General features: G+C 41.6%; 1 protein-coding gene across 1 annotated transcript; it reads right to left on the bottom strand.

Moving 5' to 3' along the window:
• Positions 1-19,600: 19,600 nt before the first annotated feature.
• LOC120038272 (ubiquitin-conjugating enzyme E2 J2) lies at positions 19,601-51,801 on the bottom strand. The gene is made up of 7 exons (XM_038984094.1): positions 51,012-51,801; positions 50,356-50,486; positions 48,720-48,760; positions 48,386-48,488; positions 39,711-39,849; positions 20,611-20,691; positions 19,601-19,958 (listed from the first exon to the last, which is right to left on the bottom strand). The coding sequence occupies exons 2-7, from the start codon at positions 50,484-50,486 to the stop codon at positions 19,668-19,670; spliced, it is 786 nt and encodes a 261-aa protein (XP_038840022.1). The 5' UTR covers positions 51,012-51,801; the 3' UTR covers positions 19,601-19,667.
• Between the last annotated feature and the right edge of the window lie 20,288 nt (positions 51,802-72,089).

Here is a 72,089-nt window from a genome sequence, read left to right as displayed (position 1 = left end):
CAGACCCATTACGGATGCAGGCAATGAGGCAGTGATTGCTGAGATCTTGGTTGAAAACAGCAGAGGTGTATTTGGAGGGCAAGTTTGTTAGGATGATACCTATGACGGAGCCCGTGTTTACAGATTTGGGGTTGTACCTAGTGGGTTCGTTGATCATTTGTGTGAGATTGAGGGCATTAAGCTTCGATTGTAGGATGGTCGGGGTGTTAAGCATGTCACAGTTTAAGTCACCTAGCAGCACGAGCTCTGAAGATAGATGTGGGGCAATCAATTCACATATGGTGTCCAGGGCACAGCTGGGGGCAGAGGGTGGTCTATAGCAGCGGCAACAGGAAGTGACTTGTTTCTGGAAAGGTGGATTTTTAAAAGTAGAAGCTCGAATTGTTTGGGTACAGACCTGGATAGTAAGACAGAACTCTGCAGGCTAACTCCGCCCCCTTTGGCAGATCTATCTTGTCGGAAAATGATATAGTTAGGGATGGAAATTTCAGGGGTTTTGGTGGTCTTCCTAAGCCAGGATTCAGACACGGCTTAACCTCTACATCACCAGAGGAACAGAGGAAGAGTTGGATAAGGGTACGGCTAAAGGCTATCAGGACTGGTCGTCTAGTGCGTTCGGAACAGAGAGTAAAAGGAGACGGTTTCTGGGCACGATAGAATAGATTCAAGGCATAATGTACAGACAGAGGTATGGTAGGATGTGAGTATATTGGAGGTAAACCTAGGCATCGAGTAATGATGAGGAGAGATATTGTCTCTAGAGACGTTTAAACCAGGTGATGTCACCGCATATGTGGGAGGTGGAACTAAATGGTTGGTTAAGGCATATTGAGCAGGGCTAGAAGCTCTACAGTGAAATAAGACAGTAATCACTAACCAGGACAGTAATGGACAAGGCATATTGATATTAGGGAGAGGCATGCGTAGCCGGGTGATCAATAAGGGTCCAGTGAGAGGCGATTCAGACAGCTAGCAGGCCGGGGATAGCAAGCTAGCAGAAGGGCCTTGGAGGGACTTCTCGACGGAGGAAAGTCTGTTTTGGCCTCCGCGTGCGGTGACGTCGATTGACCAGTCGTGATGGATTAGTAGCGTTCCGAGTAGCAGAGGGTTCCAAGTCCAATTGTCAAAATAGGTATAATGGCCCAAGAAATTGTCCGGTGGATCTATACAGCTAACAGTCCAATATGCTCCAGACAGCTTGCGGGCCGCGGATAGCTGGCCGCAGATGGGCATTCAGGGGACGTCGCGATGTAGAGGCCAGTTGAGTACCCCCTCGAGCAGATTACGTCGTAGTCCAGTCGTGAAGGGTCGGCGGGGTTCCGTGCCACATACCTGCAGTAGAAGGGGTCCGGGTATTGTAGCCCAGGAGTGGCTGATGGGCCTGTTTAGCTAGCTGGGAGAAAGGGCCTAGCATGGGCTAACTCCAGGCACATTTTTTTATTTTAACTTTATTTAACTAGGCAAGTCAGTTAAGAACAAATTCTTATTTTCAATGATGGCCTAGGAACAGTGGGTTAACTGCCTTGTTCAAGAGCAGAACGACAGATTTGTACCTTGTCAGCTCGGGATTTCGAACTTGCAACCTTTCGGTTACTAGCCCAACACTCTAACCACTAGGCTAGGCTACCCTGCCGCTTGCTTCGGGACCGACGTTAGCCATGAGTAGTCACTCGGATGGCAGCTAGCTATCTGCGATGGTCCAGAGCTTGCGGTAGGAATCCGGGTTTATGGAGAGAAAATAGGTCCGGTATGCTCTGGTTTGAGTCGCGTTGTACAAACTGGCGAGAGCTTTTCGAGCTAAAGGTTAGCTAGTAGCTAGTGAGCTGGCTAGCTTCTGTTGGGGCATTCTGGTTCCGAGATCAATTAAAATACCTTAGAAAAAACAGATCCACAACACATTAGGTGAGGCGGGTTGCAGGAGAGTATTTTGAAGTTTATGTTTAGAAAAATATATAAAAAAGATATGTGAAGTAAAAGATATAAAAATACATATACATGAGACACGACAAGACGAAGGACAAAGACGTCTGACTGCTACACCATCTTGGATATCAATATAAAGGTCCCACAGTTGACAGGCAACGTCAGAGCAAAGGAATTGTCCGTAGATCTCCTAGACAGGATTGTGTCGAAGCACAGATCTGGGGAAGGGTACCAAAACATTTCTGCAGCATTGAAGGTCCTCAAGAACACAGTGGCCTCCATCATTCTTAAATGGAAGAAGTTTGGAACCACCAAGACTCTTCCTAGAGTTGGCCACCAGGCCAAACTGAGCAATCGGGGGGAAGGACCTTGGTCAGGGAGGTGACCAAGAACCCAATGGTCACTGACAGAGCTCTAGAGTTCCTCTGTGGATATGGGAGAACCTTCCAGAAGGACAACCATCTCTGCAGCACTCCACCAAATCAGGCCTTTATGGTAGAACGGAAAGACAGAAGCCCCTCCTCAGTAAAAAGGCACATGACAGCCCACTTGGAGTTTGCCAAAAGGCACCTAAAGGACTCTCAGACCATAAGAAACAAGATTCTCTGGTCTGGTAAAATCAAGATTGAACTCTTTGACCTGAATGCCAAGTGTCACGCCCTACGGTGAAGTATGGTGGTGGCAGCATCATGCTGTTGGGGTGTTTTTCAGCAGCAGGGAGTGGGAGAGTAGTCAGGATCAAGGGAAACATGAACGGAGAAAAGTACAGAGAGATCTTTGATGAAAACCTGGTCCAGAGCGATCAGGACCTCAGACTGGGGTGAAGGTTCACCTTCTAACAGGACACGGACCATAAGCACACAGTCAAGACAACACAGGTTTGGCTTTGGGACAAGTCTCTGAATGTCCTTGAGTGGCCCAGACCAGAGCTTGGATTGAACCCGATCGAACATCTCTGGAGAGACCTGGAAACAGCTGTGCAGCAACATTCCTTATCCAACCTGACAGAGCTTGAGAGGATCTGCAGAGAAGAATGGAGAAACTCCCCAAATACAGGTGTGCCAAGTTTGTAGAGTCCTAGCCAAGAACACTCGAGGCTGTAATTGCAGCCAAAGGTACTACAACAAAGTAGTGATCAAAGGCTCTGAATACTTATGTAAATGTGATATTTCCGGTTTTTAATTTTAATAAATTTGCAAAAAATTTGAAAATCATGTTTTTACTTTGTTATTATGGGGTATTGTGTGTACATGGGTGAGCATACTATATTTAATCAATTTTAGAATAAGGCTGTAACGTAACAAAATGTGGAAAAAGTCAAGTGGTCTGAATTCTTTCTGAACGCACTCTATATAGACTGTCTCCTCACTAGGGTCTATATAGACTGTTGTCTCCTCATTATGGTCTATATAGACTGTTGTCTCCTCATTAGGGTCTATATAGACTGTTGTCTCCTCATTATGGTCTATATAGACTGCTGTCTCCTCATTATGGTCTATATAGACTGTTGTCTCCTCATTAGGGTCTATATAGACTGTTATCTCCTCATTAGTCTATATAGACTGTTATCTCCTCATTAGGGTCTATATAGACTGTTGTCTCTTCACTATGGCCTGTACAGACTGTTTTCTCCTCATTAGGGTCTATATAGACTGTTGTCTCCTCATTATGGTCTATATAGACTGTTGTCTCCTCATTATGGTCTATATAGACTATTGTCTCCTCATTAGGGTCTATATAGACTGTTGTCTCCTCATTATGGTCTATATAGACTGTTGTCTCCTCATTATGGTCTATATAGACTGTTGTCTCCTCATTATGGTCTATATAGACTGTTGTCTCCTCACTAGGGTCTATATAGACTGTTGTCTCCTCATTATGGTCTATATAGACTGTTGTCTCCTCACTAGCGTCTATATAGACTGTTGTCTCCTCACTAGGGTCTATGTAGACTGTTGTCTCATTATGGTCTATATAGACTGTTATCTCCTCATTATGGTCTATATAGACTGTTGTCTCCTCACTAGGGTCTGTACAGACTGTTGTCTCCTCATTAGGGTCTATATAGACTTGTCTCCTCATTATGGTCTATATAGACTGTTGTCTCCTCATTAGGGTCTATATGGACTGTTGTCTCCTCACTAGGGTCTATATAGACTGTTGTCTCCTCACTAGGGTCTATATAGACTGTTGTCTCCTCATTAGGGTCTATATAGACTGTTGTCTCCTCATTAGGGTCTATATAGACTGTTGTCTCCTCATTATGGTCTATATAGACTGTTGTCTCCTCACTAGGGTCTATATAGACTGTTGTCTCCTCACTAGGGTCTATATAGACTGTTGTCTCCTCATTATGGTCTATATAGACTGTTATCTCCTCATTATGGTCTATATAGACTGTTGTCTCCTCATTAGGGTCTATTTGGACTGTTGTCTCCTCACTAGGGTCTGTACAGACTGTTGTCTCCTCACTAGGGTCTATATAGACTGTTGTCTCCTCACTAGGGTCTGTACAGACTGTTGTCTCCTCACTAGGGTCTATATAGACTGTTGTCTCCTCACTAGGGTCTGTACAGACTGTTATCTCCTCACTAGGGTCTATATAGACTGTTGTCTCCTCATTATGGTCTATATAAACTGTTGTCTTCTCATTAGGGTCTATATAGACTGTTGTCTTCTCAGTAGGGTCTATATAGACTGTTATCTTCTCATTAGGGTCTATACAGACTGCTAGGGCCTATATAGCCCTTGTCAAAAGTAGTATACTCTATACTGTACTAGCCGGTCCCTGGTCATTAGTAGTATACTATATAAGGAATAGGGGCCATTTCAGACACAACCTGTCTGTCTATTTGAAGAGCTTTTTCATGGTTTCAAGACAGCCTAGTGACCAATGCAATAACTCACAGCATGTAATGAAACGTACACAAACAAAACAGACATGAGTTCCACCAATCACAGAAGGACTTCCTAAAAACACACCACTTCGATACAGCTACGACCAGAAGTGACTTTTGTAGCTGGTTAGGAGAGCATTCTCGCTAACCCTAATCCTTTTCCTAACCTTAACCTCATTCTCCTAACCAGCAACGTTAATTCTCCTAACCTGCTGTGTAAATTCTCCTAACCTGCTGTGTAAATTCTCCTAACCTGCTGTGTAAATTCTCCTAACCTGCAAAGTTAATTCTCCTAACCTGCAACATTAATTCTCCTAAGCTGCTATGAAAAAGTCAATTCCAGTTATTGATCGAACTGATGTGTTTTTAGGGAATCTCATATGCTAGAATGCGTACAGGGTTCTCTGAAACATGATGACGACAGAGAGGGATTTCAGTCATGTACTGCACACACCACAACCAAGGACAGTGGAATGTCTTGGGTTTGTTTTGTGTTGTAGGAAATAGTAGTGTAGAATGTGTAGTGGATTAACACCCACAACTCTATTTGGGGGCCATAAATAGTTGGATATCGGACAGTTACTTTCCTAATGTAATGATAATAATAAGCAATTTCACAACTCTAAGACAGGGTTATTTTAAAGTGGATGTATTTATTAACCAATAAATTTATTTCCAGTATAAAAAACATGTTCTTCAAACAGAACAGATAAATAAAACATGTCAAATGAGGATAAACAAATCCCACTTCCCTTATATGGGGGATTGGAAATGATGCAGACAATTACATTGATAAAAACAACACTCTGCAATATGAAACTGTTCTAAATGATGTAATAATAAATACTACACATCCACTTCCCTTCACGCAGTAATACACCTTTTATCAAATCATTAAACATCTATTAGAAACATAGTTCACAGTATATTGTATTGTAAACGGCACACATTGTACAGCATACAGTCTCTAACCTTCACCCCTCTATCTGTCTGTCCGTCCGTCCGTCCATAACTTCCTTCCTTCCTTCCTTCCATAACTTCCTTCCTTCCATAACTTCCTTCCTTCCTTAACTTCCTTCCTTCCTTCCATAACTTCCTTCCTTCCTTCCATAACTTCCTTCCTTCCTTCCTTCCATAACTTCCTTCCTTCCTTCCATAACTTCCTTTCTTCCTTCCATAACTTCCTTCCTTCCTTCCATAACTTCCTTCCTTCCTTCCATAACTTCCTTGATCTTTCTTTCATCCTTAATCCATTTAAAATCTTATTTTTTATTCCCTCCCCCAATCCATCCTTTATTATTAATATTATAATTTAATCCTTATTTTACCAGGTAAGTTGACTGAGAACATTACACATACCCAAAGTCAATCAAACCCAAGCATATTAATAATTGGTTCAATCTTGCCTCACTTTTGAAAATCACCGGTCGGTCCTGTTTGGTGAATTATCTTCATTACTCAATGAGTATCTCCTACTCTGAAATGGTCAAATACAGTCTTCTTCTTCTCTGCTCTTCCTCTTCTCGGTTTACAGTACATTGTGCTTCATCCTCCTCAGGAAATTCCGTAGTTTGAGCCTAGTTTGAGAGAGAGAGAGAGAGAGAGAGAGAGAGAGAGAGAGAGAGAGAGAGAGAGAGAGAGAGAGAGAGAGAGAGAGAGAGAGAGAGAGAGAGAGAGAGAGAGAGACCCTATATAGACCCTCTACTGGACCTGGCCCGTCACAACACATCTCTACTGGACCTGGCCCATCACAACACAGCTCTGACCACTACTCCAGGGTCGGACAGAGCACTGTCCTTCAGAGAAGTACACCACATGATGCAGTCCACACCATGTATCATTCAGATCATCAGCCTACATATGCTGAGGTAACCTCTGGCAAAAGACACCTAGAACAATCAGAGATAGGAGAGGTGCGCCAACTACTGCAACTAATATGCAGACTACTGAGCTAGACAGACCCTTTAATTCAGGGGCACGCACACGCGCGCACGCACACACACACACACAGGGTTGCAGATTGCATTGTACTTATTTTTTGTGCAGTCTTATTCCATTCTTATTAATTTGTTTACAACTATTCTTAATTTTTTATTGGCACCGGTATAATAATAATATTTATATAATGGTGTGTGTATGTATGTATGTATGTATATGTATGTATGTATGTATGTATGTATGTGTGTATGTGTGTATGTGTGTATGTGTGTATGTGTGTGTGTGTGTGTGTGTGTGTGTGTGTGTGTGTGTGTGTGTGTGTGTGTGTGTGTGTGTGTGTGTATATATATGTATGTATATGTATATGTATATATATATATATATATATATATATATATTATTTTGTATTGTTTTCAATGTACTTTACTCAAACCAGTGAATATCACTTATTATAAATGAGATCATTAACTATCAGCTCTTGGAATATCCAGGGACTTTACTCTTCACATTTTGGTTATAAAACAACAAATCCAGAATTTATTAAAAACATCAAAGGACAGGACATCATAATCCTACTGGAAACATGGTGTCGTGGAGACATAGATACTCAGTGTCCCTCAGGCTATAGAGAAAGTTTACTACCATCAATCAAACATAAAAATGTTAAACGGGGCCGAGACTCAGGTGGAATCATCATTTGGCATAAGCAGGACTTGGCACTGAATGAAATGAAAAAAGGTACCAGTCACATTTGGCTAAAACTTAACAAAGGTATAATCTATTGTGACAATGATGTGTACATATGTGCAGCTTATGCTCCTCCTTCAGATTCACCATATTATGATGATCAGTTTTTTGACAATCTCGATACAGAAATCATTACATTTCAGGCAGAGGGTAAAGTGCTTCTTTGTGGAGATTTCAATGCAAGAACAGGTTCTGAGCCTGACTACACTGATGCGGGAGGTAACCACCACATATTTGGTCACCCCTCCTTGTACAGCAGCCCTATTATAAATAATAGAAACAGTCCTGACCAAATACTGAACAAAAATGGGAAGGAGTTAGTGCATCTCTGTCGAGCCTTAGGCCTGTACATGCTTAATGGTAGAATCAGAGGGGACTCTTTAGGTCAGTTTACTTACTGCTCAGCTCTTGGGACAAGTGTAGTCGATTATGCCATCACGGACATTGACCCCTCCTCCATTAGTGCATTCACTGTCAGACCACAGACACCATTGTCAGATCACAGTCAGATCAACGTGTTTTTGAAGAAATTAACCGGCAATATTCATTCAAAAAAACTGCCCAATAAACTCTTCAACATAAACCAATCATACAGATGGGCTCCAAACAGTGCAGAGAGATTCATTGAAACATTGAACTCAAAAGAAATGATGAACTCTATACAGTTTTTCAATAACTCACAATACCAAAACAATAAAGATGGTGTCAATTCGGCTACTCTAAACATCAACTGCATATTCCAAAAAGCAGCATCGAAAGCAAATTTGAGAAAACCAAAGAAATGCAACATCAGAAACAAAAAACAAAATGTTTCTGACAAATGGTTTGATAATGAATGTAAAACAATTAGAAAACACCTAAGACAAATGTCAAACAAAAAACATAAGCAGCAAAACAACCCAGAGCTACGATATGAATACTTTGAAACTCTGAAACAGTATAAACATACACTGAAACGCAAGAAACTGAATTATACCAACAAGACACTTGATGAAATTGAAAACGCAATTGACCAAAATCAGTTCTGGGACATGTGGAACAATTTAAGCACAACAAAGCCACAAGAATTAGCCATACAAGATGTAGGAATTTGGAAAACTTATTTTGATAATCTATACAAAAACATCCCACAAAAAGACTTAAAACAGAACCAATTAGAAATTAAAGAAAAATTGAACATCCTTGAATCAGTCATTAAAAATAACCAAAATCCATTAGATTACCCAATAACCCAACAAGAACTAAATGAAAAGCTCAAATCTATTAAATCAAAGAAGGCTTGTGGTCTAGACAACATCAGAAATGAAATGCTGAAAAACAGCACACCTGAGTTGCAAAATGCTGTGCTTAAATTGTTCAACATGGTTTTAACTTCTGGCTGCTTCCCTGATGTCTGGAACCAGGGGCTCATCTCCCCTATCCACAAAAGTGGAGACAAATCAGACCCCAATAATTACAGGGGAATTTGTGTAAACAGTAACTTGGGAAAGGTTTTCTGTAGCATTTTGAATTCAAGAATCCAAACCTTTCTTCAAGAAAAAAATGTAATAACTAAATGTCAAATTGGCTTTCTCCCTAACCATCGCACTACTGACCATATATACACCTTACACACACTAATTAATAAACACGTCCACCAAAAAAAAGAGGGCAAAATCTTTGCTTGCTTTATTGACTTTAAAAAAGCATTTGATTCTATTTGGCACGAAGGGCTATTCTACAAAATTCTACAAAGTGGGCTTGGTGGTAAGGTGTATGACTTAATAAAATGTATGTACACAGAAAACAAGTGTGCAATAAAAATCAAAAACCAAAGAACAGAATTCTTTTCACAATGTCGAGGTGTGAGACAAGGCTGTAGTTTGAGTCCAAATCTTTTCAACATTTATATCAATGAATTAGCAGACATGTTGGACCATTCTCCAGCCCCAGGACTCACACTATTTGACACAGAGGTGAAATACCTGCTATATGCTGATGACTTGGTACTTCTATCACCAACCAAAGAAGGTCTTCAACAGAACATTAATATTCTAGAGCAATATTGCCATAATTGGGCCCTGGCAGTAAATTTCCCAAAAACTAAAATCATGATTTTCCAAAAACAAAACAGATGTCAGAAACACAAATATAAATTCACCCTGAACAACACCATAATTGAACACACAAAAAATTACACCTACCTTGGTCTGACCATATCTGCATCGGGAAACTTTAATATGGCAGTGAATGCACTCAAAGAAAAAGCCCGCAGAGCATTGTATGCAATAAAAATGAAATTATTCAAAATCAACATCCCAATTAGAATTTGGACCAAAATATTTGACAGTGTAATCCTACCAATAGCTCTTTACGGAAGTGAGGTTTGGGGGCCACTCAATAAACTGGACTTTAAAATGTGGGACAAACATCCAATTGAAACCCTACATGCAGAATTCTGTCGGAAAATCCTACAAGTCCAGAGAAATACACCAACTAATGCATGTAGGGCAGAATTGGGCCGCTTTCCAGTAATAATGAAAATACAGAAAAGATCATTAAAATTTTGGCTACATCTAAATTCAAGTCCAAATTCGAGTCTGCAATATAAAGCACTTCAAACCCAAGAGCTGAGCCCAGAAACGAGCCCTCTCAGTCAGCTGGTGTTGGACCTAACCAACCAAGCTGACACCAGCACTGCTTCAAAAGAAAGAATTCCAATAAACAAAATCATGAACCAATCAAAGGACTCATATTTACAACATTGGAAAAACGAAACAAAATCCCAAAGCCGACTAAATTGCTATCTGACCCTAAACAGAGAATATGAATTGGCTGAATATCTCTACTCTGTCAGAGATTCGAAGCAGAGACAGATCCTTACCAAGTACAGGCTGAGTGACCACCGATTGGCAATAGAAACCGGCAGACATAAAAAGACATGGCTACCCAAAGAGGAGCGTGTATGTGGTCACTGCACGACAGGGGAGGTAGAAACAGAGATGCACTTTCTCCTTTACTGTGATAAATATTCCTCACCAAGAGATTCATTATTCACAGAAATGACTACATTTATTCCAAATTTTAACTTATTAAACCCAGAGGAAAAACTAAAAATACTCATGGGCGAAGGAGCAATGGCTCCTCTTGCAGCCAAATATGTATTTGCCTGCCATAGCCTGAGAGACACTGAATAATAACATCTGCATAGTAAGCAGTAACTTACTTATTATGACTGTTATTGTTATTACTGTTATTGTTATTATTATTATTATTGTTGTTTATCATTCCTGATAGTAATGGTATGGGTGGTAATGGTAATGATAGCAGTTTAATGATGGTGGTGGTGGTAGTGGTGCATTACACCATACATTACATTCGACTATTGACTGTTACCATTTTATTGTTACTATTTTTATATTTAATTTTGTATTATTATTTACTGCCATTCTATATTATTATTTGTCATTGTTTTAATTGTATTACAATGTATATTGTATACATTGTTGCTTTGGCAATATTGACACAATGTTTTTCATGCCAATAAAGCAGCTTGAATTTGAATTTGAGAGAGAGAGAGAGAGAGAGAGAGAGAGAGAGAGAGAGAGAGAGAGAGAGAGAGAGAGAGAGAGAGAGAGAGAGAGAGAGAGAGAGAGAGAGAGAGAGAGAGAGAGAGAGAGAGAGAGAGAGAGAGAGAGAGAGAGAGAGAGAGAGAGAGAGAGAGAGAGAGAGAGAGAGAGAGAGAGAGAGAGAGAGAGAGAGAGAGAGAGAGAGAGAAATACAATTTAGTAATTGAACAGACTTCTGAACCTAAAAAGGAAGCTGTACTAGCTGCATAATACGATCAACGTAAGGAAACTGTCATCTAAAGTAATACCATCACAGTACAACAATACAACTGATGAAGAGAGAAATCAAGACCAACAGATATAGTGATACAGAAAGGGAGAGAGCAGAGAGAAAGAGAGAACAAGTGAGATACGAGAGAGAGTGATAGCAGAGAGAGAGAAAACGTGAGAGAGAGAGAGCAGAGTGCAGCAAAAGAGAGTGATGGCAGAGAGTGATAGCAGAGAGTGATAGCAGAGAGAGAGCAACAGAGACAGAACAAAATGAGAGGAAGAGCAGGGAGCAGAGGAAGGTTTCTCCAGGTTTCTAAATCAGTCTATCAATCCATCCACCTTTGCCTGGGGTACTCACCATGTGTACTGTGTAGTGGTCTGTGTCTGTCTGTTAGCTCCCTTCCACTCTTCCTCCTCCTCTTCCTGTTGTGTGTCTAGTATCTGGTCCCAGATCTCAGTGTTAACCCACAGCGACCCCGACACGGTGAGGCTGGGCTCGGTGCAGGTGATCCAACGGCACAGGGGGCAGCATACTGTCAGTAGGCCGCTCTGGAGCCTGGACATCGCCTGCAAGCACAGCCCACAGAATGTGTGCTTACAGTGGAGAATCCGAGGGATCTTCTCCCTACGAGAGTAGGGCTGGAGGCAGACGCAGCACTCCATGTCCTCGCTCATCAGACCCATGGCTGGATGGCTGGGGTGTGGATGGATGGATGGATGGATTTACGGCTGGAGCACAGAGGAACTCTGGACAGAGTCAGTGTCTGGGCAGGAAGACGTGGGGTTTAAACGCTGGTCTGAGGTCAGTGTTCCCCTTGTGAATTCTAAACGTCCTGGTTTGGATTTGATGAGGATGAGCTGATCCTAGATCTGTGCTTAGGAGCGTAGGTCAGGAAGCTGCAAAAGACATTAAGATGTTAAATTAAATTAGACTCAGTGACTTCATCACTGGCACTATGTAAACATATCTAATGTAATAACATATCTTAAATCAACAGCTTGTCAGGTTTTTCTGAAGACATGAACAAAAATATCTTGAAAAATATCACACATTTATAACATCCATAGTTATCAGATATAGACAAACCTTTTCACTTTCATCATTATCAATGAGAGGCAATATTTTACTTACAGGTTCTGGAAGATTTTCAGCACAGCGACCAACTTTCCGACGACTAAACTTTGTGTGTGAGAGAGAAGAGTGTGTGTGCTCTTATTTTAAGCTTTGGGGGAGGAGACTAAATGGTGTTATTTTCCCAGAAAGGGCGGTCTCTCACCTCCTCTACTCTCAGGTGAGGCAGGAAAGTACCATGGAACGAGTTAAACACTTCAAGGTCACTTCTATAGCATAGTAGGTCACTTCAGGAGAATTGCCAGGGCCGTGTATTGACATTTACAGGGCAGGTGTTCATGTATACTAAGGGCACGTACACTGAGTGTACAAAACATTAAGAACACCTACTCTTTTCTTTTTACAAAAGGTGTTCCTAATGTTTGGTTCACTCAGTGTACGTCCAGTTTATGATGGATCAATCTTCTTTGTGGGGGAATTTTCACTAGAGGGGGTAGCATTTGTAGAACCCATTCTGTGGACTTGTAGAACCCTCTCTGTGGACTTGTAGAACCCTCTCTGTGGACTTGTAGAACCCTCTCTGTGTACTTGTAGAACTCTCTCTGTGGACTTGTAGAACCCTCTCTGTGGACTTGTAGAACTCTCTCTGTGGACTTGTAGAACTCTCTCTGTGGACTTGTAGAACTCTCTCTGTGGACTTGTAGAACTCTCTCTGTGGACTTGTAGAACCCTCTCTGTGTACTTGTAGAACTCTCTCTGTGGACTTGTAGAACCCTCTCTGTGGACTTGTAGAACTCTCTCTGTGGACTTGTAGAACTCTCTCTGTGGACTTGTAGAACTCTCTCTGTGGACTTGTAGAACTCTCTCTGTGGACTTGTAGAACCCTCTCTGTGGACTTGTAGAACCCTCTCTGTGGACTTGTAGAACCCTCTCTGTGGACTTGTAGAACCCTCTCTGTGGACTTGTAGAAGCCTCTCTGTGTACGTTCCTGGTTATTGTAGTATTTATGTACAGAATCATTTCAGTGGAAGCCATAACTCTTATAGATTAGAGACAGTGACACAGTTCAATGGAAGCAGTTGTTGAACTTCTCCTTAACCCTTTAATGACTCACTTATCTTACAGTATATGGTATACCTGTATATTGTGGATGACGTTTGTTATAGTTCATATGGATCCCAGGACTCCATGGAAATGTCAGGTGTTAATGAGTGAGTGGGCTATCCAGTAGTTTTACCATAAAAATCTGATGACTTGATGGATGAATGAAACACCAATCAGGAGAGTTTCAGGCTGCTGTGTTGTTATTGTTTTAAAGTCACGTGTTTCTAATAAAATCAAGTCACAAGTTCAGTGGAAACCTTGTAAACAACCTCCCAACCAGTCAATTAGAAAACAGTCTCCCTGTTGAAACTTGGAAATAAACCGGATTGATTATGAAATCACAATTTGTGACGGCTCTACTATTTGTTCAACTGGAAATTCCAGGTGATTCACGCCTGTCTATTCACAATGTCAGCTAAGAGCCACGCACAACAGACACACAAACAAACACAAAGTAAAAAGAACCACCAAACATTTGTTCTTTAAAATCGTCACATAATTAAGCAGGAAATCTGGATGTATCTCCCAAATGAATTCCTATCATTAAAGGGCCAGAACAAGAGACTGAAAGAGCTTTGTCAAAGTCTTCTGATAGTTTCTAATTGTTATTTTTCTGCTTCCTGAAGTAATGAGTAAGCTGCACACTAAAACAACGTGAGCTAAATGACAGTAAATGATGAGTAATTCTGCTAGCCAGGGACGGTAACCAGCTCTACCGTCAGCCCTGTTTGGTAACACAGGGACTTTGTCCCAAATGGAACCATATTCCCTATATAGTGCCCTACTTTAAAGGCAAAGGCTCTGGTTAAAAGGAGTGCACTACACATGGAATAGGGTAGCAATTGGGACACACACAGGGACAACAGAGTTGCCTACTTCTCTGATAGACACCTCAAGGCTACAATTATCAAGAAAAGTAAAATAAACCAAAAAGGAGCCATAAAATATACATATTAAACAAAGTTTATATATACAGGGCTGTTGTCTCCTCATTATGGCCTATATAGACTGTTGTCTCCTCATTAGGGTCTATATAGACTGTTGTCTCCTCATTAGGGTCTATATAGACTGTTGTCTCCTCATTATGGTCTATATAGACTGTTGTCTCCTCATTATGGTCTATATAGACTGTTGTCTCCTCATTATGGTCTATATAGACTGTTGTCTCCTCATTAGGGTCTATATAGACTGTTGTCTCCTCATTAGGGTCTATATAGACTGTTGTCTCCTCATTAGGGTCTATATAGACTGTTGTCTCCTCATTAGGGTCTATACAGACTGTTGTCTCCTCATTAGGGTCTATATAGACTGTTGTCTTCTCATTAAGGTCTATATATACTGTTGTCTCCCTATTAGGGTCTATATAGACTGTTGTCTCCCTATTAGGGTCTATATAGACTGTTGTCTCCTCATTAGGGTCTATATAGACTGTTGTCTCCTCATTAGGGTCTATATAGACTGTTGTCTCCTCATTAGGGTCTATATAGACTGTTGTCTCCTCACTATGGTCTATATAGACTGTTGTCTCCTCATTAGGGTCTATATAGACTGTCTCCTCAATGTGGTCTATATAGACTGTCTCCTCATTATGGTCTATATAGACTGTTGTCTCCTCATTATGGTCTATATAGACTGTTGTCTCCTCACTAGGGGGACACTGTTGTCTCCCCACTAGGGTCTATATAGACTGTTGTCTCCTCATTATGGTCTATATAGACTGCTGTCTCATTATGGTCTATATAGACTGTTGTCTCCTCATTATGGTCTCTATAGACTGCTGTCTCATTATGGCCTATATAGACTGCTGTCTCATTATGGTCTATATAGACTGCTGTCTCATTATGGTCTATATAGACTGCTGTCTCATTATGGTCTATATAGACTGTTGTCTCCTCATTAGGGTCTATATAGACTGTTGTCTCCTCACTAGGGTCTATATAGACTGTTGTCTCCTCATTATGGCCTATATAGACTGCTGTCTCCTCATTATGGTCTATATAGACTGCTGTCTCATTATGGTCTATATAGACTGTTGTCTCCTCATTAGGGTCTTTATAGACTGTTGTCTCCTCATTATGGTCTATATAGACTGTTGTCTCCTCACTAGGGTCTATATAGACTGTTGTCTCCTCATTATGGTCTATATAGACTGTTGTCTCCTCACTAGGGTCTATATAGACTGTTGTCTCCTCATTAGGGTCTATATAGACTGTTGTCTCCTCATTATGGTCTATATAGACTGTTGTCTCCTCATATGGCCTATATAGACTGCTGTCTCATTATGGTCTATATAGACTTGTCTCCTCATTATGGTCTATATAGACTGTTGTCTCCATTAGGGTCTATATAGCCTGTTGTCTCCTCATTAGGGTCTATATAGACTGTTTCTCCTCATTAGGGTCTATATAGACTGCTGTCTCCTCATTAGGGTCTATATAGACTGGTGTCTCCTCATTAGGGTCTATATAGACTGGTGTCTCCTCATTAGGGTCTATATAGACTGTTGTCTCCTCATTATGGTCTATATAGACTGTTGTCTCCTCATTATGGTCTATATAGACTGTTGTCTCCATTAGGGTCTATATAGACTGTTGTCTCCTCATTAGGGTCTATATAGACTGTTTTCTCCTCATTAGGGTCTATATAGACTGTTGTCTCCTCATTAGGGTCGATATAGACTGCTGTCTCCTCATTAGGGTCTATATAGACTGTTGTCTCCTCATTATGGTCTATATAGACTGGTGTCTCCTCATTAGGGTCTATATAGACTGTTGTCTCCTCATTAGGGTCTATATAGACTGTTGTCTCCTCATTAGGGTCTATATAGACTGTTGTCTCCTCATTAGGGTCTATATAGACTGTTGTCTCCTCACCAGGGTCTGTATAGACTGTTGTCTCCTCACCAGGGTCTGTATAGACTGTTGTCTCCTCATTAGGGACTATATAGACTGTTGTCTCCTCATTAGGGTCTATATAGACTGTTGTCTCCTCATTAGGGTCTATATAGACTGTTGTCTCCTCATTAGGGTCTATATGGACTGTTGTCTCCTCACTAGGGTCTATATAGACTGTTGTCTCCTCATTATGGTCTATATAGACTGTTGTCTACTCATTAAGGTCTGTAGAGACTGTTGTGTTGTTGCTATACTAGTCAGCTAAGTACATTGGATGTTTAAACATATTGGTCTCTAAATCCCTGTATAACCACAGTTAGGGAGACTCACGAAGCCGAACTGAATTGATTGGCTCATGGGTTGACTGACAACAAACACAACCCAGGACGTGTCAACTCATATCGCCGTCTGTCTGAAATGGCATGCTATTCCCTTTACAGTATACTGTACTATTTGGGCCCTGGTCAATAGTAGTATACTATATACTGCACTATCCGGGCCCTGGTCATTAGTAGTATACTATATACTGCACTATCCGGGCCCTGGTCAAAAGTAGTATACTATATACTGCACTAGCCGGACCCTGGTCAAAAGTACTATACTATATACTGCACTATCCGGGCCCTGGTCAAAAGTAGTATACTATATACTGCACTAGCCGGTCCCTGGTCAAAAGTAGTATACTATATACTGCACTATCCGGTCCCTGGTCAAAAGTAGTATACTATATACTGCACTAGATGGGCCCTGGTCATTAGTAGTATACTATATACTGCACTATCCGGGCCCTGGTCAAAAGTAGTATACTATATACTGCACTAGCCGGACCCTGGTCAAAAGTACTATACTATATACTGCACTATCCGGGCCCTGGTCAAAAGTAGTATACTATATACTGCACTAGCCGGTCCCTGGTCAAAAGTAGTATACTATATACTGCACTATCCGGTCCCTGGTCAAAAGTAGTATACTATATACTGCACTAGATGGGCCCTGGTCATTAGTAGTATACTATATACTGTACTATCTGTGCCCTGGTCAAAAGTACTATACTATATACTGTACTAGCCGGTCCCTGGTCAAAAGTACTATATACTGTACTGACCGGCCCCTGTTCAAAATTGGTATACTATATACTGTACTAGCTGGGCCTAGGTCAAAAGTAGTATACTATATACTGTACTAGCCGGTACCTGGTCACTAGTAGTATACTATATACTGTACTAGCCGGTACCTGGTCACAAGTAGTATACTATATACTGTACTAGCCGGTCCCTGGTCATTAGTAGTATACTATATACTGTACTAGCCGGTCCCTGGTCATTAGTAGTATACTATATACTGTACTAGCCGGTCCCTGGTCACTAGTAGTATACTATATACTGTACTATCCGGTCCCTGGTCATTAGTAGTATACTATATACTGTACTAGCCGGTCCCTGGTCATTAGTAGTATACTATATACTGTACTATCCGGTCCCTGGTCATTAGTAGTATACTATATACTGTACTATCCGGTCCCTGGTCACTAGTAGTATACTATATACTGTACTAGCCGGTACCTGGTCACTAGTAGTATACTATATACTGTACTAGCCGGTACCTGGTCACTAGTAGTATACTATATACTGTACTATCCGGTCCCTGGTCATTAGTAGTATACTATATACTGTACTATCCGGTCCCTGGTCATTAGTAGTATACTATATACTGTACTAGCCGGTCCCTGGTCACTAGTAGTATACTATATACTGTACTAGCCGGTACCTGGTCACTAGTAGTATACTATATACTGTACTATCCGGTCCCTGGTCATTAGTAGTATACTATATACTGTACTAGACGGGTCCTGGTCATTAGTAGTATACTATATACTGTACTAGACGGGTCCTGGTCATTAGTAGTATACTATATACTGTACTAGACGGGTCCTGGTCATTAGTAGTATACTATATACTGTACTAGCCGGTACCTGGTCATTAGTAGTATACTATATACTGTACTAGCCGGTCCCTGGTCACTAGTAGTATACTATATACTGTACTAGCCGGTACCTGGTCACTAGTAGTATACTATATACTGTACTAGACGGGTCCTGGTCATTAGTAGTATACTATATAAGGAATGGTCTGTATGGGGGTTAGACTAGATAACAGGGTGGATGGAGCATGGCAATGCTATCCTGAATGTGTTCTGAAACAGAAGACACTCGGAAAAGAGCCGTCAGCCATCTTGGTAAGGGCCCTGGGGGGGGTGACTACAACAGGTTCTGTCGTGTTGTTATTGATAATACTCATATTGATGATAATATTGATGAGCCTAATTAAAATTTAATTAAAATGCCATATGAGTTTCAGTCGAACAATGGTTTGAGACTCAGAACAGCAGACCACCGTCCCTGTGGACAGCAGACCGTCCCTGGCCGTCCCTGTGGTGGGCAGGCCGTACCTGGGGACAGCAAATGGTCCTTGGGGACAGCAGATCGTCCCTGGGGACAGCAAATGGTCCTTGGGGACAGCAGATCGTCCCTGGGGACAGCAGATCGTCCCTGGGGACAGCAGATCGTCCCTGGGGACAGCAAATGGTCCTTGGGGACAGCAGACCGTCCTTGGGGACAGCAGACCGTCCTTGGGGACAGCAGACCGTCCTTGGGGACAGCAGACGTCCTTGGGGACAGCAGACGTCCTTGGGGACACCTGGAGAGAGGATATCTTGGGGGTGGAGTCTGTTTGTCTTACAGGTGACACAGAAGGGGAACACTTACCAATTGAGTCCGAATCTTGTTCTCCGGCAACAGAGAGCTATCTATCTAAGACCTCCTACATAAAACTGGAACAGGCAGAACAGAAACATGGTTCCAAATTCCACACGATTCTTTACAGGGATCAACCAACATGGCGGCACAACAGATAGAATTGATCTAGCACACAGACAACACGGCGGATTCAGAGTAATTATGTGGAGAAGGACAATGAATTAAGCCTATGGTCAACATGGCTGCCAAGCCACATTGCTATACAATATAACGTTGCTTTTCACAGAGAATCACCAATCTACCTTAACTTACATTTCTATGGTTCCCTATACAACCCATGAGCCAAGCACTTCCACCTGGTAATGGGTCATAAGCACAGAGAAGATCAACTACCAACCCCGTTCCATTCATTCCCCCCATACCCCCCCCCCCCCCCCCCCTGCATATTTAAATCCTCTAATAGTCCTGTAACTGGGCCGAGGGTCAACAGTCCCCTTTTCTTCAGCCCTCTCTCCTCTCTCACTCCTGGGAGATGCTCCGCAGCACGTACTTCACCGTGTAGGCAAACGCAGCGAACCCCACAATCACAAACAGGTTGGCCAAGGCCCCGCCAAGAAGTCCGTGATTCCGATTGGGCTGCTGTAGGCCGGGGGCGAGCATAGCAGGGCCCAAGGGGGCATGGCCTCCGTTGAGGGCGGGGATTCCGTAGTTGCCGTGGTGAAAGTCGCCGTCGGGAACTACGTCTGGGAGGGGGAGGGGCTGGGGGCGGGTGCTCAACTCCTCCTGGGCCTTCTGCTTCTGCTTGATCTCCTGGAGAGAGGGAGGGAGGGAAGGAAGAGAGAGGGAGAAAAGAGAGAGGGAGGGAGGGGGAAAAGAGAGAGGGAGGGAGGGGGAAAAGAGAGAGGGAGGGAGGGAGAAAAGAGAGAGGGAGGGAGGGAGAAAAGAGAGAGGGAGGGAGGGAGAAAAGAGAGAGGGAGGGAGGGAGAAAAGAGAGAGGGAGGGAGGGAGAAAAGAGAGAGGGAGGGAGGGAGAAAAGAGAGAGGGAGGGAGGGAGAAAAGAGAGAGGGAGGGAGGGAGAAAAGAGAGAGGGAGGGAGAAAAGAGAGAGGGAGGGAGAAAAGAGAGAGAGGGAGGGAGGGAGAAAAGAGAGAGGGAGGGAGGGGGAAAAGAGAGAGGGAGGGAGAAAAGAGAGAGAGGGAGGGAAAAGAGAGAGAGGGAGGGAGAAAAGAGAGAGGGAGGGAGGGAGAAAAGAGAGAGGGAGGGAGGGAGAAAAGAGAGAGGGAGGGAGGGAGAAAAGAGAGAGGGAGGGAGGGAGAAAAGAGAGAGGGAGGGAGGGAGAAAAGAGAGAGAGGGAGGGAAGAGAGAGGAGAGGAGGATAGAAGTCAGTCAGTAGATGAAGTCATGCTACTAGTTTGTTTGGACATAGTATCTGTGTTTAGTAAATGATTTAAAGTCAGACTCACATCGACTGCATGAGGAAACAGTTCACAGAACACCTTGTCCTTCAGGTTAAAGGTCAAGCTCTGGGCCGACAGCTGTCTTTTCTGGAGGAAATAAACAAAACAAGAAATAGCCAAAGAAGCAACAGCCATTCATCCTAACTATTACATGACTAACAGCTGTCTACACAGTCATTCATCCTAACTATTACATGACTAACAGCTGTCTACACAGCCATTCATCCTAACTATTACATGACTAACAGCTGTCTACAGTCATTCATCCTAATTAATACATGACTAACAGCTGTCTACACAATCATTCATCCTAATTAATACATGACTAACAGCTGTCTACACAGTCATTCATCCTAACTAATATATGACTAACAGCTGTCTACACAATCATTCATCCTAACTATTATATGACTAACAGCTGTCTACACAGTCATTCATCCTAACTAATATATGACTAACAGCTGTCTACAGTCATTCATCCTAACTAATATATGACTAACAGCTGTCTACACAGTCATTCATCCTAACTAATACATGACTAACAGCTGTCTACAGTCATTCATCCTAACTAATACATGACTAACAGCTGTCTACACAGCCATTCATCCTAACTAATACATGACTAACAGCTGTCTACAGTCATTCATCCTAACTAATATATGACTAACAGCTGTCTACACAGCCATTCATCCTAACTAATACATGACTAACAGCTGTCTACACAGCCATTCATCCTAACTAATACATGACTAACAGCTGTCTACAGTCATTCATCCTAACTAATACATGACTAACAGCTGTCTACACAGCCATTCATCCTAACTAATACATGACTAACAGCTGTCTACAGTCATTCATCCTAACTAATACATGACTAACAGCTGTCTACACAGCCATTCATCCTAACTAATATATGACTAACAGCTGTCTACACAGCCATTCATCCTAACTAATACATGACTAACAGCTGTCTACAGTCATTCATCCTAACTAATACATGACTAACAGCTGTCTACACAGCCATTCATCCTAACTAATACATGACTAACAGCTGTCTACACACAGCCATTCATCCTAATTAATATATGACTAACAGCTGTCTACACAGTCATTCATCCTAACTAATACATGACTAACAGCTGTCTACAGTCATTCATCCTAACTAATACATGACTAACAGCTGTCTACACAGCCATTCATCCTAACTAATACATGACTAACAGCTGTCTACACAGTCATTCATCCTAACTAATATATGACTAACAGCTGTCTACAGTCATTCATCCTAACTAATATATGACTAACAGCTGTCTACACAGTCATTCATCCTAACTAATACATGACTAACAGCTGTCTACACAGCCATTCATCCTAACTAATACATGACTAACAGCTGTCTACACAGTCATTCATCCTAACTAATATATGACTAACAGCTGTCTACAGTCATTCATCCTAACTAATATATGACTAACAGCTGTCTACAGTCATTCATCCTAACTAATACATGACTAACAGCTGTCTACAGAGTCATTCATCCTAACTAATACATGACTAACAGCTGTCTACAGTCATTCATCCTAACTATTACATGACTAACAGCTGTCTACACAGTCATTCATCCTAACTAATACATGACTAACAGCTGTCTACAGTCATTCATCCTAACTAATACATGACTAACAGCTGTCTACAGAGTCATTCATCCTAACTATTACATGACTAACAGCTGTCTAGTCATTCATCCTAACTATTATATGACTAACAGCTGTCTACACAGTCATTCATCCTAACTAATATATGACTAACAGCTGTCTACAGTCATTCATCCTAACTAATATATGACTAACAGCTGTCTACACAGTCATTCATCCTAACTAATACATGACTAACAGCTGTCTACACAGCCATTCATCCTAACTAATACATGACTAACAGCTGTCTACACAGTCATTCATCCTAACTAATATATGACTAACAGCTGTCTACAGTCATTCATCCTAACTAATATATGACTAACAGCTGTCTACAGTCATTCATCCTAACTAATACATGACTAACAGCTGTCTACAGAGTCATTCATCCTAACTAATACATGACTAACAGCTGTCTACAGTCATTCATCCTAACTATTACATGACTAACAGCTGTCTACACAGTCATTCATCCTAACTAATACATGACTAACAGCTGTCTACAGTCATTCATCCTAACTAATACATGACTAACAGCTGTCTACAGAGTCATTCATCCTAACTATTACATGACTAACAGCTGTCTAGTCATTCATCCTAACTATTATATGACTAACAGCTGTCTACAGTCATTCATCCTAACTAATACATGACTAACAGCTGTCTACAGAGTCATTCATCCTAACTAATACATGACTAACAGCTGTCTACAGTCATTCATCCTAACTATTACATGACTAACAGCTGTCTACACAGTCATTCATCCTAACTAATACATGACTAACAGCTGTCTACACAGTCATTCATCCTAACTAATACATGACTAACAGCTGTCTACAGAGTCATTCATCCTAACTATTACATGACTAACAGCTGTCTAGTCATTCATCCTAACTATTATATGACTAACAGCTGTCTACACAGTCATTCATCCTAACTAATACATGACTAACAGCTGTCTACACAGTCATTCATCCTAACTAATACATGACTAACAGCTGTCTACACAGTCATTCATCCTAACTAATACATGACTAACAGCTGTCTACAGAGTCATTCATCCTAACTAATACATGACTAATAGCTGTCTACAGTCATTCATCCTAACTAATACATGACTAACAGCTGTCTACAGAGTCATTCATCCTAACTATTACATGACTAACAGCTGTCTAGTCATTCATCCTAACTATTATATGACTAACAGCTGTCTACACAGTCATTCATCCTAACTAATACATGACTAACAGCTGTCTACAGTCATTCATCCTAACTAATACATGACTAACAGCTGTCTACACAGCCATTCATCCTAACTAATACATGACTAACAGCTGTCTACACAGCCATTCATCCTAACTAATACATGACTAACAGCTGTCTACAGTCATTCATCCTAACTAATACATGACTAACAGCTGTCTACACAGCCATTCATCCTAACTAATACATGACTAACAGCTGTCTACAGTCATTCATCCTAACTAATATATGACTAACAGCTGTCTACACAGCCATTCATCCTAACTAATACATGACTAACAGCTGTCTACACAGCCATTCATCCTAACTAATATATGACTAACAGCTGTCTACAGTCATTCATCCTAACTAATACATGACTAACAGCTGTCTACACAGCCATTCATCCTAACTAATACATGACTAACAGCTGTCTACACAGCCATTCATCCTAACTAATATATGACTAACAGCTGTCTACAGTCATTCATCCTAACTAATACATGACTAACAGCTGTCTACACAATCATTCATCCTAACTAATACATGACTAACAGCTGTCTACAGTCATTCATCCTAACTAATATATGACTAACAGCTGTCTACACAATCATTCATCCTAACTAATACATGACTAACAGCTGTCTACACAGCCATTCATCCTAACTAATACATGACTAACAGCTGTCTACACAGCCATTCATCCTAACTAATATATGACTAACAGCTGTCTACACAGCCATTCATCCTAACTAATACATGACTAACAGCTGTCTACAGTCATTCATCCTAACTAATACATGACTAACAGCTGTCTACACAGCCATTCATCCTAACTAATACATGACTAACAGCTGTCTACACACAGCCATTCATCCTAATTAATATATGACTAACAGCTGTCTACACAGTCATTCATCCTAACTAATACATGACTAACAGCTGTCTACAGTCATTCATCCTAACTAATACATGACTAACAGCTGTCTACACAGCCATTCATCCTAACTAATACATGACTAACAGCTGTCTACACAGTCATTCATCCTAACTAATATATGACTAACAGCTGTCTACAGTCATTCATCCTAACTAATATATGACTAACAGCTGTCTACACAGTCATTCATCCTAACTAATACATGACTAACAGCTGTCTACACAGCCATTCATCCTAACTAATACATGACTAACAGCTGTCTACACAGTCATTCATCCTAACTAATATATGACTAACAGCTGTCTACAGTCATTCATCCTAACTAATATATGACTAACAGCTGTCTACAGTCATTCATCCTAACTAATACATGACTAACAGCTGTCTACAGAGTCATTCATCCTAACTAATACATGACTAACAGCTGTCTACAGTCATTCATCCTAACTATTACATGACTAACAGCTGTCTACACAGTCATTCATCCTAACTAATACATGACTAACAGCTGTCTACAGTCATTCATCCTAACTAATACATGACTAACAGCTGTCTACAGAGTCATTCATCCTAACTATTACATGACTAACAGCTGTCTAGTCATTCATCCTAACTATTATATGACTAACAGCTGTCTACACAGTCATTCATCCTAACTAATATATGACTAACAGCTGTCTACAGTCATTCATCCTAACTAATATATGACTAACAGCTGTCTACACAGTCATTCATCCTAACTAATACATGACTAACAGCTGTCTACACAGCCATTCATCCTAACTAATACATGACTAACAGCTGTCTACACAGTCATTCATCCTAACTAATATATGACTAACAGCTGTCTACAGTCATTCATCCTAACTAATACATGACTAACAGCTGTCTACAGAGTCATTCATCCTAACTAATACATGACTAACAGCTGTCTACAGTCATTCATCCTAACTATTACATGACTAACAGCTGTCTACACAGTCATTCATCCTAACTAATACATGACTAACAGCTGTCTACAGTCATTCATCCTAACTAATACATGACTAACAGCTGTCTACAGAGTCATTCATCCTAACTATTACATGACTAACAGCTGTCTAGTCATTCATCCTAACTATTATATGACTAACAGCTGTCTACAGTCATTCATCCTAACTAATACATGACTAACAGCTGTCTACAGAGTCATTCATCCTAACTAATACATGACTAACAGCTGTCTACAGTCATTCATCCTAACTATTACATGACTAACAGCTGTCTACACAGTCATTCATCCTAACTAATACATGACTAACAGCTGTCTACAGTCATTCATCCTAACTAATATATGACTAACAGCTGTCTACACAGTCATTCATCCTAACTAATATATGACTAACAGCTGTCTACAGAGTCATTCATCCTAACTATTACATGACTAACAGCTGTCTAGTCATTCATCCTAACTATTATATGACTAACAGCTGTCTACAGTCATTCATCCTAACTAATATATGACTAACAGCTGTCTACAGTCATTCATCCTAACTAATACATGACTAACAGCTGTCTACAGAGTCATTCATCCTAACTAATACATGACTAACAGCTGTCTACAGTCATTCATCCTAACTATTACATGACTAACAGCTGTCTACACAGTCATTCATCCTAACTAATACATGACTAACAGCTGTCTACAGTCATTCATCCTAACTAATACATGACTAACAGCTGTCTACAGTCATTCATCCTAACTAATACATGACTAACAGCTGTCTACAGAGTCATTCATCCTAACTATTACATGACTAACAGCTGTCTAGTCATTCATCCTAACTATTATATGACTAACAGCTGTCTACACAGTCATTCATCCTAACTAATATATGACTAACAGCTGTCTACAGTCATTCATCCTAACTAATATATGACTAACAGCTGTCTACACAGTCATTCATCCTAACTAATACATGACTAACAGCTGTCTACACAGCCATTCATCCTAACTAATACATGACTAACAGCTGTCTACACAGTCATTCATCCTAACTAATATATGACTAACAGCTGTCTACAGTCATTCATCCTAACTAATATATGACTAACAGCTGTCTACAGTCATTCATCCTAACTAATACATGACTAACAGCTGTCTACAGAGTCATTCATCCTAACTAATACATGACTAACAGCTGTCTACAGTCATTCATCCTAACTATTACATGACTAACAGCTGTCTACACAGTCATTCATCCTAACTAATACATGACTAACAGCTGTCTACAGTCATTCATCCTAACTAATACATGACTAACAGCTGTCTACAGAGTCATTCATCCTAACTATTACATGACTAACAGCTGTCTAGTCATTCATCCTAACTATTATATGACTAACAGCTGTCTACAGTCATTCATCCTAACTAATACATGACTAACAGCTGTCTACAGAGTCATTCATCCTAACTAATACATGACTAACAGCTGTCTACAGTCATTCATCCTAACTATTACATGACTAACAGCTGTCTACACAGTCATTCATCCTAACTAATACATGACTAACAGCTGTCTACAGTCATTCATCCTAACTAATACATGACTAACAGCTGTCTACAGAGTCATTCATCCTAACTATTACATGACTAACAGCTGTCTAGTCATTCATCCTAACTATTATATGACTAACAGCTGTCTACACAGTCATTCATCCTAACTAATATATGACTAACAGCTGTCTACAGTCATTCATCCTAACTAATATATGACTAACAGCTGTCTACACAGCCATTCATCCTAACTAATACATGACTAACAGCTGTCTACACAGTCATTCATCCTAACTAATACATGACTAACAGCTGTCTACACAGCCATTCATCCTAACTAATACATGACTAACAGCTGTCTACACAGTCATTCATCCTAACTAATATATGACTAACAGCTGTCTACAGTCATTCATCCTAACTAATATATGACTAACAGCTGTCTACAGTCATTCATCCTAACTAATACATGACTAACAGCTGTCTACAGAGTCATTCATCCTAACTAATACATGACTAACAGCTGTCTACAGTCATTCATCCTAACTATTACATGACTAACAGCTGTCTACACAGTCATTCATCCTAACTAATACATGACTAACAGCTGTCTACAGTCATTCATCCTAACTAATACATGACTAACAGCTGTCTACAGAGTCATTCATCCTAACTATTACATGACTAACAGCTGTCTAGTCATTCATCCTAACTATTATATGACTAACAGCTGTCTACAGTCATTCATCCTAACTAATACATGACTAACAGCTGTCTACAGAGTCATTCATCCTAACTAATACATGACTAACAGCTGTCTACAGTCATTCATCCTAACTATTACATGACTAACAGCTGTCTACACAGTCATTCATCCTAACTAATACATGACTAACAGCTGTCTACAGTCATTCATCCTAACTAATACATGACTAACAGCTGTCTACAGTCATTCATCCTAACTAATACATGACTAACAGCTGTCTACAGAGTCATTCATCCTAACTATTACATGACTAACAGCTGTCTAGTCATTCATCCTAACTATTATATGACTAACAGCTGTCTACACAGTCATTCATCCTAACTAATATATGACTAACAGCTGTCTACAGTCATTCATCCTAACTAATATATGACTAACAGCTGTCTACACAGTCATTCATCCTAACTAATACATGACTAACAGCTGTCTACACAGCCATTCATCCTAACTAATACATGACTAACAGCTGTCTACACAGTCATTCATCCTAACTAATATATGACTAACAGCTGTCTACAGTCATTCATCCTAACTAATATATGACTAACAGCTGTCTACAGTCATTCATCCTAACTAATACATGACTAACAGCTGTCTACAGAGTCATTCATCCTAACTAATACATGACTAACAGCTGTCTACAGTCATTCATCCTAACTATTACATGACTAACAGCTGTCTACACAGTCATTCATCCTAACTAATACATGACTAACAGCTGTCTACAGTCATTCATCCTAACTAATACATGACTAACAGCTGTCTACAGAGTCATTCATCCTAACTATTACATGACTAACAGCTGTCTAGTCATTCATCCTAACTATTATATGACTAACAGCTGTCTACACAGTCATTCATCCTAACTAATATATGACTAACAGCTGTCTACAGTCATTCATCCTAACTAATATATGACTAACAGCTGTCTACACAGTCATTCATCCTAACTAATACATGACTAACAGCTGTCTACACAGCCATTCATCCTAACTAATACATGACTAACAGCTGTCTACACAGTCATTCATCCTAACTAATATATGACTAACAGCTGTCTACAGTCATTCATCCTAACTAATACATGACTAACAGCTGTCTACAGAGTCATTCATCCTAACTAATACATGACTAACAGCTGTCTACAGTCATTCATCCTAACTATTACATGACTAACAGCTGTCTACACAGTCATTCATCCTAACTAATACATGACTAACAGCTGTCTACAGTCATTCATCCTAACTAATACATGACTAACAGCTGTCTACAGAGTCATTCATCCTAACTATTACATGACTAACAGCTGTCTAGTCATTCATCCTAACTATTATATGACTAACAGCTGTCTACAGTCATTCATCCTAACTAATACATGACTAACAGCTGTCTACAGAGTCATTCATCCTAACTAATACATGACTAACAGCTGTCTACAGTCATTCATCCTAACTATTACATGACTAACAGCTGTCTACACAGTCATTCATCCTAACTAATACATGACTAACAGCTGTCTACAGTCATTCATCCTAACTAATATATGACTAACAGCTGTCTACACAGTCATTCATCCTAACTAATATATGACTAACAGCTGTCTACAGAGTCATTCATCCTAACTATTACATGACTAACAGCTGTCTAGTCATTCATCCTAACTATTATATGACTAACAGCTGTCTACAGTCATTCATCCTAACTAATATATGACTAACAGCTGTCTACAGTCATTCATCCTAACTAATACATGACTAACAGCTGTCTACAGAGTCATTCATCCTAACTAATACATGACTAACAGCTGTCTACAGTCATTCATCCTAACTATTACATGACTAACAGCTGTCTACACAGTCATTCATCCTAACTAATACATGACTAACAGCTGTCTACAGTCATTCATCCTAACTAATACATGACTAACAGCTGTCTACAGTCATTCATCCTAACTAATACATGACTAACAGCTGTCTACAGAGTCATTCATCCTAACTATTACATGACTAACAGCTGTCTAGTCATTCATCCTAACTATTATATGACTAACAGCTGTCTACACAGTCATTCATCCTAACTAATATATGACTAACAGCTGTCTACAGTCATTCATCCTAACTAATATATGACTAACAGCTGTCTACACAGTCATTCATCCTAACTAATACATGACTAACAGCTGTCTACACAGCCATTCATCCTAACTAATACATGACTAACAGCTGTCTACACAGTCATTCATCCTAACTAATATATGACTAACAGCTGTCTACAGTCATTCATCCTAACTAATATATGACTAACAGCTGTCTACAGTCATTCATCCTAACTAATACATGACTAACAGCTGTCTACAGAGTCATTCATCCTAACTAATACATGACTAACAGCTGTCTACAGTCATTCATCCTAACTATTACATGACTAACAGCTGTCTACACAGTCATTCATCCTAACTAATACATGACTAACAGCTGTCTACAGTCATTCATCCTAACTAATACATGACTAACAGCTGTCTACAGAGTCATTCATCCTAACTATTACATGACTAACAGCTGTCTAGTCATTCATCCTAACTATTATATGACTAACAGCTGTCTACAGTCATTCATCCTAACTAATACATGACTAACAGCTGTCTACAGAGTCATTCATCCTAACTAATACATGACTAACAGCTGTCTACAGTCATTCATCCTAACTATTACATGACTAACAGCTGTCTACACAGTCATTCATCCTAACTAATACATGACTAACAGCTGTCTACAGTCATTCATCCTAACTAATACATGACTAACAGCTGTCTACAGAGTCATTCATCCTAACTATTACATGACTAACAGCTGTCTAGTCATTCATCCTAACTATTATATGACTAACAGCTGTCTACACAGTCATTCATCCTAACTAATATATGACTAACAGCTGTCTACAGTCATTCATCCTAACTAATATATGACTAACAGCTGTCTACACAGCCATTCATCCTAACTAATACATGACTAACAGCTGTCTACACAGTCATTCATCCTAACTAATACATGACTAACAGCTGTCTACACAGCCATTCATCCTAACTAATACATGACTAACAGCTGTCTACACAGTCATTCATCCTAACTAATATATGACTAACAGCTGTCTACAGTCATTCATCCTAACTAATATATGACTAACAGCTGTCTACAGTCATTCATCCTAACTAATACATGACTAACAGCTGTCTACAGAGTCATTCATCCTAACTAATACATGACTAACAGCTGTCTACAGTCATTCATCCTAACTATTACATGACTAACAGCTGTCTACACAGTCATTCATCCTAACTAATACATGACTAACAGCTGTCTACAGTCATTCATCCTAACTAATACATGACTAACAGCTGTCTACAGAGTCATTCATCCTAACTATTACATGACTAACAGCTGTCTAGTCATTCATCCTAACTATTATATGACTAACAGCTGTCTACAGTCATTCATCCTAACTAATACATGACTAACAGCTGTCTACAGAGTCATTCATCCTAACTAATACATGACTAACAGCTGTCTACAGTCATTCATCCTAACTATTACATGACTAACAGCTGTCTACACAGTCATTCATCCTAACTAATACATGACTAACAGCTGTCTACAGTCATTCATCCTAACTAATACATGACTAACAGCTGTCTACAGTCATTCATCCTAACTAATACATGACTAACAGCTGTCTACAGAGTCATTCATCCTAACTATTACATGACTAACAGCTGTCTAGTCATTCATCCTAACTATTATATGACTAACAGCTGTCTACACAGTCATTCATCCTAACTAATATATGACTAACAGCTGTCTACAGTCATTCATCCTAACTAATATATGACTAACAGCTGTCTACACAGTCATTCATCCTAACTAATACATGACTAACAGCTGTCTACACAGCCATTCATCCTAACTAATACATGACTAACAGCTGTCTACACAGTCATTCATCCTAACTAATATATGACTAACAGCTGTCTACAGTCATTCATCCTAACTAATATATGACTAACAGCTGTCTACAGTCATTCATCCTAACTAATACATGACTAACAGCTGTCTACAGAGTCATTCATCCTAACTAATACATGACTAACAGCTGTCTACAGTCATTCATCCTAACTATTACATGACTAACAGCTGTCTACACAGTCATTCATCCTAACTAATACATGACTAACAGCTGTCTACAGTCATTCATCCTAACTAATACATGACTAACAGCTGTCTACAGAGTCATTCATCCTAACTATTACATGACTAACAGCTGTCTAGTCATTCATCCTAACTATTATATGACTAACAGCTGTCTACAGTCATTCATCCTAACTAATACATGACTAACAGCTGTCTACAGAGTCATTCATCCTAACTAATACATGACTAACAGCTGTCTACAGTCATTCATCCTAACTATTACATGACTAACAGCTGTCTACACAGTCATTCATCCTAACTAATACATGACTAACAGCTGTCTACAGTCATTCATCCTAACTAATACATGACTAACAGCTGTCTACAGAGTCATTCATCCTAACTATTACATGACTAACAGCTGTCTAGTCATTCATCCTAACTATTATATGACTAACAGCTGTCTACACAGTCATTCATCCTAACTAATATATGACTAACAGCTGTCTACAGTCATTCATCCTAACTAATATATGACTAACAGCTGTCTACACAGCCATTCATCCTAACTAATACATGACTAACAGCTGTCTACACAGTCATTCATCCTAACTAATACATGACTAACAGCTGTCTACACAGCCATTCATCCTAACTAATACATGACTAACAGCTGTCTACACAGTCATTCATCCTAACTAATATATGACTAACAGCTGTCTACAGTCATTCATCCTAACTAATATATGACTAACAGCTGTCTACAGTCATTCATCCTAACTAATACATGACTAACAGCTGTCTACAGAGTCATTCATCCTAACTAATACATGACTAACAGCTGTCTACAGTCATTCATCCTAACTATTACATGACTAACAGCTGTCTACACAGTCATTCATCCTAACTAATACATGACTAACAGCTGTCTACAGTCATTCATCCTAACTAATACATGACTAACAGCTGTCTACAGAGTCATTCATCCTAACTATTACATGACTAACAGCTGTCTAGTCATTCATCCTAACTATTATATGACTAACAGCTGTCTACAGTCATTCATCCTAACTAATACATGACTAACAGCTGTCTACAGAGTCATTCATCCTAACTAATACATGACTAACAGCTGTCTACAGTCATTCATCCTAACTATTACATGACTAACAGCTGTCTACACAGTCATTCATCCTAACTAATACATGACTAACAGCTGTCTACACAGTCATTCATCCTAACTAATACATGACTAACAGCTGTCTACAGAGTCATTCATCCTAACTATTACATGACTAACAGCTGTCTAGTCATTCATCCTAACTATTATATGACTAACAGCTGTCTACACAGTCATTCATCCTAACTAATACATGACTAACAGCTGTCTACACAGTCATTCATCCTAACTAATACATGACTAACAGCTGTCTACACAGTCATTCATCCTAACTAATACATGACTAACAGCTGTCTACAGAGTCATTCATCCTAACTAATACATGACTAACAGCTGTCTACAGTCATTCATCCTAACTAATACATGACTAACAGCTGTCTACAGAGTCATTCATCCTAACTATTACATGACTAACAGCTGTCTAGTCATTCATCCTAACTATTATATGACTAACAGCTGTCTACAGTCATTCATCCTAACTAATACATGACTAACAGCTGTCTACACAATCATTCATCCTAACTAATACATGACTAACAGCTGTCTACAGTCATTCATCCTAACTAATACATGACTAACAGCTGTCTACACAGCCATTCATCCTAACTAATACATGACTAACAGCTGTCTACACAGTCATTCATCCTAACTAATATATGACTAACAGCTGTCTACAGTCATTCATCCTAACTAATATATGACTAACAGCTGTCTACACAGTCATTCATCCTAACTAATACATGACTAACAGCTGTCTACACAGCCATTCATCCTAACTAATACATGACTAACAGCTGTCTACACAGCCATTCATCCTAACTAATATATGACTAACAGCTGTCTACAGTCATTCATCCTAACTAATACATGACTAACAGCTGTCTACACAGCCATTCATCCTAACTAATACATGACTAACAGCTGTCTACACAGCCATTCATCCTAACTAATACATGACTAACAGCTGTCTACACACAGCCATTCATCCTAATTAATATATGACTAACAGCTGTCTACACAGTCATTCATCCTAACTAATACATGACTAACAGCTGTCTACAGTCATTCATCCTAACTAATACATGACTAACAGCTGTCTACACAGCCATTCATCCTAACTAATACATGACTAACAGCTGTCTACACAGTCATTCATCCTAACTAATATATGACTAACAGCTGTCTACAGTCATTCATCCTAACTAATATATGACTAACAGCTGTCTACACAGTCATTCATCCTAACTAATACATGACTAACAGCTGTCTACACAGCCATTCATCCTAACTAATACATGACTAACAGCTGTCTACACAGTCATTCATCCTAACTAATATATGACTAACAGCTGTCTACAGTCATTCATCCTAACTAATATATGACTAACAGCTGTCTACAGTCATTCATCCTAACTAATACATGACTAACAGCTGTCTACAGAGTCATTCATCCTAACTAATACATGACTAACAGCTGTCTACAGTCATTCATCCTAACTATTACATGACTAACAGCTGTCTACACAGTCATTCATCCTAACTAATACATGACTAACAGCTGTCTACAGTCATTCATCCTAACTAATACATGACTAACAGCTGTCTACAGAGTCATTCATCCTAACTATTACATGACTAACAGCTGTCTAGTCATTCATCCTAACTATTATATGACTAACAGCTGTCTACAGTCATTCATCCTAACTAATATATGACTAACAGCTGTCTACACAGTCATTCATCCTAACTAATACATGACTAACAGCTGTCTACACAGCCATTCATCCTAACTAATACATGACTAACAGCTGTCTACACAGTCATTCATCCTAACTAATATATGACTAACAGCTGTCTACAGTCATTCATCCTAACTAATACATGACTAACAGCTGTCTACAGAGTCATTCATCCTAACTAATACATGACTAACAGCTGTCTACAGAGTCATTCATCCTAACTATTACATGACTAACAGCTGTCTAGTCATTCATCCTAACTATTATATGACTAACAGCTGTCTACAGTCATTCATCCTAACTAATATATGACTAACAGCTGTCTACAGTCATTCATCCTAACTAATACATGACTAACAGCTGTCTACAGAGTCATTCATCCTAACTAATACATGACTAACAGCTGTCTACAGTCATTCATCCTAACTATTACATGGCTAACAGCTGTCTACACAGTCATTCATCCTAACTAATACATGACTAACAGCTGTCTACAGTCATTCATCCTAACTAATATATGACTAACAGCTGTCTACACAGTCATTCATCCTAACTAATACATGACTAACAGCTGTCTACACAGTCATTCATCCTAACTAATATATGACTAACAGCTGTCTACAGTCATTCATCCTAACTAATATATGACTAACAGCTGTCTACAGTCATTCATCCTAACTAATACATGACTAACAGCTGTCTACAGTCATTCATCCTAACTATTACATGACTAACAGCTGTCTACAGTCATTCATCCTAACTAATACATGACTAACAGCTGTCTACAGTCATTCATCCTAACTAATACATGACTAACAGCTGTCTACAGAGTCATTCATCCTAACTATTACATGACTAACAGCTGTCTAGTCATTCATCCTAACTATTATATGACTAACAGCTGTCTACAGTCATTCATCCTAACTAATACATGACTAACAGCTGTCTACAGAGTCATTCATCCTAACTAATACATGACTAACAGCTGTCTACAGTCATTCATCCTAACTATTACATGACTAACAGCTGTCTACACAGTCATTCATCCTAACTAATACATGACTAACAGCTGTCTACACAGTCATTCATCCTAACTAATACATGACTAACAGCTGTCTACAGAGTCATTCATCCTAACTATTACATGACTAACAGCTGTCTAGTCATTCATCCTAACTATTATATGACTAACAGCTGTCTACACAGTCATTCATCCTAACTAATATATGACTAACAGCTGTCTACACAGTCATTCATCCTAACTAATACATGACTAACAGCTGTCTACACAGTCATTCATCCTAACTAATACATGACTAACAGCTGTCTACACAGTCATTCATCCTAACTAATACATGACTAACAGCTGTCTACAGAGTCATTCATCCTAACTAATACATGACTAACAGCTGTCTACAGTCATTCATCCTAACTAATACATGACTAACAGCTGTCTACAGAGTCATTCATCCTAACTATTACATGACTAACAGCTGTCTACAGAGTCATTCATCCTAACTAATACATGACTAACAGCTGTCTACAGAGTCATTCATCCTAACTATTACATGACTAACAGCTGTCTAGTCATTCATCCTAACTATTATATGACTAACAGCTGTCTACAGTCATTCATCCTAACTAATATATGACTAACAGCTGTCTACAGTCATTCATCCTAACTAATACATGACTAACAGCTGTCTACAGAGTCATTCATCCTAACTAATACATGACTAACAGCTGTCTACAGTCATTCATCCTAACTATTACATGACTAACAGCTGTCTACACAGTCATTCATCCTAACTAATACATGACTAACAGCTGTCTACAGTCATTCATCCTAACTAATATATGACTAACAGCTGTCTACACAGTCATTCATCCTAACTAATACATGACTAACAGCTGTCTACACAGTCATTCATCCTAACTAATATATGACTAACAGCTGTCTACAGTCATTCATCCTAACTAATATATGACTAACAGCTGTCTACAGTCATTCATCCTAACTAATACATGACTAACAGCTGTCTACAGTCATTCATCCTAACTATTACATGACTAACAGCTGTCTACAGTCATTCATCCTAACTAATACATGACTAACAGCTGTCTACAGTCATTCATCCTAACTAATACATGACTAACAGCTGTCTACAGAGTCATTCATCCTAACTATTACATGACTAACAGCTGTCTAGTCATTCATCCTAACTATTATATGACTAACAGCTGTCTACAGTCATTCATCCTAACTAATACATGACTAACAGCTGTCTACAGAGTCATTCATCCTAACTAATACATGACTAACAGCTGTCTACAGTCATTCATCCTAACTATTACATGACTAACAGCTGTCTACACAGTCATTCATCCTAACTAATACATGACTAACAGCTGTCTACACAGTCATTCATCCTAACTAATACATGACTAACAGCTGTCTACAGAGTCATTCATCCTAACTATTACATGACTAACAGCTGTCTAGTCATTCATCCTAACTATTATATGACTAACAGCTGTCTACACAGTCATTCATCCTAACTAATATATGACTAACAGCTGTCTACACAGTCATTCATCCTAACTAATACATGACTAACAGCTGTCTACACAGTCATTCATCCTAACTAATACATGACTAACAGCTGTCTACACAGTCATTCATCCTAACTAATACATGACTAACAGCTGTCTACAGAGTCATTCATCCTAACTAATACATGACTAACAGCTGTCTACAGTCATTCATCCTAACTAATACATGACTAACAGCTGTCTACAGAGTCATTCATCCTAACTATTACATGACTAACAGCTGTCTAGTCATTCATCCTAACTATTATATGACTAACAGCTGTCTACACAGTCATTCATCCTAACTAATACATGACTAACAGCTGTCTACACAGCCATTCATCCTAACTAATACATGACTAACAGCTGTCTACACAGCCATTCATCCTAACTAATACATGACTAACAGCTGTCTACACAGCCATTCATCCTAACTAATACATGACTAACAGCTGTCTACAGTCATTCATCCTAACTAATACATGACTAACAGCTGTCTACACAGCCATTCATCCTAACTAATACATGACTAACAGCTGTCTACACACAGCCATTCATCCTAATTAATATATGACTAACAGCTGTCTACACAGTCATTCATCCTAACTAATACATGACTAACAGCTGTCTACAGTCATTCATCCTAATTAATATATGACTAACAGCTGTCTACACAGCCATTCATCCTAACTAATACATGACTAACAGCTGTCTACACAATCATTCATCCTAACTAATACATGACTAACAGCTGTCTACACAGTCATTCATCCTAATTAATATATGACTAACAGCTGTCTACACAGTCATTCATCCTAACTAATACATGACTAACAGCTGTCTACACAGTCATTCATCCTAACTAATACATGACTAACAGCTGTCTACAGAGTCATTCATCCTAACTATTACATGACTAACAGCTGTCTACACAGTCATTCATCCTAACTAATATATGACTAACAGCTGTCTACACAGTCATTCATCCTAACTAATATATGACTAACAGCTGTCTACACAGTCATTCATCCTAACTATTACATGACTAACAGCTGTCTACAGAGTCATTCATCCTAACTATTACATGACTAACAGCTGTCTACACACAGCCATTCATCCTAATTAATATATGACTAACATAACATTCATATCTGCATTAGAACCTGATTATATGTCAATAAACAGGACTCTGAGACCATGACCTTTGACCTTCCAACAAGACAACATCTCAGATCTCTCCAGAGATGTTCGATCGGGTTCAGGTCCGGGCTGTGACTTGTCCCGAAGCCACTCCTGCGTTGTCTTGGCTGTCTGCTTAGGGTCGTTGTCCTGTTTTGAAGGTGAACCGTCGCCCCAGTCTGAGATCCGGAGCAGGTTTTCATCAAGGATCTCTCTGTACTTTGCTCGTTTCATCTTTCCTTTGATCCTGACTAGTCTCCCACTCCCTGCTGCTGAGAAACATCCCAACAGCATGATGCGGCCACCACCATGCTTCACCGTAGGGATGGTGCCAGGTTTCCTCCAGACGTGACGCTTGGTATTCAGGCCAAATATCTTGGTTTCATCAGACCAGAGAATCTTGTTTCTTATGTTCTGAGAGTCCTCTTGGTGCCGTTTGGCGAACTGAGGAGTGGCTTCCGTCTGGCCACTCTACCATAAAGGCCTGATTGGTGGAGTGCTGCAGAGATGGTTGTCCTTCTGGAAGGTTCTCCCATCTCCACAGAGTTTGGCCGGCCAGCCAGCTCTAGGAAGAGTCTTGGTGGTTCTAATCCTGTTTAAGAATGATGGAGGCCACTGTGTTCCTGGGGACCTTCAGTGCTGCAGATATTTTTGGGACCCTTCCCCAGATCTGTGTCTCAACACAATCCTGTCTCGGAGCTCTACAGACAATTCCTTCGACCTCATGGCTTGGTGCTCTGACGTGCACTGTCAACTGTGGGACCTTATATAGACAGGTGTGTGTCTTTCCAAATCAATTTACCACAGGTGGACTCCAATCAAGTTGTAGAAACATCTCAAGGGTGATCAATGGAAACAGGATGCGCCCGACTTAAATTTTGATTCTCATAGCAAACGGTCTGAATACTTATGTAAATACAGTATTTCATTTTTTGTTTATAAATGTACAAAAATGTCTAAAAACCTGTTTTCGCTTTGTCATGATGAGGTATTGTGTGTAGATTGATGAGGATTTTTGAAGTCAGTCATACTAAGGTCAGTAATACCAACTCACAGTGTAGTCAGAGGTCTCGATGCTACCCAGAGTGGGGCCTTTCTCCACCATGAAGCTGAGCAGACCAGTCAGGATGGTGGAGACGGACCAGGCTGGGTTCCACGTGTCCGGGTGGAAATCAGTGATGGACAGACATAACCTGGGGGAAGAGATACAGCGTGACACACTCAGTCAGGAGGGGGAAGAGAGAGACCGTCCTTGACACACTCAGTCAGGAGGGGGAAGAGAGAGACCGTCCTTGACACACTCAGTCAGGAGGGGGAAGAGAGAGACCGTCCTTGACACACTCAGTCAGGAGGGGGAAGAGAGAGACCGTCCTTGACACACTCAGTCAGGAGGGGGAAGAGAGAGACCGTCCTTGACACACTCAGTCAGGAGGGGGAAGAGAGAGACCGTCCTTGACACTCAGTCAGGAGGGGGAAGAGAGAGACCGTCCTTGACACACTCAGTCAGGAGGGGGAAGAGAAAGACCGTCCTTGACACACTCAGTCAGGAGGGGGGGGGGGGGGGGAGAGAGAGACCGTCCTTGACACACTCAGTCAGGAGGGGGAAGAGAGAGACCGTCCTTGACACACTCAGTCAGGAGGGGGGGGGGGGGGGGGGGAAGAGAGAGACCGTGACACACTCAGTCAGGAGGGGGGGGGAAGAGACAGACCGTGACACACTCAGTCAGGAGGGGGGGGAGAAGAGACAGACCGTGACACACTCAGTCAGGAGGGGGGGGGAAGAGACAGACCGTGACACACTCCGTCAGGAGGGGGGGGGAAGAGACAGACCGTGACACACTCCGTCAGGAGGGGGGGAAGAGACAGACCGTGACACACTCCGTCAGGAGGGGGGGAAGAGACAGACCGTGACACACTCCGTCAGGAGGGGGGGAAGAGAAAGACCGTGACACACTCAGTCAGGAGGGGGGGGAAGAGACAGACCGTGACACACTCAGTCAGGAGGGGGGGGGAAGAGACAGACCGTGACACACTCCGTCAGGAGGGGGGGAAGAGACAGACCGTGACACACTCCGTCAGGAGGGGGGGAAGAGACAGACCGTGACACACTCCGTCAGGAGGGGGGGGAAGAGAAAGACCGTGACACACTCCGTCAGGAGGGGGGGGAAGAGACAGACCGTGACACACTCCGTCAGGAGGGGGGGAAGAGACAGACCGTGACACACTCCGTCAGGAGGGGGAGAAGAGACAGACCGTGACACACTCCGTCAGGAGGGGGAAGAGAGAGACCGTGACACACTCCGTCAGGAGGGGGAAGAGAGAGACCGTGACACACTCCGTCAGGAGGGGGAAGAGAGAGACCGTGACATACTCCGTCAGGAGGGGGAAGAGACAGACCGTGACACACTCCGTCAGGAGGGGGAAGAGAGAGACCGTGACACACTCCGTCAGGAGGGGGAAGAGACAGACCGTGACACACTCCGTCAGGAGGGGGAAGAGACAGACCGTGACACACTCCGTCAGGAGGGGGAAGAGACAGACCGTGACACACTCAGTCAGGAGGGGGAAGAGACAGACCGTGACACACTCCGTCAGGAGGGGGAAGAGACAGACCGTGACACACTCAGTCAGGAGGGGGAAGAGACAGACCGTGACACACTCCGTCAGGAGGGGGAAGAGACAGACCGTGACATACTCCGTCAGGAGGGGGAAGAGACAGACCGTGACACACTCCGTCAGGAGGGGGAAGAGACAGACCGTGACACACTCCGTCAGGAGGGGGAAGAGACAGACCGTGACACACTCCGTCAGGAGGGGGAAGAGACAGACCGTGACACACTCCGTCAGGAGGGGGAAGAGACAGACCGTGACACACTCCGTCAGGAGGGGGAAGAGACAGACCGTGACACACTCCGTCAGGAGGGGGGGAAGAGACAGACCGTGACACACTCCGTCAGGAGGGGGGGAAGAGACAGACCGTGACACACTCCGTCAGGAGGGGGGGAAGAGACAGACCGTGACACACTCCGTCAGGAGGGGGAAGAGACAGACCGTGACACACTCCGTCAGGAGGGGGAAGAGACAGACCGTGACACACTCCGTCAGGAGGGGGAAGAGACAGACCGTGACACACTCAGTCAGGAGGGGGAAGAGACAGACCGTGACACACTCCGTCAGGAGGGGGAAGAGACAGACCGTGACACACTCCGTCAGGAGGGGGAAGAGACAGACCGTGACACACTCAGTCAGGAGGGGGAAGAGACAGACCGTGACACACTCCGTCAGGAGGGGGAAGAGACAGACCGTGACACACTCCGTCAGGAGGGGGAAGAGACAGGCCGTGACACACTCAGGAAAAGACAGCAGGAAATGGATGAAATGATTTAACAGAACACAGTTCCATAGTTTGAACCCTGAGACTAAAATACATCCATTTATGATATGTACTTTAGATCCATGGTGAAGTTTTAATGTCACGAGCACAAGAACAGTGAAATGCCTTTCAGCTCTAAAACCCAACAATGGAGTAAAGGTTGAACAAAAAATATAAAAACATAAGAAAAACACAATAAAGTAAGTAAGTTACACTAAATATACACAAAAGTATGTGGACACGACTTCAAAATGAGTAGATTTGGTTACTCCAGTCACACCCGTTATTGACAGGTGTATAAAATTGAGCAAATTTCTGCCCCGCTAGAGCTGCCCCCCGGGTCAACTGTAAGTGATGTTAACGCCCCCCGGTTCAACTGTAAGTGATGTTAACGCCCCCCGGGTCAACTGTAAGTGATGTTAACGCCCCCCGGTTCAACTGTAAGTGATGTTAACGCCCCCCGGTCAACTGTAAGTGATGTTAACGCCCCCCGGTTCAACTGTAAGTGATGTTAACGCCCCCCGGGTCAACTGTAAGTGATGTTAACGCCCCCCGGGTCAACTGTAAGTGATGTTAACGCCCCCCGGGTCAACTGTAAGTGATGTTCACCCCCCGGTCAACTGTAAGTGATGTTAACGCCCCCCGGGTCAACTGTAAGTGATGTTAACGCCCCCCGGGTCAACTGTAAGTGATGTTAACGCCCCCCGGGTCAACTGTAAGTGATGTTAACGCCCCCCGGGTCAACTGTAAGTGATGTTCACCCCCCGGTCAACTGTAAGTGATGTTAACGCCCCCCGGGTCAACTGTAAGTGATGTTAACGCCCCCCGGGTCAACTGTAAGTGATGTTAACGCCCCCCGGGTCAACTGTAAGTGATGTTAACGCCCCCCGGTCAACTGTAAGTGATGTTAACGCCAAGGAGCAACAACAGCTCGGCAACGAAGCGGTAGGCCACACAAGCTCACAGAACGGGACCGCAGAGCGGTAGGCCACACAAGCTCACAGAACGGGACCGCAGGGCGGTAGGCCACACAAGCTCACAGAACGGGACCGCAGGGCGGTAGGCCACACAAGCTCACAGAACGGGACCGCAGGGCGGTAGGCCACACAAGCTCACAGAACGGGACCGCAGGGCGGTAGGCCACACAAGCTCACAGAACGGGACCGCAGGGCGGTAGGCCACACAAGCTCACAGAACGGGACCGCAGGGCGGTAGGCCACACAAGCTCACAGAACGGGACCGCAGGGCGGTAGGCCACACAAGCTCACAGAACGGGACCGCAGGGCGGTAGGCCACACAAGCTCACAGAACGGGACCGCAGGGCGGTAGGCCACACAAGCTCACAGAACGGGACCGCAGGGCGGTAGGCCACACAAGCTCACAGAACGGGACCGCAGAGCGGTAGGCCACACAAGCTCACAGAACGGGACCGCAGGGCGGTAGGCCACACAAGCTCACAGAACGGGACCGCAGGGCGGTAGACCACACAAGCTCACAGAACGGGACCGCAGGGCGGTAGGCCACACAAGCTCACAGAACGGGACAGCAGTGCGGTAGGCCACACAAGCTCACAGAACGGGACCGCAATGCGGTAGGCCACACAAGCTCACAGAACGGGACCGCAGAGTGCTGAAGCTCGTGAAAATTATCTGTTCTCAGTTGCTACACTCACTACTGAGTTCCAAACTGCCTCTGGAAACAACGTCAGCACAATCACTGTTCGTCGGGAGCTTCATGAAATGGGTTTCCATGGACGAGCAGCCACACACAAGCCTAAGATCACCATGAGCAATGCAAAGCGTCGGCTGCAGTGGTGTAAAGCTGGGTGCCATTGGACTCTGGAGCAGTGGAAATACGTTCTCTGGAGTGATGAATCAAGCTTCACCATCTGGCAGTCCGACGGATTAATCTGGGTTTGGCAGATGCCAGGAGAACACTACCTGCCCCAATGAAGTGCCAACTGTAAAGTTTGGTGGAGGAGGAATAATGGTCTGGGGCTGACATTCTAGACTATTCTGTGCTTCCAACTTTGTGGCAACAGTTTCCTGTTTCAGCATGACAAGGCCCCCCGTGCACAAAGCGACGTCCATACAGAAATTGTTTGTCGAGATCGGTGTGGAAGAACTTGACTGGCCTGCACAGAGCCCTGATCTCAACCCCATCTAACATTCCTTTGGAATGAATTAAAACACCGACTGCGAGCCAGGCCTAATCGCCCAACACCCAACATCTCAAACTGAAAATAATAATTACAATTCCCTTCTCCCGACTGTCAATCGCTGTGCTCCAAAGCACCTCTCACTCACAGCAGGGTTCTCTCAGATATCTTAATTGTTATTAGCTAATGTCCGTCACGTGATCCGGTCCCTTTTCACAGGCATCACAACTCCGAAGTAGGCTACAAGTGAACACAGAGACGTCGGGAGTTCAACGGCACGCGTCCCTATTGAATATGTTAGAACCGTCCACACTGACTTTTCGTCAGCCAACAAAAAAGTAAATCAGTAATGAACAGCACTAGCCTGTCAATCTACTATCCCCCATAGTACAAAATTTGACCTCTGTGCTGTGTGTGTATACACATACATACACACACAACCGATCAAAAGTTTTCGAACACCTACTCATATCTTCTGTATACCTCCCCTACCTTGTCACAACACAACTGATTGGCTCAAACACATTAAGGAAAGAAATTCCACAAATTAACTTTAACAAGACACCTATTCATTGAAATGTATTCCAGGTGACTACCTCATGAAGCTGGTTGAGAGAATGCCAAGTGTGTGCAAAGCTGTCATCAAGGCAAAGGGTGGCTACTTTTGAAGAATCTCAAGCCTATTTTGATTTGTGTAACACTTTTTTGGTTACTACATGATTCCATGTGTTATTTCATAGTTTTGAGGTCTTCACTATTATTCTACAATGTAGAAAAATATTAAAAATAAAACCCTTGAATGAGTAGGTGTGTCCAAACTTTTGACTGGTACTGTATATGTAATTCAAAGTCTCATTAAAAATTGTATTTACATTTTCAGGTGCCTCTCTCATGTCAACATCTGCAGCCAATACGAATAGGCTATCACGTACAGTTTGACGTGTACGGTAGACTAATTATTTACTTACATTGATGGGTACTGACTTATGAAATATCCTTGTTCATGTTACTGAGGGAGAAGGGGGGAATGCAGAAGGTTTACATTCTGTCAGAACATGTTATTGATAGACATCAGGAATCCCACGGAAAAGGAGAAGGGCCACAGTCTGGTTTCAGCTGTTGAGTTGTCATTTGAAAACACTTGTTACACCAGAAGTTAATGGGTATCTGTAGGAGGAATGTATATGGTGGGGGTGAATTAAGGTTGGATATGAGCCAGGGGTTTGGAACGTTACTAAGTAAAGGTAAGGCAATCGCATGGTTGTAGTCACTGATTAAGGTGGAATGGGGTCAGAGGTCACATAAAGGGAACAGTTTATTGCCTACATCACTTAACTTCCTGCAATAAAGATCAAATTCAACTTTATTAGTCACATCCGCCGAATACAATCAAGTGTAGACTTTACATTGAAATGCTTACTTATAAGCCCTTAACCAACAGTGCAGTTCAAGAAGAAGAAAATATTTACCAAGTTGACTAAAATAAAGTAATAATAAAAAGTAACACAATAAGAATAACAATAATGAGGTTATATACAGGGGGCACCGGAACCAAGTCAGTGTGCAGGGGTTCAGGCTAGTTGAGCTAATCTGTACATGTAGGTGGGGGCGAAGTGACTATGCATAGATAATAAACAAACAGCGAGTAGCAGCAGTGTACAAGAGAATGGGGGGGGTGTCAATTTAGATTGTCCGGTGGCGATTTTTATTAATTGTTCATCAGTCTAATGGCTTGGGGGTAGAAGCTGTTGAGGAGCCTTTTGGTCCTAGACTTGGCGCTCCGGTACCGCTTGCCGTGCGGTAGCAGAGAAAACAGTCCATAACTTGGGTGACTGGAGTATTTGACAATTTTATGGGCTTTCCTCTGAAACCGCCTATTATATAGGTCCTGGATGGCAGGAAGCTTGGCCCCAGTTATGTACTGGGCCGTTCGCACTACCCTCTGTAGCGCCTTACGGTCAGATGCCGAGCAGTTGCCATACCAGGCGGTGATGCAACCGGTCAGGATGCTCTCGGTGGTGCAGCTGTAGAACCTTTTGAAGATCAGGGGGCCCATGCCAAATCTTTTTAGTTTCCTGAGGGGGAATAGGCTTTGTCGTGCCCTCTTCACGACTGTCTTGGTGTGTTAGGACCATTCTAGTTTGTTGGTGATTTGGACACCAAGAAACTTAAAAACTCTCGACTCGCTCCACTACAGCCCCGTCGATGAGAATGGGGGCCTGTTCGGCCCTCCTTTTCCTGTAGTCTACGATCAACTCCTTTGTCTTGATCAAGTTGAGGGAGAGGTTGTTGTCCTGACACCACACTGTCAGTTCTCTGACCTCCTCCCTATAGGCCGTCTCATCGTTGTCGGTGCGAACTCTCTTGGTAGATAGTGTGGTCTACAGCTTATCATAATGTACTCTACCTCAGGCGAGCAATACCTCGAGACTTCTTTAATATTATACATCGCGCACCAGCTGTTATTGACATATAGACACACACCCCCCACCCCTCGTCTTACCAGAGGTAGCGTCTCTGTTATGCCGGTGCATAGAAAATTTCTCGGTGAAACATAAGATGTTACAGTTTTTAATGTCCCGTTGGTAGGATCATCTTAATAGTAGGTCATCGATTTTATTTTCTAACGATTGCACGTTAGCAAGAAGAATGGAAGGCATTGGGAGTTTGTTCGCTCGCCTACGGATTCTCAGAAGGATCCCCGATCTGCGTCCCCTTTTCCGGCGTCTTTTCTTCACACAAAAGGCGCGCATCTGGGCCTGCTCCAGGGAAAGCAGGATATCCTTCTCGTCGGACTCGATAAAGGAAAAAGTTTATTCTAGTCCGCGGTGAGAAATAGCTTTTCTGATGTCCAGAAGTTATTTTCGGTCATAAGAGATGATAGCAGCTACATTATGTACAAAACAAGTTTAAAAAATAAGTCACAAACGGGAAAAAAATTATTTAAAAAATTGCACAATTGGTTGGGAGAATGTAAAACATCAGCCATGTTGTTCGGCGCCATCTTTCTAAAGATGGAATGTTTATAGAAAAGGAGCGAGTCACAGATGACCATTTCTCAACAGAGCGAGTCACGGATACCTTCTTGTTTGAGCTTCTACATGTAAACAGGAAGCAGGAGTATGGATCTGATTTGCAGAATGAGGGACGAGGGACTGCCTTGTATGCTTTTTTTGTGGGTAGAGTAACCGTGGTCTAGGATTTTATCGCCCCCTAGTGGTGAAGGAAGTTGGACATCACGTTTCTTAATGACGAGGAATTAAAATGGCCGGCAACCAGATCAGCAGACTCCGGGTGCAAGTTTTCCTGCTTGTTTATAGCCTCGTACAGTTGGTTAAGTGCCATCTTGTTATTTTTCTTGTCCTGAGGTGGAATTTATACAACAGTCATGATAACAGATGTAAACTCCCTCAGGAGGTAGAAGGGTCGGCATTTGACCATCAGGTATTCCCGAGACGGGTGAGCAATAGGTTGACACTGTGTGATTGGCTGGGGACTAGCCAATGGGTCGAGACTTCCACTAAGCACACCATTTGTTGTTGATGAAGAGGGAAACCACTTCCCCTCTCGATTTCACTCCACTCAGTCCTGTCCGCTCGGTGAGAATCCATCGAATTACATAGCCATTTGAGGGTATCTTGTCCAAAAACGCAGAGAATATTGCAGTTACAGTTGGTAGCAAATCCAAAGTCGGAGGTCATGCATCTTATTATCAAGTGACTGGCCAATAGAATGGAAGGTAGAGGTGGGCTGGTTCTCCCTTTGCCAAAACCTCACCAGAACTCTTCCTCTCTTGTCTCTGTTACGCCGGCGTTTCCTCTTGAACGCCCCGAACATTGAGGAATTACATAAAGAGCCGAAAGGGCTGATCGCTCGAAGCCGAAAGTCAGGTAAGTAACTGCCGATCTTGACATTCAAAAGTTATTGTTGGTTATAAAATATAGCAGATAGATTATGAAAATAATGTAAAAATAATGCCAAAATAATATTAAAATAATGTAAAAATAATATGAAAAGAATGTAAAAAATAATGTTAAATAATGTGAAAATAATGTGACAATAACGTGAAAATAAAACACCAAAAGAATCATAAAAAGCTAAGTTGGGTTGGCACTCACAAAACGGTGGCCATACATTATGGCGCCATCTTCTTCTACTACTGTACGTTCACATGCATTCTGGGTCGTTTGATTCTTACCTAGTGTTACACTTAAATCTCCCGTTTGGTGTGGTCATGTAGATGCTGGGTGGTTTAAAGGGGAAGTCCCGAGGGAATATTAATTTGCCATGATAATATCCCCCTGTGGAACAAAAAGACCAAGACATTCAATCACTTAAAACAATCTAGTATAAAAACAATAGTCGAAAATGAATCCATCATTCTGAAAATCGAAGCAAATCAAAAAGGAAACATTCTGAATAATTTAGTCAGACACAGAATTAAAGGACAATATCCCACCGGTTAGTACGGGATCATTTAAAAGTGATATTATTCAGAGAACTGAGAACTTATGTAAAGTGAAATGATTTACCTTCGTATGGGGTCTTCTCAGGACCTCGAACAACATAGTGCCTGGAGATAGAGGGAAGAAAAAGCACTTCATGGAAAACACAGTTGAGTACCACTTTAGGAACACAACCATGACTGATTTAGTTAACAAATATAAGTCTACTATTCATTCACACTATAAAGATCCTGTTAGAATTCAAGACATTTATTTTTCCATAGAGACTTCGGGTGCATCTCAATAGTGAAGTAGCTTCCTCGCATCCTCCTCCTTCTGGTCTCCTTTCCTTCGTTTACATTGAAGAACTGGTACAAGTACATTCACAGCATGAAATCACCATTATCCAATTTTCACCTATCTTCTGTTTTCAGATCAGTGCAGACGAAGGAGACAAGGTGACGAGGTGAGGATTGAGGAAGCCGCTCATCACAACAAATGGCCCGTATTCAAAAATCATCTCAGAGTAGGAGTGCTGATTATTGGATCAGATGTGCCCTTTAAGATCATAATGAATAAGATAACATGGACAGGAGGACCTGATCCTAGAGCAGCACCCATACTCTAATACCCTATCAATATATGTGTTTGTGTGAGTGAGTGGAGAGAGAGTGAGTGAGTGAGTGGAGAGAGAGAGAGAGAGCGTGAGTGAGTGGAGAGAGAGAGAGAGCGTGAGTGAGTGGAGAGAGAGAGAGAGCGTGAGTGAGTGGAGAGAGAGAGAGAGCGTGAGTGAGTGGAGAGAGAGAGAGCGTGAGTGAGTGGAGAGAGAGAGAGAGCGTGAGTGAGTGGAGAGAGAGAGAGAGTGAGTGAGTGAGTGGAGAGAGAGAGAGAGAGAGAGTGAGTGAGTGGAGAGAGAGAGAGAGAGAGCGAGTGTGAGTGGAGAGAGAGAGAGAGAGAGAGAGTGAGTGGAGAGAGAGAGAGAGAGAGTGAGTGTGAGTGGAGAGAGAGAGAGAGAGAGTGAGAGTGAGTGGAGAGAGAGAGAGAGAGAGAGTGTGAGTGGAGAGAGAGAGAGAGAGAGAGTGTGAGTGAGTGGAGAGAGAGAGAGAGTGAGTGAGTGGAGAGAGAGAGAGTGTGAGTGAGTGGAGAGAGAGAGAGAGTGAGTGAGTGGAGAGAGAGAGAGTGTGAGTGTGAGTGGAGAGAGAGAGAGAGAGAGAGAGAGTGTGAGTGGAGAGAGAGAGAGAGAGCGAGTGAGTGGAGAGAGAGAGAGAGAGAGCGAGTGTGTGGAGAGAGAGAGAGAGAGTGAGTGTGAGTGGAGAGAGAGAGAGAGAGCGAGTGTGAGTGGAGAGAGAGAGAGAGAGCGAGTGTGAGTGGAGAGAGAGAGAGAGCGAGTGTGAGTGGAGAGAGAGAGAGAGAGAGAGAGAAAGTGTGAGTGGAGAGAGAGAGAGAGAGAGTGTGAGTGGAGAGAGAGAGAGAGAGAGAGAGTGAGTGGAGAGAGAGAGAGAGTGAGTGGAGAGAGAGAGAGAGAGAGTGAGTGGAGAGAGTGTGGAGAGAGAGAGAGTGAATGGAACGAGAGTGTGAGTGAGTGGAGAGAGAGAGAGAGAGTGAATGGAAAGAGAGTGTGAGTGAGTGGAGAGAGAGAGAGAGAGAGTGAGTGGAGAGAGAGTGTGAGTGAGTGGAGAGAGAGTGTGTGGAGAGAGAGAGAATGTTGAGAGAGAGCTCTTACCATTGGAGGATGTTGGATGGTAGGGGTTCAGCACAGATGTAAGGCACAGGGTCTTTCTTTATCCTGAGGTAGTCCTGTTTTAGTCTCTGGGTGGCTGTGGTCGGTACCCTCTTATTCCCGTTGCTGTTCATCTGAGACGACGACAGACCAGTCCAGACAGACCGTTAGATAACTGGCACCACACATATTGTTAATGAGAAACTACAGTATATCACCCAATTATCTTTACAAAGATTAGACAGTGGTAATGTTTTTCTTTGTGTCAAGGACATAAAGATACTAACTCACACCTAATTATGAGCGGGTGCTTTGGCACCCAAACGATCGTAACAAGCAGGTGTCAAAGTTCATGTTACGGATAATAAAATCTGCCAATATATTTTATGTCAAGTAAGCTAAACAAATGTCACTTCTCAAATGTTGACACACACACACTGCTAGACTGTCACACAGTTAACAGCCTGACTGGTGGGAGTTAAACGGATTTATTAGGGAGCTACTGTAGCTTGGCATCATCAGTAGATGCATTTCATGTTACATGATATCAGATAGTTAATTATCAATGACAGCTAGTTATCCCGCTTACCAGGAAACAACGCGATTTAAGATAAATTGGCTAACGTTACTTAGCTAGTTACCAAGGAAAGTAAACCAACCGGGGCTTTCTAGCTGTTTCTAATGTCAGCTAGCTAGGTAGAAACACGTCTCCATGGCTTGGTGGCTAACGTTACTTAGCTAGTTACCAAGGAAAGTAAACCAACCGGGGCTTGCTAGCTGTTTCTAATGTCAGCTAGCTAGGTAGAAACACGTCTCCATGGCTTGGTGGCTAACGTTACTTAGCTAGTTACCAAGGAAAGTAAACCAACCGGGGCTTTCTAGCTGTTTCTAATGTCAGCTAGCTAGGTAGAAACACGTCTCCATGGCTTGGTGGCTAACGTTACTTAGCTAGTTACCAAGGAAAGTAAACCAACCGGGGCTTTCTAGCTGTTTCTAATGTCAGCTAGCTAGGTAGAAACACGTCTCCATGGCTTGGTGGCTAACGTTACTTAGCTAGCTACCAAGGAAAGTAAACCAACCGGGGCTTGCTAGCTGTTTCTAATGTTAGCTAGCTAGGTAGAAACACTTCTCCATGGCTTGGTGGCTAACGTTACTTAGCTAGCTACCAAGGAAAGTAAACCAACCGGGGCTTTCTAGCTGTTTCTAATGTTAGCTAGCTAGGTAGAAACACGTCTCCATGGCTTGGTGGCTAACGTTACTTAGCTAACTACCAAGGAAAGTAAACCAACCGGGGCTTTCTAGCTGTTTCTAATGTCAGCTAGCTAGGTAGAAACACGTCTCCATGGCTTGGTGGCTAACGTTACTTAGCTAGTTACCAAGGAAAGTAAACCAACCGGGGCTTGCTAGCTGTTTCTAATGTTAGCTAGCTAGGTAGAAACACGTCTCCATGGCTTGGTGGCTAACATTACTTAGCTAGCTACCAAGGAAAGTAAACCACCAGGGGCTTTCTAGCTGTTTCTAATGTCAGCTAGCTAGGTAGAAACACGTCTCCATGGCTTGGTGGCTAACGTTACTGTTAGGGTTGTGAAAGTTCAACTGAGATAGGAACAGTAGCACACCTGAACTTGGTTAAAATAATTGTTTAATTCTAAAGTTAATAAATGGCAAATACAATTTCCGTATATACGGGTTCAATGTTTCATCACGCAGGATAAGACAGAGAACTGATTTGTTTCTGACAAAGATAGTATATTATACTCGTGACAGATAGTTCCCGCTTCCGAGCCGGCCTGTCAGAGTAGAGACTGGGCGTGGTTTAGACTCACCCAGCCTATCGTTGATGTTGGCACACAAGCTGGTCCCAGCTTCTTTGCGCTTTCTGGTGTCCTGTCGCTGTTGCTGTGTAGATTACGCTCCCTCACCCCAGAGACTGGGGTCAGACAGTTTTATAACATTGTCTGAGATATCTGCACCTGTATACATTGTCCACTGTTCTCGCTCAAGGCTAACTACAGCTTCCCAGCTTCTTATCTGAGCTAACTGTTACTTCCAGCACACACACACAGACATCCAGGCGCCCAGGCCAACAGTTTGTCAATATCCAATCACATATGATATAGTTGCTAATCACGTTTGTTATAGTATTCAATCACATATGATATAGTTGCTAATCACGTTTGTTATAGTATTGGGTTATAGTGCATGACTCAGAACCTCACATGTGTTTTTCGTGTGTATAGTTTATCTGTTATTGTCTGGTCAGCAGTCTCCTGATTCACCCCCCTCCTGTGTCTCTCTAAGATTAGCACAGTCTCGGCCACACAGTACAGCGCTGATTCACCCCCCTCCTGTGTCTCTCTAAGATTAGCACAGTCTCGGCCACACAGTACAGCGCCCACACTACTGATACTTTGTTGCATACACACACATATTTCATACAGTACAGCGCTCTCTTTAACACACACACATTTCAGGCTGATATTCATGGTTAGACAGAGCACTGGTAAGAGTAGAGACTAATGGAAAATGCAGGTTCACAAGAGTCAGCAATTCAAACTTTAATGCATAAGAAGCCCTACTAGCTTATAGTTAGTTAAGCATGTCAAAAAACCTTATAAAAACCCCACAATCCCCCGTTTGACACCTAAAAGGTGTCAACATAAACATTTTTGATTAACATAGACATTTTTTATTTTTATTTTTGATTCCCCCGTTTGACACCTGTAAGGTGTCACAACCAATAAACATTTCATACCTTTTTCCATATACTAGGTGGGCTCGTTACCATCCAGGAACTTATAACCTTCTTAGGGAGAACAGTCTTATTCATAGATCTCTTTACATAGAAATTTCGATTCCCCCTTTTGATCTCAGAATACAAAGTTTAAAAGAAACACACCTTTATTGTATAGAAAATAAAAACCATCTAGTCCACCCTGCTACCCCTAACAGGTACCAGGTTGGCTACCTCCCACCCAGGAAATTTAAACCTTGACATAAGGTAGGACAATATACAGGGTAAAAGATTACAAAGATATATTGTGAAGCAAAAAATAATGAATTAAAACTAAAAATAAGCACATTTTTATTTCTATTTTTTATAGCAAACCATGGATCATCCTCTGTCAAGGCAGTCTCAGCATCCCCCCGTGAGCAAGCAGTGGCATCATAACTGCAGCGTGCGCAACATCTGTAAAAGATTTCCTCAAACAGGGGATAATACATGCAGCACAGCACATTAATTAAAAAAAATACAACTATTAGGTTCAGAAATCCAGTAACCATCAATGCAGTGCACTCACCAAACCAACCACCCAGCCAGGAGAACAGTCCACTCTCCTCCACACCTGCAAGACCCCTCATCTCCACAGATAACTTTTCCAACCCGCTCAGAGCTTTTGAAATGCTCCCATCCAGACTGGTAGTGTTAGGGATAAACGTGCAACATTGTTCTCCAAACATTGTACAAACACCCCCCTGGTTGGCCAGAATCATGTCTAGTGCTAGTCTATTTTATCTACTGGTTCGATAGGTGGCATCCAATTGTTCAGCTATCCCTGTAAGTGCAGTGTGGGTGTAGTTAACAAATCATTGTTGATTATAGTAGATATAATTGATCCAGGCAGTTTGCTTAGCATCAACAATAGCTGGGCCAATGATGGGCATCAGATGCCACAGGCCATCATTCCTGTTTAATGTCTGGAATTCGTGGGGAACCCCTATTGGGACCCCAACAGGTTGGTGTGGATGTTATCTGTACCCTTGGACCAAGGAGCGTCACGTTTCTGCCGTCTCCTGGGTTGGTCCCGAGCCTCTGTGTCATGTGCAGCTTCCAGGAGTTGGTTAGCTGTAACTTCAATAATAGTTAATGGTGTTATCAGACTGACCAAAGCACATGTGCCCTGCCAGTCTCTTTTCAAAATGTGGGGTCAACCGCCTGGCAGGTCCACACATCCACCATACATCAGCAACACCTCTAGTTAATAGTGACATTAGTGATGCAGGCAGTAGTAGGGAGCCTCCCATAGTCTATACCACTACCTGTACCAGTGATACAGCTGTAATTTCCCCATATGCCTTAACCCCCCATGGTGTCTTCTGGGGAGGGACTTCTGGGAACACAAGACTCAGAGTTTTACACAGGGTTGAATTTGGCTTATTATAATAGAAACTTTCCAATATGCACATCCAACCTTTCCCATTGCTTAGGGCAAATGGGTGAGCAGCCAGAATAGGTCTGGCATGTCCACATACGACACAGTCCTTTCTATTAAGTGTTTTGGCAGTGTATCTCATATAGGCCAACCACATATTCTCACTTCCCTCATAACCAGAATCAGTCCCCAATTGGTCACTATCTGAGATGTCTTTCACATTTATTACCTGTACCAGATTGGAGTGCTTAGGTGATGGTGTGGGACTTGGTCTTGAAGTGGTGGAGGAGGCCGGCTGAACCTGGTCTGTTGGAACTGGTGGTGGTTCTGGCAGTACTGTGATGGTAACATCCCCATTGTATCCTAATCAGACAGCTCAGGACTACAAGCAGTCCTGTAAAGCCCCACCCTCTCCCAGAGAACACATCATCAGCCAGAGATCAAGCAACACTTTCACTTCTATGAACGTACACAGTGATGAAAGGGCGGGGTCAGGGATTTCTTCATTAAGGAGTTGACCCACGAGCTTTATTAGTAACGGTTCTTCTCCTTAACTCTGTGATCATTCGGCAGTGTCAGTGTGTCTCACCCTCCAAGTGCGATATGCCCCCAGGTCGAGTGAATCACCTTCTCCTTTAATTCACCTGTAATGCATAAAATCTTGGACATACAGGTTTGGTTAACAAACAGTTTCTCATTTGTTCTATCTGATTATATATTTAACTTCTATGCCTATTTGTTAGCTAGATTTTTATTTTTATTTTTTAAATTCGTTTATTATCCAATAGGCCCCATCCTATCCTAGACCACAATGAGCCAGGTATCAACCTTACCTACTCTAAATAATGACTTAGGTAAGATTAGTAAAATATTTTTATGTTCTACATTATCATGAAGGAACGCCCCTTTCATTTTCCACATGTCCAATTGTCCCTTGGGTTTGGGTGTCCATTCATATCTATCCTTTACCAATTATCTGTCAAGTGACTTATCTACTTTAAAATGTATAAGTGCTGCTTATATATGTTAACCCCCTTCTCTCCTATCTTATTTCACAGCCTATCTTGCTCATTTCCTGATCCACCCTCCCCACTCTGCTCTCAAACCTTCAAAGTCTCAACAGTGCGGGGTAGACCCATCTGTCTGCCTTTTTCTAATAATAGTCAATAACAACTATGTGTTCCTTTGTAATATTAACTAAGTGTCTCACTGTTTTGACTTTATCTAAAATCATGGATTTAAAAATAACAACATGTCTTATAGTGTCAATCTCTAAAGTCCTTACATAACCTTAATAAACCTGTCTCTATCCTATCAATAATCCTAAATCATCACATATGTCATATACCCCTGTCAATTTTAATACTATTTAAATAAAAATCTTCTAATGGCCAAAACAAATGCTAACCATATAAAATCCTTTCTTTACTAATAAGCTCTCTTTCCCTCCAGGATCACTCCTCTGAGAACTGAAACCTATTTCTTTACATTAATAATTTAAATGTTTATGTACTTTCCTGCCCTATTGGCTTAAAATATCTCCTGTTCAAACCTTAATGTATCATATCATCCCATATTTATTATCGATGACAAATGGGATTTTTTCTGTTGTAATACCAAATCAATAATAGCCAATTTAAAACCTTCATAGCCAATGTTTAAAAACAGAATCCTGACTCCTCAGTGGTTCAAACTACAATTATGTTCAAGAGCTATAAACTCTATTATGATTAATGTATCTCAAAACTAGTATCCCAAGTGACCACAAATTCATTATCTTCACTGCGCCCCCCCGTGGGTGATCAAACCACCGGAGAATGCAATGAAAACAGGTCAAAGGTTACACCACCCCCTTACATTCGTGTTCCATAAAGAACCCTTTATCATAAAAAATTCCCTTGTCTAAATAAAACTCAGAAAATAAAACTCCTAATATTCCATATGAGTGTACCCCGTTAAGATATCTTGTCTCTGGGAACACGGAAACCCCTTAACCCAAACGTTTACTACAAAAACAAAACCTAATAATTATGATAATACCCTCAAATCATTCGTTTTAAATTTCCCCGATGTTTCATGTAACTCATTCACACAACTGTGATAAACGTGTACTGTCCCTTTAAAAACTCCCAGCCAGCCATACCAGTTTGCGGGCCGTTCATTGTTCCCCATAATGAAAACAGATCGCGTTTAGAATACGTTTACTTATTGTTCGAATTCTCTGGTGTTACCTAAACAAAAACCAATAACTTTTAGCCACTTTTGAAAAGTGAAGCAAAGCTATAATGCACACATTTTCCCTCTAAATGACACAACCAATTTTCTCTAGCATAATTCAATACGGCCACACCCGGTGGGGAAAGTACAAATTGTATCCCGTTCCTCCTATAATACCCAATGCTAAATTCAAAGTTGTGGTTAAATATACGGATTTGCCAATCATTATAAAATGTTGAATATATAGGTTTAGTAATTTTATCAAATAGATTAGTATAGTTCAAATAAAGATATGCGTTTACTAGCGCTCAACCTGTGTTCAGAACGCAGCAACTTTCAACAAACTCTAAATCATTGTTGACTAACTGCAACAGGCAATAGTACGGGTTCGATAAACCAAACACAAATTATCACAAAGGTTGGACCTTGAATAGAATTTACAACGTCAATCAACATCTCTCAATCAAAACCATACTGCCAGAAGTAAAGAAAATAATTTACCTGAACAATGGCCGAATCCATTCGAGTAACGTAATTGTGTATCCAACCTAATGAGGTTGTTTTACGTCGTTACAAAACAAATCATCCTGTCTCCAGCAACGTACCCTGAAAATTAGTAGCCAATACAATACCAAAACTAACTGTCTTATTCATGCCTCTAGGCAAAACATCTACTTACTCCAACGGAGTTTTGCATCAAAACTATCGTATAAGTAAAATCAACTTACTCCACTCCAAAGTGTAAACTTACCATATACTTCGCTAAATTTATATCGCATGTCAGCCAATCCATAACAACAATAACATTAGTCTGTAAATTTAACCTAAATAAGTTATTAAATGTATTCTCTCTACTCCGAATTGGTTTTAAGTTTTTCTCTATGTCACCAGCATTCAAACAGGCTCCCCGTCGACTGGGAGACCGTTGAGTGTGGCAATGCTGCCCTCTTCTGTCCATTCTCTGTACAGCTCTCCACCCAGTCTATTCAACCTTCTCAATTTGAGCCATATTAGTTTCTTATTATAACTTTTGTTTTATAATTTTTGTTTTTATCTGTTATTACCTAGTTAGACTAGAGTGTCTGTGACAAATAATGTGAGATTATAGTATGTGGTTAATATGTAACTTAAGTATATATGGTTATGTAATTTATATACATGTCCTTACTTTTCCTTGCATAAAAGCCTGATACAATACATACAGAGGGATACAATCATAAAGCAAAGCAATCATACAGTGTGACTTGTCTTATATCCAACACGTCTTATTCAATCAGTAAACTTGTCTTATCTCCAAAACATTGCCGTTAGATCATTTGCGCATATAACCTAACCTCTCTTCACCAACGCTTTGACGTTTACTTGTAACAGGGAACATGTCTTATACAGTGTATTGCCGTCGAGGGTCCACCTAGACTTGTCTTATAATCCAATACTTCTGCCTTTCCCTGGACTATGTTGCCGTCCACTTTAACATTAAGCGACAATTTGTCTTATATCCAACACACCATGTAAACACATAAAAATCCGTGAACCCGGTATATTGCCGTTCAATTATTAGAACTTGTCTTATTTCCAATATTCCGCCATTCACGGTGGTTGTGTTGCCATTGTCCTCACTCGCTTCCCTAATCTTATAGACATTTGAGACAACCCTAGCTTTCATACATACACACACACAATCAGGCTTTTAATTTCACGTCATACACGTACAGTCATTCCATTGTTATTCTGTTGGCCAACTGAAAATGCATTCGCCATCAAGTAGTACGTAATGAAATAATACGTAATTAGTTTTATCCTTACTTTACTGTAGTGAACATATGGTTCGAAAATTTAGTAACTTACACCAGTTAGGTTTTCTCACAAAATAAATTTGGTTAAAGTCAATATGCAGAATTTCAGTTATGAAACAATAGGCTCTGCTTACCTGTTTTTTAGTAGACCGGTCTTTTTGTGAGAGGACCCCATCTGGCGACAGTCTAGGCCAAAGGCTGGATGACTCAATGTCCAGCGAAGTTCCCTCAGATCACGTCGGGGTCACCAATTGTTAGGGTTGCGAAAGTTCAACTGAGATAGGAACAGTAGCACACCTGAACTTGGTTAAAATAATTGTTTAATTCAAAAGTTAATAAATGGCAAATACAATTTCCGTATATACGGGTTCAATGTTTCATCACGCAGGATAAGACAGAGAACTGATTTGTTCCTGACAAAGATAGTATATTATACTCGTGACAGAGATTAGTTCCCGCTTCCGAGCCGGCCTGTCAGAGTAGAGACTGGGCGTGGTTTAGACTTACCCAGCCTATCGTTGATGTTGGCACATAAGCTGGTCCCAGCTTCTTTGCGCTTTCTGGTGTCCTTTCATTGTTGCTGTGTAGATTACGCTCCCTCACCCCAGAGACTGGGGTCAGACAGTTTTATAACATTGTCTGAGATATCTGCACCTGTATACATTGTCCACTGTTCTCACTCAAGGCTAACTGCAGCTTCCCAGCACTCTTATCTGAGCTAACTGTTACTTCCAGCACACACACACAGACATCCAGGCGCCCAGACCAACAGTTTGTCAATATCCAATCACATTTAATACAGTTGCTAATCACGTTTGTTATAGTATTCAATCTCATATGATATAGTTGCTAATATTCAATCACGTGTGTTATAGTATAACTCAGAACCTCACATATGTTAGGGTTAGGGTTAGCCCTAACCCTAACCACAGTCAGCAGTCTCATGATTCACCCCCTCCTGTGTCTCTCTAAGATTAGCACAGTCTCGGTCACACAGTACAGCGCCCACAGCGCCCTTTTTAACACACACACATTTCAGACTGATACATTTGTTGCGTACACACACATATTTCACACTGATACAGCGCTCTCTTTAACACACACACATTTCAGGCTGATATTCATGGTTAGGCCCTGAGCACTGGTAAAAGTAGAGACTAATGGAAAATACAGGTTCACATGAGTCAGTAATTCAAACTTTAATGCATAAGAAGCCCTACTAGCTTATAGTTAGTTAAGCATGTCAAAAAACCTTATAAAACCCCACAAGAGCTAGCCAAGACGAGCCGGTCATTTATGTCGACATACACATCTAGCTAGCTGGTTTAGCTAGATGAGCTGGTTTAGCTAGCTGGTTTAGCTAGCTGGTTTAGCTAGATGAGCTGGTTTAGCTAGCTGGTTTAGCTAGCTGGTTTAGCTAGCTGGTTTAGCTAGATGAGCTGGTTTAGCTAGATGAGCTGGTTTAGCTAGATGAACTACTTATCCCACTACAAGCCTATTGTAACTTAGTTAGCTTGCTAACGTCAATATCACACTCGGACGTAACCCTACGAAAACATCGCGTTTCAAGCAATCAACATACCTGATTTTATTTCACAGTGTAATGTCAAAGATCAGTACAGTAATGTGTTGAAATCCCACATAGGAGAGCAGATTATCCCGATGTAACGTTAACAGCTAGCTAGGAGCGATAAACTAACGTTAAAACTAACTAGGCCTTCATTGTTGTCCAACAAAACAGACGTAAGCAAACACACACAAGTAGGGAGCGGTTCCGGTCGGGAAACAGTCAACTCGGGTTGTAATAAAATTAAATCAAAAGTAGTTACATAATAAAAACGTATTTTCTTTCAATAACAAACACTTCCTTCAAAAGCTACGGGAACAAACGACGTAATGTCTCAGCTGCTAACCTGACGTAGCAGACGTAGAAAGCCCTGAAGTAGAAAGACCGTCATGGCTGGAAGGGATCAATATTTTGTGAGCATGTATTTTTCCTAGCAGGTTAGGATAATGCCGAGGTAAATACAGTTTCAGGTTAGATATTCGACGGATATTCGCCTGTAATTTTCCTTACGTCCACCAACAGCAGTTAGGGACCGTCAACATAGTGACAAATCGACATTTTCACATTTCAATAGCTCTTTAATTATTACTTCTAACACTTTCAAAACTGGTTGTAGCGAATCCGATGGACACACATTGCACACACTTTTTTTTTGTCGATTTACATCTCACACTATTTTAAATTATTTATTTACATTTTTGAATCTCAATAGCTCTTTGGTCATATGACCTACTGACTTCAAACAAGGTTCAGGATGTACTCTCAGTGGGCCTACACATTGCACACCCTTTAGTTTGTCCATTTTCATCTCACACATTTTTACATGAATTTTTCAAACGTTCAAATTTCAATAGCTCCTTGGTCATGTTACCTAATGACTAGCCATTTCACATCCGTTACACAAGGTGCAGAATGTCCACTGACTACCCTTATATAGTCAGTGGACTATAGTTATTCCATTGTACTGGATGTAATACATATTAGCATTTTACATACATTCATAAGTGTAATACTTTTTTATGACATACTGTGAAAACCTCTCTTGGCTGCTGGCTCTGTCACTTTCAGACATGCGCAGAGCAGACTGAAAGGGGAAGGGTAGCTCTTGACTTGAACCACTGGGGTTCTCTGTAAAGAGAGAGTAATCCAAAAGGCACAGACACACCCCTTGACTTTCAATTGGCACCCTTGACCTGTATGTATTCTCTCCTGATTGGTCTCCGGGGTGCTTAGTCAATGGGAACTCCGTTGCCAGCCCCATCATAACATTTTTACACAGTCTGGCTGTCTGACTAAAGTGCCAGTGGTATGAGAAGAGACATCCTCCTTTGTATTTATGGGGAACAAATATTTCCAAACACTTATCCTATCCTTGGACAGAAGGATAGGATAGAAGACACAATGCGTCAATTACGAATTACTATTCCGTGAGTAACCTCAACCTTGTGGGTCTGTGGGTGTTTGGGCCAATAAAGTGGCAACTCAATTCTACCACTGACTAGTCTCTCATGCCCCTATGAACGGGGACACAGGGCAATAGTTTTTAATCTAAACCAGCCCTTGTTTTACTGGAGTACACTAACCCCTCATTGGGACTCTTTTCTTGACACATAGTAGCAGTTTACCAGATAAGATGTCAAGAAGATCAAAAAGTAGCTTGTTGTAAGGGTGTATTACGTCCTGTGCTGGCCATATTGTCATATCCATTTTGGATTCTGAATGGTAAAATCACAGCTGAAAAATGCCTCTATGTCAAATCAAATCAAATCAAATGTATTTATATAGCCCTTCGTACATCAGCTGATATCTCAAAGTGCTGTACAGAAACACAGCTTAAAACCACCAAACAGCAAGCAATGCAGATGTAGAAGCACAGTGGCTAGGAAAAACTCCCTAGAAAGGCCAAAACCCAGGAAGAAACCTAGAGAGGAACCAGGCTATGAGGGGTGGCCAGTCCTCTTCTGGCTGTGCCGGGTGGAGATTATAACAGAACATGGCCAAGATGTTCAAATGTTCATAAATGACCAGCATGGTCAAATAATAATAATCACAGTAGTTGTCTATGTATGTGTATACTGTATGTGGGAATGTCTGTCCTACATGTAGTGTTGATACATGGAATATTACTTAACTGCATATATCATAAATTGATATTGCAAATAGAAGTACTTTGGTGCTTACAATTCATTCTCTATTGTCATTGATTTGATGGGCACTGTCATCCGTGATCTTTGTGATATGACTTTTCTTTAAGCACGTACTGATTCAACTGTCACTTCATATATTTTTCTTAAACGTCTACAAACGCTCTACATGTATTCACACTGTGATAGGGTTGGATCCTCAATGCTACTTTTATTATTGTCCTTTAAATGGTTCAGTGCCTATAATTTAGGCTGTGTGTAGAATGGGGCATAAAGGGAATTACCTCTACTAGATTATAGTGATAAGGAAATCAGCATACAGTTTTGGCCTGTGTATTTATTTGCCTATAAACTAATCAGAATTCCTTTATGTTTACATTAAAAAAAAGAGAATACTTCAAAATGAGACGACTGGGTGGACATAAAGTGGAAAGGAGGGGAAATAACTCCCACCATGCAGCAGGACACCTTCAGCTGTGGGGTCTTTGTAATGCAGGTTTGATAGTTATATTTTCAATAATGAATGGTTAGCTGTTATGTGACAATTAGGTTAAAAACTCTATTGAATTTTTGGGGTGTAGATGGCCAAGGAGGTTGCACAGAACTACCCCAAACATCCCCTCCCCAAACATCCCCTCCCCAAACATCCCCTTCAAAAACACATGGAGCAACAGTGGAAAGAAATGGCTGAGGATTTTACTAAAAATGTCTGGTATGTAATGACATTTAGTTCAAAGTAAATGTTAATTCTTTATTTTTATGTAGTAGTGTGGGACAGCCATATGTTCAGTTCATGCCTATGATTTCAGAGTTCAACAAAGCCAACAACTGCTTTATGTGTGCCACTGATAAAGAACCTGGATGTGGCCCAAAGACTGACTGGGTTAGTAACTTTATTTAATATGTATATAATCTTTTGACAACAGTGACGGCATGTAAGACAATTTATGATATATTACAATGGATGGCTAATTCATCCTACTGCCTTGATATGTTATATTATTTGAAAGTTTGAAAAATTCATGTAAAATCGAGTGAGATGAAAATGGACAAAACTCAAGGGTGTGCAATGTGTAGGGCCACTGAGAGGACATTCTGAACCTTGTTTGAAGTCAGTAGGTCACATGACCAAGGAGCTATTGAAATTAGAATGTAAAAAAGTTTGTGCTTTGTTTACGCTCCCTAACTAATTCATCTAGGAATACAAAATGCTGCTCACATTTCCACACGTTTATTAGCTTTGGAAAGCAAATTCATGTCCAAATCATGAAAATAAGACCTGTGCAATGTCGTGTGCAAATTTTCCAACATTATGACACTTATTTGGAGTCTGTGGCTCAAGTGGTTTGAAAACTATTAAGGTTTGAATGGGAGAATATCCATCGAATATCCAACTTGAATCTGTTTTTACCTCAGACAGGATAATTAGGTTACGGTTAGGAAAATGGATAACGATTTGGCTAGGGTTAGCTAAAATGCCCACACAAAAAAAAGTATGTCCTATTTCCGTTTTTCAGAGGTAACGAACGTTAGGTTGAAAACACTGAATCCACAGATAGAACAATGAGATGTAGTTACATGTCTTTAATGTATCCCTGAAAACCGTATTTTAGCGTTTTCTGGTGACTCCGCAACGGCAAATAATACCTATTATATTGACAAGTTAGTCGTGGAAACGCTAACTAAGAAGGAACCGGTCGGACCATTCTAACCAATGAGAGGGCAGATAAGTGTGTGAACAAGAGCCACAACTAAATAGTTTTACTCAAAGTTGCCGGAATGCCACATGCATGCAATTTTATCAACACATTTGTAACAGCCTAAACATTACGAAACAGCTATTAGATCAAATAAGCCTCATATTATTCGACACTCTCTCACAGACCTCCGTACAAAAAAATGGTTTTGGGTTGAGTAAATCCTCTCCCTTCGCCTCTTCCTCTCTGACATAATCTGCTGCTAAACTCTGAATTTACTCTGAAGTAAATATAGGAAGAGCTTGTGTACCAATGGATGGATTGGATTATGCTAAACCGCGGGTCACTGGTCTATGGCCCGTAACGTGAAATGGTTTAAAGCGGTAAGAGAAGAGTACACTTATCAACAGTAATCGGCACTGCTAGGTTGTTGTAATTTGTCAACAACAGTGGTGTAAAGTACTTGAACTGTGCCACTGTCTCTTATCTAGAAGAGATAACGCTTCCTTTGAACTGTGTCTCTTATCTAGAAGAGAAACTGCTTCCATTGAACTGATTCTGTACATAAATACTACAATAACAAGGCACGTAAACAGAGAGGGTTCTACAAGTCCACAGAGAGGGTTCTACAAGTCCACAGAGAGGGTTCTACAAGTCCACAGAGAGGGTTCTACAAGTCCACAGAGAGGGTTCTACAAGTCCACAGAGAGGGTTCTACAAGTCCACAGAGAGGGTTCTACAAGTCCACAGAGAGGGTTCTATAAGTCCACAGAGAGGATTCTACAAGTCCACAGAGAGGGTTCTACAAGTCCACAGAGAGGGTTCTACAAGTCCACAGAGAGGGTTCTACAAGTCCACAGAGAGGATTCTACAAGTCCACAGAGAGGGTTCTACAAGTCCACAGAGAGGGTTCTACAAGTCCACAGAGAGGGTTCTACAAGTCCACAGAGAGGGTTCTACAAGTACACAGAGAGGGTTCTATAAGTCCACAGAGAGGATTCTACAAGTCCACAGAGAGGGTTCTACAAGTACACAGAGAGGGTTCTACAAGTACACAGAGAGGGTTCTATAAGTCCACAGAGAGGATTCTACAAGTCCACAGAGAGGGTTCTACAAGTACACAGAGAGGGTTCTACAAGTCCACAGAGAGGATTCTACAAGTCCACAGAGAGGGTTCTACAAGTCCACAGAGAGGGTTCTACAAGTCCACAGAGAGGGTTCTACAAGTCCACAGAGAGGGTTCTATAAGTCCACAGAGAGGGTTCTACAAGTCCACAGATAGGGTTCTACAAGTCCACAGAAAGGGTTCTACAAGTCCACAGAGAGGATTCCACAAGTCCACAGAGAGGATTCCACAAGTCCACAGAGAGGGTTCTACAAGTACACAGAGAGGGTTCTACAAGTTCACAGATAGGATTCTACAAGTCCACAGAGAGGGTTCTACAAGTCCACAGAAAGGGTTCTACAAGTCCACAGAGAGGGTTCTACAAATCCACAGAGAGGGTTCTACAAGTCCACAGAGAGGGTTCTACAAGTCCACAGAAAGGGTTCTACAAGTCCACAGAGAGGGTTCTACAAGTCCGCAGAGAGGGTTCTACAAGTCCACAGAGAGGGTTCTACAAGTCCACAGAGAGGGTTCTACAAGTCCACAGAGAGGGTTCTACAAGTCCACAGAGAGGGTTCTACAAGTTCACAGATAGGATTCTACAAGTCCACAGATAGGGTTCTACAAGTCCACAGAGAGGGTTCTACAAGTCCGCAGAGAGGGTTCTACAAGTCCGCAGAGAGGGTTCTACAAGTCCGCAGAGAGGGTTCTACAAGTCCACAGAGAGGGTTCTACAAGTCCGCAGAGAGGGTTCTACAAATCCACAGAGAGGGTTCTACAAATCCACAGAGAGGGTTCTACAAGTCCACAGAGAGGGTTCTACAAGTCCGCAGAGAGGGTTCTACAAGTCCACAGAGAGGGTTCTACAAGTCCACAGAGAGGGTTCTACAAGTCCACAGAGAGGGTTCTACAAGTCCACAGAGAGGGTTCTACAAGTTCACAGAGAGGGTTCTACAAGTTCACAGATAGGATTCTACAAGTCCACAGATAGGGTTCTACAAGTCCACAGAAAGGGTTCTACAAATGCTTTCCCCTCTCCGGTGAAAATTCCCTTGCAAATCAGATTGATCCATCATAAACTGGACGTACAATAAGTATAAACCACATAAGTAGCACCTTCTTGATATTAAGTTGCACCCCCTTCTGCCCTCAGAACAGCCTCAATTCGTCAGGGCATGGACTCTACAAGGTGTCGAAAGCGTTCCACAAGGATCGTTGCCCACGTTCACGCCAATGGTTCCCAAAGTTGTGTCAAGTTTGGTGGATGTCCTTTGGCTGGTGGTGGACTATTCTTGATACACACGGGAAACTGTTGAGCGTGAAAAACCCGGCATCATTGCAGTTCTTGACACAAACCGGTGTGCCTGACACCTACTACCATATCCCATTCAAAGGAACTTAAATCTGTTGTCTTACCCTTTCACCCTCTGAATGGCACATGTACACAATCCATGTCTCAATTGTCTCAAGGCTTAAAAATCCTTCTTTAACCTGTCTGTCTCCTCCCCTTCATCTACACAGATTGAAGTGGTTTTAACAAGTGACATCAATAAGGGATCATAGGTTTCACCTGGATTCACCTGGTCAGTCTATGTCCTGAAAAGAGCAGGTGTTCTTAATGTTTTGTACACTCAGTGTGCGTACCCTTTGTAGACATGAACACCTGCCCTGTAAATGTCAATACACGGCCCTGGTAATTCTCCTGAAGTGACCTACTATGCTATAGAAGTGACCTTGAAGTGTTTAACTCGTTCCATAGTACTTTCCTGCCTCACCTGAGAGTAGAGGAGGTGAGAGACCGCCCTTTCTGGGAAAATAACACCATTTAGTCTCCTCCCCCAAAGCTTAAAATAAGAGCACACACACTCTTCTCTCTCACACACAAAGTTTAATCGTCGGATAGTTGGTCGCTGTGCTGAAAATATTCCAGAACCTGTAAGTAAAATATTGCCTCTCATTGATAATGATAAAAGTGAAAAGGTTTGTCTATATCTGATAACTATGGATGTTATAAATGTGTGATATTTTTCAAGATATTTTTGTTCTTCATGTCTTCAGAAAAACTTGACAGCCTGTTGATTTAAGATATGTTATTACATTAGATATGTTTACATAGTGCCAGTGATGAAGTCATCTAATTTAATTGAACATCTTAATGTCTTTTGCAGATTCCTGACCTACGCTCCTAAGCACAGATCTAGGATCAGCTCATCCTCATCAAATCCAAACCAGGACGTTTAGAATTCACAAGGGAAACACTGACCTCAGACCAGCGTTTAAACCCCACGTCTTCCTGCCTAGACACTGACTCTCTGTCCAGAGTTCCTCTGTGCTCCAGCCGTATATCCATCCAGCCATGGGTCTGATGAGCGAGGACATGGAGTGCTGCGTCTGCCTCCAGCCCTACTCTCGTAGGGAGAAGATCCCTCGGATGCTCCACTGTAAGCACACATTCTGTGGGCTGTGCTTGCAGGCGATGTCCAGGCTCCAGAGCGGCCTACTGACAGTATGCTGCCCCCTGTGCCGTTGTATCACCTGCACCGAGCCCAGCCTCACCGTGTCGGGGTCGCTGTGGGTTAACACTGAGATCTGGGACCAGATACTAGACACACAACAGGAAGAGGAGGAGGAGGAAGAGGAGGAAGAGTGGAAGGGAGCTAACAGACAGACACAGACCACTACCCAGTACACATGGTGAGTACCCCAGGCAAAGGTGGATGGATTGATAGACTGATTTAGAAACCTGGAGAAACCTTTCTCTGCTCTCTGCTCTTCCTCTCATTTTGTTCTGTCTCTGTTGCTCTCTCTCTGCTAAAACTCTCATCCTGAACAAATGCTCTATTGATTTAATGACATTAATTGTTGACCAGTTGAAAAAGGATTTTAGTGAAATGGATAACACGATTAAAGACAAACGCACAGCTCTACAAATAGCTGTTAATGATGATGGCATATTCAATGAACTGATGAAAACTAACCAAGCGCTCCAGGACAAGTTGTCTACAGAAATAAAGGAACTTAAAATCAAGAAATTCAACCAAGACAAAAAAGGCAAGGCCGAGGATAAAGTCTACTTCTGGAGAAACCCTGACAAGGGAGGTCCTGCTCCTCCTCTCCATGGCAGGCGCAGGAGGGATGCCGCTTACTTCCATCCACCCCCGTCTGATCAACACTCTACAACCAGCGCCTCATCGGCTTCCAGTGGTAGTTTTTTATTCAACGAGAGACTGGACGGACGGAAGGGCGGAGGTGGCCGCAGGCACGCACATCGACGAGATGCCGCACCCGACGGGGTAAGAAGAAACGACTATCAGAGGCAGAGGAGACCGTTCACACGGTCCCAGAACCCACGGGACTGAGTGTTTTCAATTTATCAAGCAAGATATTGAGCCCTGCCCATGTCTCTTTGCTTAATAAAGGGTTATCTTTTGTGCCTACGACCCAGTGCAACAACTTTGATGTTAAGGTAGACATGTTTAAGTTTTTTAGAAACATCCGTTTAAGGGAATACTTTAGCTCCCCTAATCCTGACATTTCTATTGAACCAGTATGTTGCTCACCTGCACATACTCTGACTCCTTTTAGAAGCAAGAGTTATTTTATACCTCCAACCAATCGCAATCACTCTATCGAGACATATTGTAGACGTGTTGAAAAAGATGTTGCGCAACTCCTTAAGAACAAACAGGAGTCCAAATCTTTCCACAATTTACATAAGGATGAAAAACAAGCTTTGCTTGATTTACAATCCGATACCTCAGTCCTTATTCGTCCTGCTGACAAGGGTGGGTCGGTTGTACTTATGGATAGGGCAGCTTATGTAAATGAGTGTCACAGACAGCTGCTTGACAACACCTTTTACAAGAAACTCAGAAGTGACCCCACTTCTCAATTTCAGAATACTATCTTAACTGTCCTAGATGGGTATTTAGGTTGTGGTCAGATAACCAAAAAAGAACATGACTTTTTGGCTATTCAACACCCTAAAATTGCCACTTTCTATACTTTGCCGAAATTACACAAGAATGTTACTAAACCTCCAGGGCGCCCTATTGTAGCGGGCATTGATGCAGTAACGGCCCCTCTTTCTACTTTTGTTGACTTTTTTATTAGACCACTCGCAGAACAGCTCCCCTCCTTTGTAAAGGACACCAGCAGTATGATCTCTATCATAGAATCTCTTGATCCTCTCCCTGAGAACACGTTGTTAGTTACTTTTGATGTTGAGTCGTTATACACTAATATTCCTCACGAGGGCGGTATTGAAGCTATGGAACATTTTCTTCTGCAACGTGACCCCAATAAACTACCTTCCAGTGAATGCATTATAACATTGGCTTTAATAGTACTTACACACAACTATTTCTTGTTTCTAAATGATTTCTTTATTCAGACGAAGGGTACTGCTATGGGATCCCCCATGGCTCCTAACTATGCTAAGGGTTAGGGTTAGGGTTAGGGTTAGGGTTAGGGTTAGACGAAGGGTACTGCTATGGGATCCCCCATGGCTCCTAACTATGCTAATTTGTATGTGGGTTACATGGAGAAACAGTCCATTTTCAATCCTCTCAAAAATGTTTTCTTGCCTAACATAATTGGAAAAGGTATATTGATGATATTTTTGTTCTATGGAGGGGTGATGCAAAACAGCTCCAGGCGTTCCCTGCTTTTCTTAACTCCTGTTCTGAACATCTGAGATGTACTATGCAATCTGACACACGTCAAATCAGTTTCCTTGATCTTCTGATCTTGTGTGAAAATAATGTTCTATACACTGATCTTTACAGGAAACCTACTGATCGTAACAGTTTGTTGAGGGCTGACAGTTGTCACCCACTTCCCTTGAAAAATAGTTTGCCCTACAGCCAATTCTGTCGAATCAAAAGAATTTGCAAAAAACAATCAGATTTCGACAGAAATATGGCTGAGACGCAAAGAAAGTTCAAGGAGAGGGGGTACAAAAATGATCAGATTAATAATGCCATTGTTAGGGTTGCGAAAGTTCAACTGAGATAGGAACACTAGCACACCTGAACTTGGTTAAAATAATTGTTTAATTCAAAAGTTAATAAATGGCAAATAAATTTTTCGTATATACGGGTTCACTGCACCACCCCGCAGGGTGGAACAGAGAAGACACTTGTTCCTGACAAAGATAGTATATTATACTCGTGACAGAGATTAGTTCCCACTTCCGAGCCGGCCTGTCAGAGTAGAGACTGGGCGTGGTTTAGACTCACCCAGCCTATCGTTGATGTTGGCACATAAGCTGGTCCCAGCTTCTTTGCGCTTTCTGGTGTCCCTTCATTGTTGCTGTGTAGATTACGCTCCTTCACCCCAGAGACTGGGGTCAGACAGTTTTATAACATTGTCTGAGATATCTGCACCTGTATACATTGTCCACTGTTCTCGCTCAAGGCTAACTACAGCTTCCCAGCTTCTTATCTGAGCTAACTGTTACTTCCAGCACACACACATTTCAGACTGAAACATTTGTGATACACACACACATTTATCACACAGTACAGCGCTCTCTTTAACACACACACATTTCAGGCTGATATTCACGGTTAGGCCCTGAGCACTGGTAAGAGTAGAGACTAATGGAAAATGCAGGTTCACAAGAGTCAGCAAGTCAAACTTTAATGCATAAGAAGCCCTACTAGCTTATAGTTAGTTAAGCATGTCAAAAAAACTTATAAAAACCCCACACCATTGAGAAAATTCAAAACAAAACGAGACATGACCTTTTTCAAGGGCAGTCTCGCAAAAAGACGCATTCTTGCATTCTAACTACCCGCTATTCAAAGCGCTCTGAACAAATTAAGGGAATCGTTCACAAACATTGGCATATTCTAAAATCCGATGATAGTCTCGGTAATGTGTTTTCTGACCTTCCCTTGGTCGTATTTTCGCGGGGCAGAAATCTCTGAGACCAATTGGTACACTCTGATTTAACCCCCCAAGATATTCCTGAACAACGTCTATTTGCGCCCCTACTGGATGGAAATTATAAGTGTAATGGCTGTGCCCAGGGACATCGATCCCAATCAAAGGTGTTATTACGTGCTCCACTAAGGCAGTTATTTATCTTATAACTTGTCCTTGTGGTAAAAATTATGTGGGTAAAACAAAGCGTGAATTAAAAGTACGTATCTCAGAGCATCGTAGCACCATTAGGTGCAAAAACTTGAGGAGAGGGGGTGACCTCCCTAGGAGAGGGGGTGACCTTGATAATTTATTGTTAAGACGAGAGGCTGCTTGGATATTTAATTTAAAGACCCTTGCTCCCTTCGGTCTTAACGTGGACTTTGATCTGAAGCCATTCTTGTGATTGTTGTGATTGTTGTGACTTTGCCATTGTGGTTGTTTGTAGGCTTGTGTGGTCTTTAGTGAGTCTATGATCGTATGCTATCCATTTGTATTTATTGTATGTTGCTCATTCTATGCCGTTTTAATATGAGAAATTAACCAATGATATTAGGCCACTGTTGGCCATGATTACAGACACCTGTGTGTCTTGACACTATATATAAACGAGACAACCCGCAGTGTCTGTGATTGTACCCTGATGAAGACAGCTTGCCTGTCGAAATGTTGGTAAATGAAATATTTTTGCATCTGAGCTCCTAGAGTGTGCGGCTCTCCTTTATTTTCAGGTATTACTTTAGGTGACAGTTTCCTTACGTTGATCGTATTATGATCGTATTATGCAGCTAGTACAGCTTCCTTTTTAGGTTCAGAAGTCTGTTCAATTACTAAATTGTAACACTCTCTCTCTCTCTCTCTCTCTCTCTCTACTCTGTTTATTTCCCCCTACTCTCCTGTCCTCCAGGTCTCCATCAAAGCATTGTGACCTGAGGATCAAACTACAGAATTTCCTGAGGAGGATGAAGCACAATGTACTGTAAACCGAGAAGACGAAGAGCAGAGAAGAAGAAGACTGTATTTGACCATTTCAGAGTAGGAGATACTCATTGAGTAATGAAGATAATTCACCAAACAGGACCGACCGGTGATTTTCCATAATGAAGCAAGATTGAACCAATTATTAATA

This window comes from Salvelinus namaycush, unplaced genomic scaffold (assembly GCF_016432855.1).
Source record: "Salvelinus namaycush isolate Seneca unplaced genomic scaffold, SaNama_1.0 Scaffold212, whole genome shotgun sequence".
In the NCBI taxonomy this organism is placed as follows: domain Eukaryota; kingdom Metazoa; phylum Chordata; class Actinopteri; order Salmoniformes; family Salmonidae; genus Salvelinus; species Salvelinus namaycush.
Note: the sequence above shows the minus strand (reverse complement) of the source record. Positions and strands in the feature narration are given on the sequence as shown.

What these genes read in the sequence shown, in the direction of transcription:
- LOC120038272 (XM_038984094.1), bottom strand. Translation starts at nt 50,486, where the DNA reads ATGAACAGCAACGGGAATAAGAGGGTACCGACCACAGCCACCCAGAGA. An exon ending in TGAGAAGACCCCATACGAAG is followed by an intron (nt 48,489 to 48,719) that starts GTAAATCATTTC and finishes TTTGTTCCACAG; the next exon opens with GGGGATATTATCATGGCAAA. An exon ending in TGTTTCCTCATGCAGTCGAT is followed by an intron (nt 19,959 to 20,610) that starts GTGAGTCTGACT and finishes CCCTCTCTCCAG; the next exon opens with GAGATCAAGCAGAAGCAGAA.